At 37.5% G+C, this 69615-nt stretch overlaps 1 protein-coding gene and 1 non-coding gene across 2 annotated transcripts; both read right to left on the bottom strand.

Moving 5' to 3' along the window:
* Positions 1–14102: 14102 nt before the first annotated feature.
* Positions 14103–52618, bottom strand: MAP3K2 (mitogen-activated protein kinase kinase kinase 2). Its single transcript, XM_068968442.1, has 16 exons — positions 52615–52618; positions 47482–47600; positions 46814–46854; positions 41943–42042; positions 37109–37222; positions 36640–36727; positions 33265–33395; positions 31959–32038; positions 30671–30738; positions 30411–30503; positions 29524–29730; positions 27572–27720; positions 27064–27195; positions 22957–23086; positions 16791–16968; positions 14103–14328 (listed from the first exon to the last, which is right to left on the bottom strand). The coding sequence occupies exons 1-16, from the start codon at positions 52616–52618 to the stop codon at positions 14103–14105; spliced, it is 1860 nt and encodes a 619-aa protein (XP_068824543.1).
* TRNAS-GGA (transfer RNA serine (anticodon GGA)) lies at positions 18579–18650 on the bottom strand. Its single transcript has one exon. It is a non-coding gene; the product is annotated as a tRNA-Ser (tRNA).
* Positions 52619–69615: the final 16997 nt, after the last annotated feature.

The raw sequence follows: 69615 nt of genomic DNA, 5'->3' as shown, positions 1-69615 counted from the left end.
AATCTTGCTCTCTAGATGTGATGTTCAACTTTGAGAACACCTAATATAGAGCCTCGTAGGTCATTGCAAAAACTTTGGATTTTATTATAGGGAGCTACTGGGGAATTTTTGAGCAGAGAAATGACAGTCTGATTTAGTATTAAAGGGTCACTCTGCACTAGCTGCATTGTTGAAGATGGATTTTACAAAGTCAAGGGCAGCTACTGCAGTGCTCCAGTTGAGAAGTCACTGGCCTTATAAGGGTGATAAGGGTAAAGGTTATGAACAGTGATTCCATTCTGAATATATGTTAAAGACAGCACAGGATTTGCTGACTAGCTCTGGAAGGTGAGAGGAGTAAAGGAAAACTGCAAGGTTTTTGACCTGAGCAACTGTAAAAATGATATACCTCAGGGAAGGTACAGATTAAAAAAAAAAAAAAAGGGTGACTGAGCAGCACCCAGCCTGGTACCATCCTGCTGCTGTCCAGCGCTGGGCACCCCTACCAGTGGGGGACCATGGTCTCTGTTGAGAAAGCTCTGTGGAGGTATGCTGCTGCAAAGGTGGGTAGTGTACTACTTCACCCTGTACTACACCGTCGGCCACGATCCACACCATCCTTCCAGAAACTATGGGTCCCTGCCGGGCTGCACCTTTCCCCAGACCCTGGAAAAACCTAAAGGAACCAATCTGTGGGATCAGCCCGCAGACCTCTCAGCACTGTCCTCTCCCAAAGGCTCCCAAGCTGCTTCCTCCCATCTCAAAAGGTACAGATTTGAAGAGTGGTTCTGGGCATATTGAATGTGAGTGGCTATACTAGCCTGCTTGAGTGCCATAAGATGACACCACAGACTATATGACTCAAACAGTGAAACTTATTTTGTCACAATTCTGGAGGCTGGAAGTCCAAGGTTAAGATCCTGCTCTTTCCTGGCTTGAAGATGGCCACCTTCTTGCTATGACCTCACATGGGGACTGAGGGAAGGGAAAACTCTGGTGTCTTTTCTTCACATAAGGGCACCAGTTTTCTCAGATTAGGGCCTCAACCATATGACCTCATTTAGCTTTTATCACCTCCTCATAGGCTCTGTCTTCAAATACAGTCACGTTGGGAGTTAAAGCTTCAATATACAAATTTGGGGGACAATGCAATTAATAGAAGCAGCCTATTACATAAATAAAGGAAATGTCAAGCTGACAGTTGGGTGGAAGTCTGAAGTTCAGGGACCTAGAAATGTGTTTGAGAACTGTCATAATATATCTATGATATTGAAGCTATAGAACTGATTAAAGTTACCCAGGGAACAAATGTAGGTAAAGAAAACGTCTGGGAACATTTTACAGGGAAGAGGCTGGAAAATGGTGAATTCTTCAAAACCAGATGAATGAAGAACAGCCAGTGAGATAGGAAAATCAGGAATCCTGGAAATCCTTTTATTCATCTCATTTCAGGGTCAAGGAAGTGATCTGCTGTGTTAGTTGCTGGTGATCAGCTGAGCAAATTGAAGACAGACTCAGCCACAAAATCTGCAATGAAGATGATCAGTTCTCAGATAAATGACCTTCAGTAAATTGAAGTTTGGTGTTCCCTGCTCTAAATGAAGTTCACTTTTTAAGATATGGAGGAAACACCACTAAAACTTTCTTGGCAGGTTTACATTTTCCCTCCAATTAATCATTTCCATGGAAAAACTATAGTAAAGGCTATTTAAATCATACCTAACACAACCCTAGCTATCTATATTTTGGCTTTTTTTTTCCCTCCAGGCTTTTTTCCTGAGCAGGTGTTTTTTTAACACCAAGATGTTGCTTGGACATAGAATTTTTTAATCTTTTTTTTTTAATCTTCTTAACATAAGCTTTGTTTCAGTTCAGTCACTCAGTCGTGTTCGACTCTTTGCGACCCCATGGACCACAGCACACCAGGCCTCCCTGTCCATCACCAACTCAGAGTTTACTCAAACTCATGTCCATTGAGTTGGTGATGCCATCCAACCATCTCATCCTCTGTCGTCCCCTTCTCCTCCTGCCCTCAATCTTTCCCAGCATCAGGGTCTTTTCCAATGAGTCAGCTCTTCGCATGAGGTGGCCAAAGTATTGGGAGTTTCAGCTTCAACATCAGTCCTTCCGATGAACACTCAGGACTAATCTCCTTTAGGATTGACTAGTTTGATCTAGGAGAAGGAAATGGCAACCCACTCCAGTACTCTTGCCTGGAAAATCCCATGGACGGAGGAGCCTGGTAGGCTACAGTCCATGGGGTCACGAAGAGTCAGACACGACTGAGCAACCTCACTTTCACTTTTATGCATTGGAGAAGGAAATGGCAACCCACTCCAGTATTCTTGCCTGGAGAATCCCAGGGACAGAGGAGCCTGGTGGGCCACGGTCTATGGGGTCACACAGAGTTGGGCACAACTAAAGTGACTCAGCAGCAGCAGCAGCAGTTTGATCTACCTACAGTCCAAGGGACTCTCAGGAGTCTTCTCCAACACCACAGTTCAAAAGCATCAATTCTTCAGTGCTCAGCCTTTTTTTTATGGTCCAACTCTCACAACTATACATGACTAGTAGAAAAACATTCAAAAATGAATGTTTAATGACTATTTAATGAAGTTTCAATACTTAGGCCACCTGATGAGAAGAGCTGACTCATTGGAAAAGACCCTGATGCTGAGAAAGGCAGGACCAGAGGGAATGAAAGAGGAGGAGATGGTTGGATGGCATCACCGACTGGATGGACCTGAGTTTGAGCAAACTCTGGGAGATAGTGAAGGACAAGAAAGCCCAGCCTGCTGCAGTCCATCAGGTCGCAGAGTTGGACACGACTTGGCCACTGAAAAACAAGAGTCATAATTTATTTAGTCAAACCCTAATTTGGGAGCACTGGAATAGTTAGTTCCACCTTCAGTTCAGTTCAGTTGCTCAGTGTCCAACTCTGCGACCCCATGTATCACAGCACACCAGGTCTCCCTGTCCATCACCAACTCCTGGAGTTCATTCAAACTTATGTCCATCAAGTCGGTGACGCCATCCAGCCATCTCCTCCTCTGTTGTCCCCTTCTCCTCCTGCCCCCAATCCCTCCCAGCATCAGAGTCTTTTCCAGTGAGTCAACTCTTTGCATCAGGTGGCCAAAGTATTGGAGTTTCAGCCTCAGCGTCCTTCCAATGAACATCCAGGACTGGTCTCCTTTAGAATGGACTGGTTGGATCTCCTTGCAGTCCAAGGGACTCTCAAGAGTCTTCTCCAACACCACAGTTCAAAAGCATCAATTCTTCGGCACTCAACTTTCTTCACAATCCAACTCTCACATCCATACATGACCACTGGAAAAACCATAACCTTTAAAAAACTAGACGGACCTTTGTTAGCAAAGTAATTTATCTCTGCTTTTCAATATGCTATCTAGATTGGTCATAACTTTCCTTCCAAAGAGTAAACGTCTTTTAATTTCATGGCTGCAATCACCATCTGTAGTGATTTTGGAGCCACCGAAAATCAAGTCTGACACTGTTTCCCCCTCTATTTCCCATGAAGTGATGGGACCAGATACCATGATCTTAGTTTTTTGAATGTTGAGCTTTAAGCCAACTTTTTCACTTTCCTCTTTCACTTTCATCAAGAGGCTTTTTAGTTCCTCTTCACTTTCTGCCATAAGGGTGGTGTCATCTGCACATCTGAGGTTACTGATATTTCTCCTGGCAATCTTGATCCAGGCTTGTGCTTCTTCCAGCCCAGTGTTTCTCATGCTGTACTCTGCCTAGTAGTTAAATAAGCAGGGTGACAATATACAGCCTTGATGTACTCCTTTTATTTGGAACCAGTCTGTTGTTCCATGACCAGTTCTAACTTACCCTATTGTAAATAGCTCTGTAGAGTATTGTCAGATACTAATCTTTAACCACATCTTGAACTTAAAGACAAATTTTGGTAAACAGAAATAATGGCTTGGGAGCTCCCTGGTGGTCCAGTGGTTATGACTCTGCACTTCCACTCTGGAGGGCCTGGGTTTGATCCCTGGTTGGGGAACCAAGATCCCACAAGCCGTGTGGAGCAGCCAAAGAAAAAAATGGCCTTGAATAAAAGCATTTAAGCTCTAACTGCCAAACTTGGTTAATTTTCCTGAGGATGAGTTGGTTGGATGGCATCACCAACTGGATGGACATGAATTTGAGCAAGCTCTGGGAGTTGGTGATGGACAGGGAAGCCTGGTGTTTTTCAGTCTGTGGGGTCGCAGAGTCAGACATGACTGAGCGACTGAACTGACTGAAGTTTAGTAACATATATGGACTTACTTAGAGTTGATGTTAGAATAAGACTTTGGGGGAAGTTGGGATGGGGGGAAAGTTGAAAGTTGGGATGAGGTGAAAGTATTTGGTACCTGGAAAAATATGAATTTTCAGGAGCCACAGGGCAGACTGCAGTATGTTTGTGTTTCCCACAAAAAGATATTTTGAAATCCTAACCTCCAGTACCTCAGAATGGGGCCTTATTTGGAAATACAGTCTTTAGGGTTAATCAAGTTAAAACGAGGTCACTACGGTGGGCCCTGATACTACATGACTGGTGTCCTTATTTAAAAAAAGAAACACAGGGAGACCACCACATGAAGACAGGAGGCAGAGACAGGAGTTATAGCCACATGCCAAGAATGCCTGGGGCTACCAGAAGGTGGAAAGAGGCAAGGACGGACTCCCCTACAGGTTTAAGGGGGAGCACGGCCCTGATGGTGCCTTGTGTGTGTTATGATCAGTCATGTCCCCAGACTGTAGCCTCCCCTACACCCCCGGGCTCCTCTGTCCATGGGATTTTCCTGGCAAGAATACTGGAGTGGGTTGCCGTTTCCTCCTTCAGGGGATCTTCTGGACCCAGGGATCAAACTCATGTCTTCTGCACTGCAGGTAGATTCTTCACCACTGAGCAACCTGAGAAACCCACCTTAACTTTGGCCTTAAGAGCCTCTACGGCTAAAACAACCCAGCCAGCTTGCTGGCTTTGTTACAATAGCCCCCAGTATTGAACATGTAGAACTCGATTTGGGGCTTTTATGGATATATTTTAGCACATCTGCAATCATATTCCTACACACAAAACTGTTGGGTCAGAGGATATACAAGACTCTAAGGCTTTTGACTTGGTGTTGCTAAGCTGCCCTCTATATGACAGTGTTAACTTAAATGATCTCCAGTACTGTGGGAGCATCCATTCTTTACCTTCAGACAGTAGTCTTTTTGTTTTTAGTCACCGTTAATTTCTGATTTGGATAATCAAAGTATCTAGAGAAACATGCCAGAGCAAGCTGAGGAGAACATTATAGACTTGTATCTTGGGAAAATTTAGTTGCAATGTTTCTAGGCTGTCTCCTAGAAAGTGATCAAACCAGGCAGAGGAGAGACGACAGTGTGTCCAAGAAGAGCTGTGGACAAAGCAATCACAGTGGAAATAAATATCAGCTTTATTAACACTCAAAGTGCCATTCATTTATATTCATTCCATAGTCCCGAAGGTTACTTAGAGTAAGCCTTTGCACCACAATCTTTCAAAAAATGAACATGTAATAAAAAGCAATTTTCATTGTGCTAATTATTGCAGGCCTTCATGCACAATAAATCTAAACAAAGATGTGTGCCAACAATATACAAATTTCCATATAAACAAAGTCATTGATCACTAACAAAATATAAACATGGTTTCTTTCACATTAGATTAAAAAAAAAAAAGCTATTTACCAGCAAGAAAAAACAAGTACATAAAAACTGTAAAACTCAGAAATTTTATACATTTTTACAAGCACAATTTTGAATGAACACAAAGTCAAATGTGCATGGAGTGTGGCGCATACCACACTGTGTCTGGCTTCTGGTAGGTTTTTCTAATTGTATCTGCTCCTTATAACATAAGCTTAGTGACATTCAACTTCAACAGTGGACTCTATTCCTAACATAAGTAATTTCACATGATACCGCATATTAAAAACAAGGTTTTCCTTAAATACAACAACATTATCAGATTGGAAATTTAATTCCCAATTCATTTTCTGCCAGTTACTTAAAATACAAAATATGGTGTAAAGACACAATAATGTATGTTTGGACATTTCTAAACCAATTTAATCACAGAGAATCACAATTTTTCAATGTATTGTTTTATGAGTGAGGTCTGACCTTGCCCAGTAAGAAGAAAACTGAAAGTTGAAATTTTTGGGGTAGAATAAAGGAAATATTCAAAACAGTAGGACAGGCCAACAGCAAATGGAGATATAAAAGCCTTGACATCTCTTCAAGATAATTTAGTTTCTGACATTTTTTCATAGCTCTGAGAATTCAAAGGCTGTTTTAGTGGACAGTGTTTTTGCTACTGCTTAAAACCTATTTTTTTCTCTTAATTTGCATTTCATAGAATTCCCAATGAGAATTCAATGTCCTCTGCAAGAGTATTTTAATTGATAGATATCTAAGTAAATCTGCAATCAACTGTGTAAATACAAATACATTTTGAATGGTAAAAACAAAATTAAGAAAATAGTTTTGATCAGCCAGCTGAAAATATATTCATATAGTAAATAATCTCTCAGAAAGCTTTATATATATTTAATTATTCTAACTAAACAGTACCCTTATAAAACAAGTTCATAAAAATGTAGAAATGAAAATAAGAAATTACTGGGATATATACACGTACCTACAAACAGAAAAAGACATCTCCACACACACATCCCCCAATACACAGAGTTACAAGCATACTTTCAACTTAGTCATGAATTATAGAATACATATAAAATCAGAAAGTGATGTTGAACTCCTGAGTTCTCAACAAAGATAGAACCATAGATAAGTATACTTTGTAAAAGCATGAAAGTCCATCTAAATCAGTAATAGCAATGCAGTTACTGATGGCTACATCTTGAAAGAAGTTTAAACGTAGAGACAGAGACAGTAGTTCAATGCACGCATTCACAATGCTCACACACCCATCAACAATTATTGGTCAGAGTAGTAAATCAGTGTACAAATTAAACATTTCCAAAAATGTGCAAAAAAGTCAACCTTGATAGGAAAAGAACACCTCTGTACATAAACTGCCCAGCATCTAACTGAGATTAAAAACATTTACAGAGAGAAACTAATAGATTAAATATAGAGAATTTAATGGCTACATTTAAAAATGTACACTAGGTCAAAGGGTAAATTTACAAATTGATAATCAGAATTTGCAACAATTAAAAGTTTATTCTCATATTTATCCAAGTTTACTTTTATTTACAATGATATCTGAATAAAAAGAACCATGTGAAATGTAAGAGATGTCAGACATTAAAAGTATTTTTGGTATTAACTCTTTTATAATATTTCAGAATGCAGGGTAGCAAATTTTAAAACCAACAGCAATAGAAAAAATGTAAACCTTTTACTTACTAAGACTGTATTAAAAACAAGTGTTTGTTTTTAAAGAAGTATTCTTATCCTTAGACACTGCACTTTCACTTGAATGGAGTATATTGCAAGGGTTTGGCCTACTTTCTTTTGCCCATAAACCTTTCCAGCTCAAATGTTTCCACTAGTTCTTTCTTATTCCAGGTGGAAAAAAAGTCTTTGGAAAAATGAGAACACGACGACAAATCTATTTGGAAGCCTAAGTGTCTAACAGGGTTAGACGTAATTTTGTTACTTATCTCTCCCCTCCAAGCAATGCTAATGCTAAATCATCAACAGCTAATTACACAAATAAGTGAAGACAAAAGTGCTTTTCAGTACAGTCACAAACTTTACGGTCCTCAACTGGCATTAAGGGACTCAGAAATCCTACTTGGGGACAAATTCTGTAGGTATGCTGGAGAGCAGGCTTGTCCTTATCTTCCAAAATGTCTATGGCACAACAAGTCCATAACCTACTTTTCTGCAAAACTTTCCTGAAATGCCCCTCAAGTCAAACACAAGTTCATAAATGTCAAGACACTCTAGGAAGAAAGTACGCCACCAACCTGAGGCATCATGTGTCAATGTATATGTATATGCATCTGTGGTCAAGTGACATTAATAAGATTGGCACGTGTACAAGCTCAAGTTTGTAATGTCTCTATAGTTCCATAATAGTTGTAGTAAATTCTGCACATCTAAATGCAAACACCGAGCACCTGTCCTGTAACTTGAAGGATAGACTGAGATACAAATTCTACTAGTACCTGTTTTATCATTTTTATACTATAAGCTTACAATTGGGCAGAACTAACAGTGCTAATCATTTTGGCTATGTGTGCAGAGAATATAAAAGCTTTGGTTTAAAGTGATTCTGATAATACAGATTGTAAATACAAACAAGAAGTCATTAGGCATAGGGAATAATAGTAATCACTGATTTAACGCCTTTTCTGTTATTAACAAAAATAGCATTACTGTCAATTAAAACGCACAATTTTGAAAAATATGAAAAATTACATGAGACTGTAATACAAGCAAAGATAAAATTTATAGCTATGACTCCTCCCCCAACTTTCTGCAACTAAGCCATGTCCACTCTCACTATAAGCGAGAGAAGGTTCTCTAAACTCCCCTACGAGTCCACTGCCCGCTACAGCTCTGAGAGCTGAAAGCAGAGAGTCAGCAGGCATGATAGTTCCACCCCTATTACGGCATCCTGTCCAGGCTGCGGCAGAAGCCAAAGCAAAGCCAAAGGCAACTGTCAAGTAGGAACAGCGGCTTCACAGCGCGCTTCCCTAGCCAACCAGAAAGAGGGATAGAACAACTTCCTTTTGAACACTTGGTAAGCTAAGGATGCTTGTTCTGATAATGTCTGGCAGAATTTCTATTCCAAAGAGCTCAGGAAGAACTACGCAAAACCAATTACTTTCTATTTAGGGATTATATATAAGCTATTATACACACATACAAATTCAATTTTAATCTACTTTTAGCAACCAAGAGCTTGGCAATTTACAATAAATACCTTTATTAAACAACTGTTTATACTAGCTAATTGTGGAAAATGTGCTGGCATTCCAACATCAGTAGGTTATACATATTTAAATTGTTCTTCCAAGAACAGAGACTAATCTAATTGGACATTCACACCTTTCCTTCCTTCCCACCCCTGCCCCAACTCCACACACACACACACACACACACACACACACACACACACACACACACTTCACAGAAAAGCTAGAGTCTTAGTCAAAATGCTAGCTTAAAAGTAAGGATTAGAATTTGCTATCCCTGGATTTCTTTCTCATTGCCCTAAGTCTCATTGCCTTAACACATTTGTAAACCATTTAAATGACCTCTTTAGGACAAAACCCACCATTCCAGTTCTTCTCTGAAAATCGTTAACTGAAACATGACAAGAATTTGAACAGTGCCAATGTGACTGAAAAATAAACTAATCAATCTGGAAAGTAATTTACCATGTCTCTTTAGAATTAAAATATCTTTCTATCCTTATCTTAGAAATTTGTGTCTAGTAAAACTGCAATGTGTCTATCACAAAACAATGTTAATGCTTCTCTTCTAATAACATATTTTTAAAAAAAGAGGTAGAAAAGGGTAGGAGGAAGCAGGCATTAAGAAAAGTTTAATGGCCAGTACACAGTCTAAGGCCAAAGGAACTCCTGAAGCCTACTGATTTTGGAGAAACTTTCATTGCGGTGGGTAATGTGAATTATTATTGATATAAAACAAAATTAAGGCATACAGAGAAAAAGGCACTACGAAAAATTAACAATTAAACTGCTTTTCGTTAACATTTTAACCAATCTTAAGATTCAAATAAATATGAACATTACATTTGTAACAAAGGCCAAACTTCATATTAAACAGTAAGATCTCAAGAAATTTTCCTGATCTTAGTATAAATAACACTGTTGGCAGAATTCAGTTTCTATCAAATGTTTTGGGTATTTTAATAATTCAGACCAAAAGAAAATATTTTCTTTAAAAGAAAAAAGCAGGGGAAAAAATACTATGTAATGGAATAAATGCCCCCATCACCGGAACTGTCTGAACAGAGGCTGGGTTTCAGAGGGAGTCCTGAGCGAGAGGCGGCCTGACCTGTGCACATCTCTCCAAATGGGGTGCTTCTACTTACTGTCTGTTGTTCAGTTTATCACAGCCAATGGCCACCCAAAATCGCTGTCCCCTCACCTCGTAAGTAATGACAGTTTAAAACATCATTGATGAACTTTTCAGAGTTAAGATATGTCAAAAAAACAATTGTTTGCCCATTTTTTCCTCCTAGACTGTGACCTCCTTACAGACAAGTTAATTTAATACCTGACACAGTAAGTCACAATATTGAATAAGTAAATGAAAAAGACTCACCATGATAAAAAAAAAAATTGATAGATCCCTATACTTGGCTGACACTAGGTGATTTTATATCAAACTGTTGGTCCCAAATGAAATCACTGACAAAGAACTCTGCTGTGGGCCAAAGAGTCTGCATCCGGCAAATGTATTTGCTTTTGCTCCCAAGCTTGGTTGTCCCTATAAACTGTTCAAATTGTATTTTCTCAGTAATTTCACGTACCTTATTATACTTCCATCTCAGAAATATTACACACCAGACTTGACATATACAAGAACTGAAGTAGCAGAGAAAGCTCTCTAAAGAAATAATTTCACCTTTTAAATGTAGCTTCTATTTGAAATAAGATAAAGACTCCTTCAAAGCCAATTCAATTTACTACGAAATAAGTTTTAATTTTTCTTTTATAGTTCAGCCGTGCATTAACACTTCAATTCATATGAATTATGTAAGGTGGTCATGCCCTTGAAAACTTTCTAAGGCAGTAGTCTTCAACTGTTTCTCAGGTTAGAAACATGTTTTGTAAATGAGGAAAATTAAGGATCGTCATATTGAAACTTTCAAAGTCTGTATACTTTAAAATACATTTTAAAGAATTATCATCAAAATTTCTATTAGTCATTATGACATTTTCAACCCTTGTATTCAATATAACTTATGTGCAATGTAAAAGATCTCGTATTTGGTCCAAGCCTAAGTCATGCCATCTTGACTCTCTCAAGGCCTAAGCAGAAAGATGTATCCTGAAAAGTGCGTAAGAGACTGCTAGTGAATCTTCTCCAGCACCAGAAAGTCTGCCACTACCAAAGCAGAACGCATTTTAAAGGCACAAAGTTAGCAGTCTGGTCATTTTCCAGCCTCAGCAAAGAAACATTACAGTATAGAAGAATCAGGCTGTGCATTTAAAAAGCAAAACATATTTTTAGTCATCCTAAAAAGTTCAAATTTCATTTGTTGATCTGTATCATTATTAGAAAGGAAAAAAAATGGAGTGTTATATTTAACAGCCCCTGATAGATATGTTTCCTTTCAAAATTTTCTTTTTTAAATTTAATTTTGATCTTCCATACCTCACCCCACGTTAAGCTTTTTCGTTCTAGTAGTTTTTATATATATTAAATTTTTTGTGGTTTTTGGTACCTTTAACAACTTGTATGAAATAAATTCACATCACATTTTTATATAACTCTGTAAACTATTAGTCTATTCTTAAGTCTTTACATAAAGAACAATACTTTTCCATAGCTAATAATATTTTTCGTATAAAACAAAGGTCTTACACAGCAGTGTTAACATAGTAGTTTCTTTTCAGGTGATTTTATTTTTGATAGCATTTTGGAAAGAGAGAGAGACTGAAAAAAGCAAACACTTTGCTTTGGGTTTCACAGTCTCCAAAAGTTTCTCTTTAAAGAACACTTGTCTCATATTCTGCACTGCTGATTACCCTGACAGACCAAAATTGAGCCAAAAGAAAATCACAAGCACACAACACAAGGGAAGGAAAAGCCCACTGGTCCAGATACCATGGTCTTGCTCAAGTAGAAGAGATGCCTTCACTCATAAAAGATGAAGAAATTATAACAGATCCACAACCTTGGGGACTATGTTTATAGCACAAGATTTGGCCGTTGATTTTCTGGGGGGTGGGAGGTAGGCTATTAATTCATGTTCTTCCTTGCAAGCTGCTTCCTTTCATAATACGGGAATAGGAGAAGCTTTAACAGCTGTTATTTGTGCTTTGACTTCTTCTCAGACTAGCTAGTGGAATTTCAAATATTCCTACAGGGAATGCCAGATAGGACCTTGATGCAGTAAACCAACATCTACTTAACTTCAGAAGCAAAGTATTTTAAAACAGTTCCTAAACAAGCATACCTTTTAGCAGAAAATAAAATACCCAAGTCCCTTATGAACCCCATGAAAGGCATCACATTGAGGGCCTTCAGGAAGAATACTATTTTCTAGACCCTTAAAGTACTTAGTCCTTGCTTTAATATGCTGAAAACATTGCAAGTGGCCAAATCATTGATATCATTCATGTTTTTCAGTAGCACAAGTCCATCAGAGATAGTGGGAGTTTCCCAGTAGTCTCTTTCTGCTTAATGTCCTTGGCTCTTATGCTAGAAATATCTGGCAGTTTTTAATCTTCGTTTAAAGTAGTTAATACTTAGTTTTAATATGCCTTTCTTTTCCCACAATTATGAATGAACTGACTTCCGAGGAAAGAATACATACATACAGATGGCTGAGTTCAATAGGCTCCAGGTTTAAGTTAATTTTATTTCCAAAATGAAAGTTACTGATTTGGGTGCAATATGCAGCTGGTAAGAAAAGGGTTGCTCCTTGCTGTTTGTACAGATCATTCACCCTTGACTTGAAGTAGCAATCTCTACTCTTGTAAAACCCTCATTATGCACTATATCACTCTCTGAAATTTACTTTTTGCAAGGAACCTGCTTTGTACCATTTTCAGTTTATAACTAGGGCTAGTATATATCTCAGGGATTCTCAACTTCAGCACTTTTAATATCTGGGGAGGATAATTCTTTGATGGGGAAAGGGAAGTGCTGTTCTTGTGTATTTTACTTTCTTTAGTAGCATCCCTGGCCTCTAACCACCAGATGCCTCTAGCATCCTCTTTTTTATGACAACCAAAAATGTCTCCAGGCATTGCCAAATGCCAGGTAACATTATCCCCACCCCAGCCATGGAAACCACTGTTTTACATGGTAACTGTTTTCTGAGGTACTTTAGTCCTCTGTGATCCAAAGAACAAAGGTTTTCTCTCATGACATTAGCTTTTAAGACACGGATACTCCAGGTTAAACTCTCAGTTCCTAAAGAATGATTACCTGTGGGGAATCAGGAGCTAGAATCGGAAAGACACAGTATGCATGATTTCACTTCTCCTGCCCCTTAATGTTGGGGCTTCCCCCTCAGGTAAAGAACACAGTCTAAAATGCACTAAACCACACTTGGTTCTTTTCAGGATTTCTGCTGACTGGCAAATGTGGCCTCTTCTACTCTCAGACATTTAATTAGAGCAGTCTTCTATCTTTTAATTTGAATTTGCTTACTGACTTCACATATCTGCTTTAAAATAAAACAGTATCTTTTTTAAGCAGAAAGCTATCCCTCAAGGTTTACAGTTTCCAGTAATATGGATCTATTATAGTGTATTTGCTTATTATACTGGTTAGGATTAACAAATAAAGATACCTCTAGAGAATCATATTTTCTATCAAGATTCCTACTGAGCAAAAAGCTTGGCAGACAGAGGTTAGGATCTAAAGAATACAGTTACAAGAAGGAACCTATATTCTTTCAGTTGAGTACCTATCCTAAACTCAAGTTTAGGGCTCAACCTCACAAACGAGAATCTATTTTAAATACTATCACTAAAAACTACAAATCATACATCATTGTTTTCTTCTTGTTTTCCATGTCTCCCCATCACTGCCAATCTGTCAGTGACACAGGGAAAGACTCTACAATCTTAAGGTATTCCAATGATTTTTCTGTACTAAAAAGAGTGACTATGTACTAAAGTGCTGTATGTCTCTGAACCACATCAGTACATTATAAAAATTAAAAAAAAAAAAAGCTTCAAGTTCTTGTAAGGGAAAAAAGGATTAAATATAAAAAATTTAGGTTACTATTATTATTAATAATCAAATTTAACCAGGAATCAAGAGAAGCACTTTTCCCTCTTGTCTTTCTTCCTCCACACCTCTCTTCTGTATAAAAAAGGAAAAGTGCAGTCAGAGGGAAGGTGCCTGGACAGAAGGGAGCTGGGCAGAGGCGCAGGGGAGGCTCCCGGCCGCTAGTGGCAGTGCACAAACGTGTGCCTCAGAAGGTCGTCAGCGGGCGGCCTCAGTTTGGCCTCCACAAAAATCCGTTTGAGGAAGTCTCGAGTATAGTCGGAGACATGAGGTGGCAGCTTTGGGTTCGTTGGCTGAGTGGCGATTTTAAAGATGGCAGCCATCGCTTCAAACTCGGCCCAGGGAGGCTTTTCAGTTAGCATTTCTACCACAGTACAGCCCACGCTCCTAAGGGGGAAAAAAAACACCTTACACAAACAACATCATCATGAAAGTCAGTTAACTACCCACGAAATGAGAAACGTGTGAGGTTCCTATACATTTAAGCATGACTTGGTTTCAAGTGTAAAACTTCATTAGGAGGCTGTTACCATGGGCAACTGGGATTGAGGTCACAGCCCTCGGCTCCCTCACGGAGCCGCCGAGCTCTGAGGCTGACGTTCTACGCGCCTCTGAAGGGCTCCTGCTCCGGACCGTCCGTACCCCCAGCAGCCCCGAGCAGCCTTGAAGCCCCTGTGAAGCGCCAAAAAGACGCAGGGGTGACTGAGGCCTCGGCTGGCCCGGCCAACAGCAGATGGCCGGACACCTGCTCCCAGGCACCAGGCCCCCCTCCCAGCACTGGAGGAGAATCCACGGAAGGTACACATGAAGACAAGCCGAGAGAAGAGCACTTCAGGGCAATGATGCAGTTTAGATCGACTGACATGGAGACCTGACAGAAGGAGCTGAAGAAAACAGGGTTTTTTAATTTGAGGAGACATTTTTAAGTGAATTTGTGTAATCTTAAAGAAACATCTTTTTCCAAACTTGATATCAATCCCAAACCCAAACAATGAGAAAAAAGTTGTTTTAAAGATAAATATGCCTATAGTCACTACTGAACTCCCCCATAGGGATCTGTCAGGGATACAGTGCAGTTATAGGAAAAGTATTTTATGTATGCAGTCTTGAAGAAAAATTTGTGTTTTGTGTCTGCATTTCAATGAATTCTGACAGCTGTAGAAATAAATGGGAAACACTCAAATATTCTTCTTGTTGCACCAAAAAGTTAAATTTGTGGTACATGAAATCAATTGTTTTATAATAACTGTTACTAATAAAATGCCTTTTAGTGCATTATATTGACTCTTCGTTGAACCAACAGCCAACTTAAACATCTATGCAAACTTTAAAAAGTGCTTTTCTTTCTGAAAGCTGGTACTGTCTTAGAAGAGCTTTCCAAATGTAAAGTAGTGAAAACTGTAGCATATAATACATTTGTATAACTTTCAATATTTGATGTTTGTTAAACTCCACTCTGGGCAATCAAAAATGGATAAAAAATAATGAGAATGAATTGGTGCTTCCCTCCTCCTTTTGCTATGGTAAGAGAAAAGAAATTTACCATATTTATTTTTGTGTGTTTTTGAATTGCTTTGAAGGCATATTTTCTATTGCTTATTACTTTAGAGCTGTGCTTCTCAAACCTGACACCACTTCAGAAATCTTTGCCTGGTCCCCACTCTTGAGATACTCACATATAATTGCTCTGAGATGAGCTCTGGGTATAGCTAATTTTTAAGCACCAATCCTCCTCCTTCCCTCCGTTTCTCAAATGTGTGGATAGGTTTGAGAGCCACTAGACTAACAGGTTAAATTTCTCCTATTTAAGGGAGATAATCAATTTAAACCAATACCTTTAGTTTTGTTTCTATGTGGCTCTGTTGATGGCTTTGTTACAACTAAATTACTGTGTTACTATCTTGTTAAAAAAATAAGCACTTATGTTTGAGCTAAAAACAAAAACCCAAACCTGTACTTTAAACATAAGAATCAATGAAAACAAACCACAATTTAAGCTCTCAAATTTGTTAGGCACAGGATATTATTCTTAAGTTTTGCTCCATATAATTCTCTAGCCTGTCACTGAATGTAAGTGTTTTTTTGTCTTTATTTTACAAAAAATAGAAACATTAGAAATTCTTTGTCTTTAGGTGCCTAAAATGAGTACCTATTAAGAACTTTACTCAAAAGAGCTCATGTAAGTAGCTGGGGCTGAGAAGCAGGCAGGAAAGACTCCAGAGCTGCACAATGGAAAGGGTTTAGAGAATTGCTGACACCCTCTCAGGGTGCCTAACCTCAGGCTCAGGAGCTGGCGGGCAGTGAGAACTTGGTTAAGGAGGAACCGGAGTGACCTTTAGCGAACGGCAAGAGGAGGAACAGAGACTCCCCTCACTTCCTAGCTCTGCAGTGGTCACAGAGAGAAACCTTCTCTTCGCAACTTCAATACATACCAATAAACACCAAAGGAAAAAAACCACTTTCCTCAGGGGGAAGTAGGAAATGACCGTTTTATGTTCTATCTTAAAATATTAAGTAATTAAAGGTTAACTGAATTATAAGACTAACAATAAAGATTAATTACTTTAAAAGTTCATCCGGGAAATAAAATGAAGACAGCTTTCTAATGCTGAAATTTGCTTAAGAAGAAATTCTTCTCAAAGAATGAAAAAATGGTTTGAAAGCTCTATTTATTTGGTCAGTTATTAAGCCTCAAAGGGCATAATTAAAATGATATCAATCCTTGTAATCCTGACATCCTATTTCAAAAGTACAAAAAAGAATTTAAGTTCATTTCAATAATTTCCATCCTGAGTGGAAATATGTTAATAAGGTATGCGTTTTCAGGCAAATCCCACATCAAAACCTACCAGATATCTGCTTTTCTGCCATAGCCTTCTCCACTAATCACTTCAGGGCTCATCCAATATGGTGTGCCTGTGACAGACTTCATTCCCGTCCCTGAAAGACAGATGGTTTGAAGCCGTTTGCTGGCCCCAAAATCTCCTAGTTTGACGTTGCCTGTTGAATCTCTCAGAATATTTGCACCTAAAACAAGAAATACCCTCATTTCATTATTTTTACTGGCAATCTGGAATATAACATAAAAGAAAACGGCAGAAAATTACTTAGACTCTTCAATCTGTCTCCAGAATCAGGCTGCTTTGCACCTCTGAATAGTACCTGGTTAATGCCAGGCGTATGGTCAGTGTGTATTAAAGATTTCTTACATGGAACAATGAAAATTTAGTGTCACTGTGTGTGCTTCAGGACCTAAGAAAAGGTTCCCCCACTGAAAAGGGCTGGTGCAAGCGGGAGGTGAGAACGCAAAAGAAGAGAAAGGGGAAAAGGACTAAGAATGGGAAGTTCAAACAAAAAGGAATGGAAGTTCAGAGAAGGATGATGAAAGCAATAGCAGGCTCTTGGCCCCAGCCTCTCTGTTATAAAGCAAGAAGCCCATGCAAGATTATTTCCCTGTGAACCTAGCCTCTCCTCAGGAACCTCCGTAATCAAAATTTCTCCTTCTCAACTTCTATATAGCACATTTTAAATCTATTCTAAGCAAGCTTCACGGTTTCTGTTTTAAAATTTCATTTGCTTCTGTAACAAACTTTTAACTTTATCTATTACAAACTGAACACGATTGCTTAGCTGAGAAAGTGTTTACAGAATCCTCCACTGTAAAGTTACTCTTTCCTCCTTTCCATACCAAGCTCTCTGGAAGTTCACTATGTGTAAGTGAGTGAGAGAGTATGCTCTGGGCTTAGTAGCTACATATATTATTTGGAATTATTCTGCATGGGAGATCTGTCTCTTCGTTCCTATTTATTTGACCATCCATTTCTACCAATCTGAATATGTGGATATTTATTTTGTACTTTGGGTTATAAACCAATGACTTTATTACTACTGTTGCTGTTTTGTTTTTGTTCATGTTGTTTACAGCTCTGTCCACTGGGAGCCCTCTCTGCTGGCTCCTGTGTCCCTCTGCCATAACTCAGTCATCGCGCTCTCACTTTGCTGGATTTCTGGACTGTGTGTGTCAGCACTGCCTTACATTCTGGAACTAGAAGATGCTCCATGCTCACTCTGTCCCTCCGGCACCAAGTCTACAGTCCGCCGTTTCTCCAAGGGACACTAGTTCCTTTAGTGGAGAATGGTATCAGAAACCAGCAATCTAGGAGCTAGGTTCATTTATTTTTATTCTCTATTTTCCCCTTTACCATTCTTTAAACTCAACCTTTTTTCTATGATTATAAGTCTAATTTCTTCATATATAAATTTCTAAAAAAACTACTTTTAGTAGCTACATATATTATTTGGAATTATTCTGCGTGGGAGATTTGTCTCTTTTTTCCTACTTATTCAACCATCTATTTCTACTAGTGTGAATACATGGATATTTATTTTGCACTTTGGTTATAAACCAATGACTTTACTATCTTTTTTTTTTTTGCTCATGCTCCAGCTAAGTTGCTGTTTTTAAACAAGCAATTTATTTTACTGACTTATCTAATTTTAGCTTCTAAGTGAAGTCACTCAGTCGTGTCCAATTCTTTTTGTGACCCCATGGACTGTAGCCTATCAGGCTCCTCACTCCATGGGATTCTCCAGGCAAGAATATTGGAGTGGGTTGCCATTTCCTTCTCCAGGGGATCTTCCCAACCCAGGGATCGAACCTGGGTCTCCTGCATTCCAGGCAGACGCTTTAACCTCTGAGCCACCAGGGAAGCCCTTAGTCTTTACCTAAAATCTTCCTAACCTTCAGCATATTTCAGATTTAAAAAAAGATTCCTTATCTGTCTTCTTCTTTTTTTCTTAAACAGCCTCTAAGAAGGAATGTGAATAGAGGAGAAAAACCTTTATTATAGACTGGAGAGAATGCAAACTGTCCATCCCTACCATGAACTTCTGGCCCTGTCTCCTGTTCTCCAGCAAGTTTCCCAGTCTAGTCACTTAAGGCCTGTCTTGAGAGGAGAGCCAAGGACTCGCGCTCTGCATGCAGAAGCCAAAGCATGCCTTGGGGCCAGTGACTCTCTACAGCAGCACTGCCTCTCTGACGCCTCTCGCTGTGCCAATGACTCTCTAATCAGCACTGCCTCTCTGGCACCTCTTGCTGTCCAATACTTAAAGAAGGACTCTGTCAAAAAAACCACACCGCTGTGTCTAAAATATTTGAGCTGGGGAAGGATAACCAACAAGCCAGTTTTTAACAGTTACCACCTGGGCAAAAGCAGTCCCAGGCAGGTACACGAGGAGAGCTATCGCCGGGGAGTCATCGCCAATGCTGAATCAATGCCCATCCTTACAAAGGGCGGAGGAAAAAATGTATATAGCAGGTTCCCAGTATAGTTACCTAACTTTTTAAAAACTTACTTCGGACATGTTAAAAGTAAACTGTTAAGGAGACTTTTCAAAGACATACAAAAGCAGATAGAACACTGCACGACCCTCTCACCCAATCTCAGCAATCATCTGGGCAACTCTTCTAACCACAGTAATAGCCACTCCTTCCCTCATATTATCTGAATTGAATTAAAGACATCATGATCAATAAACAGATCAGTACATATCTTTAAAAGACAAGGACTCTTATCACACATAAGACAACAGGCAATAATTCCTTGATATTATTAAATATATACTCAGTGGTTTTCCTTTTTAAGTTTTTTTTTTTTTTCTCAAAAAAAAAATCTGAATCCAAACAAGGACCTTATGTTGAGAATCACTGATACATCTTTTAAGTCTTTCCTAAAGTTCCTTCCAATCTTTTTTTTATTCTTTGCAGTTTATGAAGAATCTAAGTTGTCTGCCTACAGTTTTCTTATTGTCTAGGTTTTGCCGAGCCCATCCTAAGGAGTCATTCAACATGCTGATCTGTTCTCTATAAATGTTCCATAATTTTACAATTTGGTAGCTGAATCTAGAGGCTCGATCAGACTCAGGTTCAAAAAGAATTTGGGGTGGGGGTGGGTAGGAAACTGCTTTGTAGACATAGTCTACAAATAGGAAGTATGCGATGACCGACTGTCTCTGTGAGGTGATGTTAGCAACCATTAATGTTTAGTGCATATATCTATTACTCCCACTAGCAGTTGTAAAATGGTACGATTCTGTCATTTTCCCTCTTTGTTAGCCAAAATATTTTTATAAAGGTCATCCTCTATTTAGTCCTCAGTAGTATAGTTCATAAAAGAAAGGTTAAATAAAGAAACCCCATTATGAAATAATGAGCTGGTTCCCTACTTTTCATTATGAACTCGTGAGTCTTAAAAGTAAGCAACTAGCTTTCCTTTTCCCTTGCCATTTAAACACTGCTCATTCTGGGACTTCCCTGGGGGTGCAGTGAGTAACAATTTGCCTGCCAATGTAGGGGACATGGGTTCGATCCCTGGCCTGGGAAGATTTCATATGTAGCAGAGCAACTAAGCCCCGTGCACACCTACTGAGCCCGCGTGCTGCAACTACTGAAGCCTGAGCACCTGGAGCTCATTCCCTGCAACAAGAGAAGCCACAGCAATGAGAAGCCCTCAACACCACAGCGAAGAGGAGCCTCTACTCACCCAACTAGAGAAAGCCCACGCAAAGCAATGAAGGCCAAGAGCAGCCAAAAATAAATAAGTAATAAATAAATAATAAAAGGTTTCTCTTTAATTAGGAAAAAAGTCTTAAGAAAGTTTAGAAAATACATAAAAAGTAAAAAAATATGAAGGAAATAAACAATTACCACTCATCCTGCTACTTGAAAATAACCACCATTAGTCATGTGAAAACTGTTCTACATCATACTTTAATTTTATAAACTTGAGATCATACTGCATGTTCAATTTTATATCTTACATTTTTCTTATCAATGTATTTGCCCTATAATGTTTTTCTGTCTTTGTGTTTTTCTCTTTAAGCTTTTTTTTAAGGGGTCTCAAATCCTGTGACAGATTTTTGTTCAAGTTGTTTTCATTAAAAAGTACTGATTTTTAAAACTAATAAACTGCCACACACAAAACATGATCCACAAAAACATTCTCTCTTCCTTTGGAAGGTTTTACGATGCACTGCTGTCATTAACCAGTCTTTGACTATTACTTAAATGTCCAATTGAGACAAACAGTTCTGAGACCGTTCTTCCACCACTGATTAAAACTGGGGTGGCAGGTACTGGGGATAAAATTCATTTAGCCTTCTGAGCTTTCTGGGCAGACCTGGTGACCCTGCCAGCTCCAGCTGCCTTCTTGTCCACTGCTTTGATGACACCCACAGCGACCATCTTGTCTCATGTCATGCACAGCAAAACAGCCCTTATAATGTTTTTAAATCAGCTTGCTTCCAACTTCCTCATGTTACTGGCAAGGTCAGAAGAGGATCCACTTGAACAGGTAGCTCCCCTCAGTTCCTTTATCTTATCTTATTATGAAGGCTAAAGAGAAACTGGCTTGAATAGAGATTATTACTAATAGAATAACTTACAGATCATTTCCCTACAAAGTATAGGGCGTATACTTAATTGAAGTACACTTGACCTACAACACTATGTTAGTTCCACGGCGTACAACACTGCGATTCAATACTTCTATACATTATAAGATGGTGACCACCTTATGCAGTTCTTGGCTTTCAGGTTTTGAACTTGACATCTGAGGTCTGCCTAAGCAGGGAAAATCTTGAGGTGAACAACAGGCTCCTATTTCTTTCAGATCATGAGTCACATTGCCATCCTCTTAGAGTCACTAGGCAAGTCCACTCTGTACATGTGACCCCGCTCCAGCATTCTACAGCAGACTCTACTCCATGACCAACAGTGGCTCGGAATATTCTCCTTAGTCTGCCTCTGGCCATATTCGGGGTGTGACACACCACAAGAAAGAAGTAACTTCCTGGTAGCTCGTAAGAGCGCCCAGAAAGACTGATGAAAAACTTTAAGAACTTGCTTATCAAAGCTCAGTCTTAGGCTCTCTTACTCTCTTAAGTAATGAGGTCCATTTCCCACAGTTTTAAATACAATCTCAACACACATCGTCACTGTAACTAAGTTTTGAGTGCTTTCTAGATACCAGGCATGATTTTAAGGATGCTACACAGATTAACTCATTTAATCCTTATAAGAACTCTGTGATCTGTACACTATTATCACCCTCCTTAAAAATGAGGAGCTGAGGATTTCCCTGGTGATACACTGGATAAAAATTCACCTGCCAGTTCAGGGGACATGGATTCAATCTCCAATCAGGGAAGACTCCACACACCTCAGCAACTAAGCCCATGTGCCACAACTGCTGAGCCTGTGGACCTAGAACCCGTCCTCCAAAACAAGGAAAGGCACCACCGGGAGAAGCCCATGCCCCTCAACTAAGAGCAGCCCCTGCTTGCCACAACTAGAGAAAGTGCGAGCGCAGCAATGAAGACCCAGATCAGCCAAACTGATTTGAAAAAACTGAGGAGCTGAAGCACAGAGAGACTAAGTGTCTTGTCCAAGATTACACGTGATGATGGATAAAGCCTGAATGTGAACTGGGTCAAATTTGAGCCCCTACTTTTTTTTCTTATTTTTAATTGGAGGATGTTTTACAATCTGTGTTGGTCTCTGGCATGCCACAATGTAAGTCAGCCATAACTATACATACACCCCTCCCCACATACCCCTCTATGTGTCACAGAGCTCCAGGCTGTGATCACTGTGTTACACTGCAGCTCCCCACCAGCTATCTATTTTACACCTGGTAATGTGTATGTCTCAATGCTCCTTTCTCAATTTGCCCCACCCTCTCCTTAGCCCTATTCCTAACCACTATGTTCTAAGCCTGTGCACTGTGTATGAAAATATGTCTCATTGTTAGGCTCATTTGAACTTTACTGATTCTGTGAATCTCCACAGGAGAGCTTCCCTCTTTTAGAAACCTGAACAACAGGACTAGCTGCAATTGTTTTCCTATGGCATTGCAGAGGTAGGTGAATTGATTTAAATGTTAAATTTCTTAACCATAGCACATTTTCATTAAAAAAAAAAACAACTGAGTACTTAAAAAACACCTTACTACTTACCTTTTATATCTCTATGAACAATCATATTACTGTGCAAATAATGAACTCCCTCAAGAATCTGACGAGTGTATTTCCGGGTCACATTCTCAGTAAGAGCTCCATATGCTTTTAATTGGTCCTTAATGGAGCCCTAGGAAAAAAGAAAACAAAAGAAAACTATAGTATGGTTTGAAAGGAAAAGTACTGGTAAATATTTTTAAGATCTGTGTACCTACACTTATCTGTTATTCTTACTGACTAAATGAAGTGCTCTTTGTTTTACTTACTTGAAGCTTAGTTGACATACACTGTCATGTTAGTTTCAGGTATATAACATAATGACTCAACATTTACATACATTGCAAAATGATCACCACTGTGATCACTCCTGGTGACCATCTACCTCTGTACAAAGTCATTACAGTATTATTTGACTATATTCCTTATGCTGTATATTACATCCCATTACTATTTAAAACTAGACGTTTTAATTTAGAGAATCCTAGTGAATGACTAGAAGGCTCTAATTGAAGAACACAGGAATTCTTAGGAAGGACATTATATGCCATTAATTTAACACAAAACTCTACTGTATTTCTGGACTAGAACTGTGAAAGAGTAAGTGGCATAGCTCAAGAAAGCCTTTAAATTATTTTTGACTGATACCCTTGTTTCTGTGACTGCGCTGGTTCTATCTCCTGTTCTCTTGCAATTATTACAATTTTTAAAATTTTCCAGTACCTTTGTCTTGCTTGTTTTTGCCCTGAATACATTTTTTAATTTTCCTACTTGCTCTTCTATGTATGTCCTACTTTAAATTTATTTTGTTCTTACTTTGTTTGTAAAACACTGTTTTATTGATATCTGAAAATTTACTTCTCAGGAGAAAGAATGGGTATGATTAGAAGATCAGAACACATATAAGATTTTAAAGTTTTTCTTTTATATACTTACCATTTTAGCTCAAAACATGAGCAAAATACATTTAAAAGGAATTTCTAATTTTCTGAAGTCTTTTTAGGCAGGTGCTATTTCAGAGAACAGGGAATCAATCTGAGGTAAGACATAGGCATCTGAATTTTGAAAAAGCTTCTCTGATCATTCCAATGTGCAAATTTGATAACCACCACTTTAAAAGATAGAAATAAAATGCTTCCTGAGGGACAAAATCTTTTCCTTCAAAGAAAAAATATATCCAAATGTTCCCGTCTTTCTTTCAATTCTTGTAAGCTGTGTACTCTGTCATATAAAAATAGATCCTTGGATTTTGCAGACTTAGCCATATGTTGTTCCCACTATTCTGAGCAATCCCTGAAGGGACAGCAAGATGCTGTTCTGCTAACCCTGACTTGCAAACATGTGTTGAAAGCCTTAGACAGTGAGTCAAGCCAGGCAACCAGGCATACCTACAACTCAATGTGGCTTATCGTTCAGTCAACTTACTATGTCTCTATTGTAGTAATGCACAAAATAACACAGAAAGACTGAGCTTTCCAAATCATAAGCCCCCAAATACTTGCAGGCTGCAAATGACTGTCAGACTTTTGCATCCTCTGGGTCCTCGGGCAGCTAGGCCAGTGGCCCATGATGCTAACAGCTTTCTCAGTGTAGTCTGTATACTGCTATGTAACATGAAAATGTTACCTTCTTCAGTGTGAACAACTGGAGTGGGCTGGAAAGCACTGTGCCAGATAAACTGTGTGTAAGAGTAACAGAAGTCAACTGCTAATACAGGCACTGGAGATAAAAGAAACATACAGTTCTGATATGAGAATAGTTCTAGATTAACTAAAAAACGGAATGCTATATTTGGGAAAATTGAAGAATGACGTTTCTGGCAAAGCTTGAATCTAGGGGCATAAAGGGGTCCATTATACCAAATCTACTCAAGAAAATTATACAGAATTCACAGACCTGGAGATTCAGCAAAGTCTAGGAACATTTACGTCCAGTCCATATATGCCATGGGTTTAACATACAAGAACTATAATTAATCTAGTAACATGCTTTTCAAATTCAAGGACTGATAACCTATACTTTGAAAAGATAGCTATCTTTACAAAATCTCATCAGAAATATGATCTAATATCTTTTCCTGAATAGTCCTAGTCTTAAGATTGCTAAATATATAAAGATTACTTACATCTCTATTTGTGACATAAATTGGTTCTAGCCAACAAACCAATTTAATTAACTTTATATTCAATAGTCTCCATCACTAGTCACATTTATTCATAGGTATTTAATTTACATATTTACTGCACAAACAGTAATGGAAATCTGAATAAGAGAAAAATCAATCACAATACCAACATAATACATTTTCATTTTTTTAGTTTCTTCTGTTATTTTTCAAATACAGATACTTTTAAAATACCATTACCAATATTAAAAAGCATTTTATATTCTTTTTCGCTCTCAAAGTACTTCCTACTTCCTCCAACTTTGTTACTTGGTTTTCACAATTTTAAATATATAGTCTCTTGTACAATGTCATCATAATTTACTCCCACTGAATGAACTGATATTTCCACTTTTCCTATTACAGACAATACTAAAATAAAGGTACACAACTTTCTTCTTCTTTTGAATTATTTCTGTAGACTAAATTTTAAAGAACAATTTTTACACTGCCAACATAATCTTTGAAAATGAAACAGCAGCAATGATGAATAACAATGATGTCAGTATAAACAATTATTCATGAAGATAAAAATCAAAATAAAGTTTACTGTTGCTCTTGTAAGACTGAGGATGGTTAAAACCATTACAATCAGTTCTCTATATTCTCGAACTCCACATCTGCAGATTCAACCAACTACTCACTGAAAATATTTGGAAAAAAAATTTCCATAAAGCAAAACTTGAATTTGCTGCACTGGCAACTATTTATATAGCATTTTACAGTGTATTAGGTATTATAAATAATTTAGAGATGACAATGTATATGGAAGGATGTGTGTAGGTTATATGCAAATACTATACCCTTAGATAAGGGACGTGAGCATATTTGGATTCTGGTATCTGTGGGAGGTCCTGGACTATTCCCTGGGGATACCAAGGGACAACTGTACTATCAGATACTGGTCCACGGTTTTGTTGTTCCATAAGATTAAGCTGTAATATGTATATTTTATTTTACATACAATTCTAATAAGCTCTTTCCTTAAAGATCCACAAATCTTTTTCTAACATATATCACCTATTATGAGAATGAATGTATTTTTAAGTGAGTAAATATACCATCTTGAAAATCATTAGTATTAGAATGTACTCTACATATACTAAAAATAATGTAGAAGGAATGAAAGAGTTTTTTGCAAATCACATTTTCACCTCCTAATGAAATAAATGACTCAGGCAATTATCATCAATCTGTGTTAAAGACATTTAGGTGGATGACTGAAAAGGAACTGGATATTCCCATGTGCCACTGCTACAGCTCAGATTACTTTCTGGTCTTCAGAAAAACAAAACTTTACAATGGAGACAACAGGATGTCAATCACCCTAATCAAGCTGTCAATCTTAACATCACTATCAGAACCACCAGAAAAACTGTATGTCTTCTAATGGGATGCACAGCATCATCTGGGATGCATGCTAGTAAAAGCTGAATTTGAATATAATTTAGATTTTAGATCTAACTTGGAGTTTATAGGAAATATGGGGACAAAGGAACAAACTAAATACTATCATGAGGATGTGATCAGAGAAATCTATAAGATGAGACTGTCAACAGAACAACTGGCTTGGTCTCTCTGTCAAATCTATGTCACCTAAAAATTGTTTTTTGTTAAAAGAGGAGTAACAAACATAGTAGCAAAATGTAATGTGTGGTCCTGGGCTGAATCCTGGTTTGGATAAACCAGGTATTGTGTGTTATTTTTAGGGCACTTAGGGAAATCTGAGTATAGACTGCTATGATGTTTATAACCTATTTTAGTATACTTTAGTATTAAAAAAGAATACATAGGTAAGTGAAGAAGATAGAAAAATAAAATTATATTAAATTTAAAACTCTTCCAAAATGTCTGTAACATTTTATAATCAAAGTTGTTGTTTTTCTTTATCTTCAACTAAGACTTTAAATAGAGTATCTCTAATTTCAAAGAATGTATTAACTTACCCCTGGCATATATTCCATAAATATGGAAAGTGTTTTTTCTTGGGGATCCCTCAAACAGCCATAATACTGAACAATTCGCTCATGCAGCAAGTTTTTCAACAACTGAATTTCACACTCAAGTGCATTTACTTCCTGAAAGACAGAACTCACTGTTAAGTCTTTATAGCATTGCCAGTAAAAGCAAAAAAAATGCAAACATCATAGACCATCAAGGTAATTTCATTCTGAAATTTCCACTTCCCAAAGAATCAACATTTTAAAGTCTCTAAGCAATACTTCTGTAACAGTCCTTGATGGTATGCTAAACCAACACTAAACCCGATTAGGAATACAACTGAGTACTAAAACAGAAAATCCAGAGTACACAGTAAACAAACATATCTATTATCTATTTTTTTTCAAATAATTTGCATTGAGGAAAAACAAAAAAATTCTACGGTGTGTTATATTTATTTCCATAAAAATGGTTCTCATAATGTGACAAAGTAGCTTGTTCAATGATTCTTACCTTGCTGGTCTCAGGACTATCTGGGTCAAACTGAACTTGCTTAACAGCCAATTCTCTTCCTGTATCAACATCGTAACAGAGGTAGACCCTGCCAAAGGCTCCCTGGCCAAGTAATTTGCCCAATCTCCAGTTGGTTGGAGCACGAGGTGCTAAAAAAGAACATTTTCTTAAAATGGGAGTAGCCCAATGGCACACGATGGTTAAGGACTATTGCACTGGTGATATCTTTAATTGAATATGCTTGGATATTAAAAGAAAATCATGTTCATCCAAATTCATAATAATCATCATCTTTGAAAACTGTAAGAATTCTAAATCCAAACAAGGTTCAGATTCCTAGGACTGATTTTTTCCAATGAGGTTTTTTTTTTTACCTGATTATAAATATAATAGCATCTTTCACTCAATTTAAAATGCCACTGATTATGTAAGATGTGCTATTTCAAATCTTTATTGCAGTAATATCTGTAATAAGTTTTTCCATCTGCCTACAATGTAGAAAGCTGGAAGACCATCACTCGCATTCTAGTAAGAGGAAATCTTTAAAGCAGCCAATGGGAGAAAAAAAGCACATACACACAAGGGAACAAAGGCAAGAAAGACAGCAGACTCCTCAGAAAGCACACAGGCCAGGGGACAACGGAGAGACAGCTTCCAAGTGCGGAATGAGAGCCACTGAAGTGTCCAGAATTCTATACCCAGAAAAATGTATGCCTCTCTCAAAAATAAATAAATAAGAGTTTTTCAAACAAAAGCTGAAAGAATTTGTTACCAGTAGACTCATATTAGAAGAAAAGGTTAAAAACAATTCTTCAGGCAAAAGGGATATGATACCTAACAGAATCCTGGATCACTTTAAATAAAGATCTATAGAAATAAGCTGGAGGTATATATAAAAGACATCCATCTTTTTAAATCATTTTAAAATAGAGTTGTCTAAGCCAAAAAGTAGCAGCAATGCAATGCAAGTTGCAGGTATAAAAGTAAAAAAGACAACACCAGCACAAAAGCAAGGATATACAAATATTGTTGCAAATAATATCCTTGAGCATGAACCTTTTATATATTGCTTACAAGATAAAGGTCACATAATTCACAATCTAGCCTTAGTTACCATTCTAGTTCTATTTCTGCTGCTTCAAGTAAGATATCCTCCACCTCAGCCAAAAAATAACTATTTCTCATTTTCAGAATATGTCATGTGTGCCTAGTCACTCAGTCATGTCCAACTCTTTGAGACCCCATAGCCTGCCAGGCTTCTCTGTCCATGGGGAGACTCCAGGCAAGAATACTCGAGTGGGTTGCCCTCCTCCAGAGGATCTTTCCAACCAGGGACTGAACCCAGGTCTCCCACATTGCAGGTGGATTCTTAACCATCTGAGCTACCAGAGAAGCCCAAGAATACTGGAGAGGGTAGCCTATCCCTTCTCCAGGGGATCTTCCTGACCCAGGAATTGAACTAGGGTCTCCTGAATCGCAGGCAGATTCTTTACCAGCTGAGCTACCAGGGAAGCCCAGAATATGTCACGGCCTCCTGTTTATGTCACCTATTTAACTAGTGAATTGCTCCCCACATTAAAGGTCTTGATTAGACAGTATACTATAATTATTTCTCCACACATCATTCTCCCCATTAGATTACATCTGGAATGTCATATTTGAAATTTCTCAGAGTTAAGCATTCAATAAGGATATGTGGAATGAATGAGTGAGTAACTGGTAACAATTTTCCTAAAAAAAGCAAAAGATAGTAAATCATTTAAAGTAATTAGCAGTAATACCATGCTTTTACCCAACATTATAAACACCATTAGAAATACCATTTTTACCTCTTTTGAAAACCTGATCTCACCCTGAGGTCTGGCTTCGTTATATTTATTCCTATTGTTAATATTATAAAATTCTGCCAAGGTTCTGCCACACATTCCACTATGCCAGCTTCTATTACTCACAGCGGCTGGGTGGGCTAATGTCCATTACAGTCAAAGTAGGATTGTCTATGTCACTTCCCCTTCTTCTGATTCGACTCTCATCGTACTCCGGGGTAAAGATACTGCTTCCACTACTAGTGCTTAAGGAGTGGTCAGTAGGACTGAAGCTCACAGGAGATCGGAAGCTGGTCCCCTGGGTCCTTCTAGCTCTTGGAAAAGTTTTACGACCTACAAAATGAAAACATAATTACCCTGCAACTTTTAATAATATATTGTAATTCAAAGTATTTAAAATTTGTAGCATAAGGAACAGAATTTGTTCTGTGACTAGGATAAGAAGCTAAAACAGCAATGATTATTTGATTTTACATATTTTTAAGAGTTCAAGGAAATACCCTAGCTAACACTGAATCACGAAAAAAAAAGGTATAAGCAGAAATGAAAAATGGGGAAAAAAGAAACAGAATCTGAATATAAGTTCAAATAACTTTTGTGCTAACACACTCACACATTCATAAAAGCACAGACAGAACTCCCTCAGTTTGTATAAAAAGGAGAAAAATGTATTTTATTTTCATTTTCAATAATGATTTAAAATATAAACAAAAACTGCAAAGTTAATAGGAAGTGCTTTTTCTCCTTAAAAGGACAATACCAAAAAAAAGGAGAATACAGTATGCATTTCATCACTAAAGGAGTAATTTTTAATTAGTACCATTTTAAACTACTTCTTTTCTAAGGAAAGACATGTCTCAAGAGGTAAGCTGGCATAAAGCTAAAACGCTATTGTAGTTAAGATCCAAAGTCTTTTAAAAAAGTTTTAAGTAGAAAACTAAGTCATATAGGACCAAACTTATTTTTATTGTTTGTGAGATTTTTAACAACTGTTGTTGATCTAATAAACTTACCATCATTATAGTCTTGATGATGATACGAAATATGATACCTTCTTGGATATGTTCCTCCTTTTCCAAATTTTTCAAAGATAGGGTTATCATAGTCTATTAAGACACATAAGAAAGTTATATATTAAAAAAAATCAAATATTTCTAATCATGAAAAACACATTTACACATTTTTGATTTTTAAAAAAATGTCTCTCTCCACCCAGCCAAAATATTATTCAATGACATAAATATTTAAACATTTAGAATGTGAACAGTCTAACCTGGAAATTCCTGATGATTATCTGGGTAGCTCTGTGCCCTAGGCATTCGTGATTTTGGATAGCTCTCTCTAAAAAGTAGAAAAAGTGTCATTATTTTAAGAGAAAGTATTTAAGATATTTTAAAAAATCTTTATGCAATATCAATATGTATGTGTAGATATACAGACAAATATACATATTATATATATATATAATATATACATACACAGATACAGCACTCTCTCTGAAACATTAACTGAAAAAAGGAAACTTTTTTCAAACACTTATTTGATACATGCACACAAACAGCCTGGCCTTTAAAACTGACCTACAGAGTACAGTGGTTAAGAAAGATACATTTTGGCATTATGGATACATGGAAACACCTGTGTTTCAATCCTAGCTCTGCCACTTAAACTAGTTATTGCAACCCTGGCAAACCATCTTTCTGAAATGATTTCCACATTTATAACAAGGAGATAATACTAACTCAGTAATTTTATACTTGTCTATCTCAGGACACTGTCTTTCAAATACTAAGTACTCAATACGTAGCTTTCACATCACTATTCCCCTGAATTCCTTAAATGTTTTAAATATCTATCTTGAGACAGACATGGGCACAGACAATGGTATTTCATATACATGAATAATAGAAAATTAAATGTATATTTCCATACAATAGCAGTTACATTTTCAGCAGTTACTTTCAAAAGCAGTCTCAGAGGACAGTAAATAGGTACTGACTGCATGCTACAGGTGAAAACAGTCCTGCTGAGACCAGGAGAGAGGGAGCACTCGTAACAAAAATTCACAGATGCAACTGGACCATGCTTACATTCCTGAACAAAAGTACATTCCTCACAAAAAGTACTTAAATTTTAACTGACAACCAAAACTGGGACATAATTACCAAGAATGTACAGTACTTATAATTTGGTACCAGAATAAAAATAATCCTGAACAACAGAAATTAAAGAATCTCCAAAATTAAACCTATTATGAAAAATTTGACAGCAGTTTCACCAACACAGGTTTAAAAGTAAACATACATAAACTCAAAGTTTACCTTTAGTTTCAAACACAATTTACCAAGCAGGAAACTCAAAATACTATAATCAGAAATCATTTTAAGTAAAAAAGATACTGAGCCCAATGACTGGAAAAATCAATTTGCCATTAAGTATATATGAGTATGATCTACATTCCTCTGAATGTAGCACAAAAGAGTTGATAATTCAACATGCTATTAATACATATGTATATTTACCCACATATATTAAAAAATAACAACTACAATCAACATTACCCATCCAGAGGGCTATCAAGTGATGGACAACTTCCTGAGCCAGAATTTTCAGGGCTGCTTAAAGATAATGGGTCCAGCATCTAGAAAAATAAAAAGTCCACCTTCATTCTACATGAATATAACTGAAGTTACTGTTCTTAAAAATAGCTTTGTTGAGATACAATTCATGTATCATAAAATTCACCCATTTTAAAGCATACAATGCAATTCAGTGGTTAATGGCAGAATGTATATCTCTCACCAAAATCGCAGAACACTTTCAGTACCCAAAAAAGAAACTTCATATCCAATAGCAGCCACCCTATTTAAATGTTTTAAAAGTAGCTGTCCCCTGTAGGTGGACTATAACTTCAATATTTACTAATTAAAATACAGGAATTTTCTGTATCTTCCGCTTTGGATTATCATCTAAATAATTAAAAGCTAAACACTTCACTTAATTTTGTTTACTGAAAACTGAACAACAGCACCACCCAAACTGAAATAAATGACACCATGACTGCTGTATTAGTAGAAAATGTAAACTCCTGTAATAATATAAGCAGCCAATGTAATGATAAGAAAACAATAGCAACTCCATAAAAATACTTCAATACTACAAAACTTTAAAAAAACATTTTAAGGGCTTCCATGTGGTCTAGTGGTGAAGAATCCACCCACTAATGCAGAAGACAGGGATTCACTCCCTGGTCCAGGAAGATCCCATAGGCCGCAGGGCAACTCAGCCCATGTGCTACAACCACTCAACCCGAAAGCTACTGAGCCTGCGAACCACCACTACTGAAGCGCGCATGCTCTAGAGTCTGTGCTCTGCAACAAAAGAACCGCTGCAACGGGAAGCCCAGGCATCGCGACAAAGCACAGCCCCTGCTGGCAGCACCTAGAGACAGTCTGTGGCAACTCAGACCCAGTGCAGTCAGAAACAAAGATGCAAATTAAAAAATGAATCTTTTTAAAAAGATTTAAAAAAAATTTTTTTAAGTTTTAGAGAGTAGACAAACCTCAGCTTCACAAAGTATTTATTAAATTGAATGTTAATATCAGGATTATAAACAAATACATTCATTCATTTATGAACATAAGAAAATAAGCCTTATACCACCTTTCTTTATATATGAATACAGACACATGTAAATTAGTGGGTGTTTTCCTGTATTTCCACCATTTTGCTCACTTAAAAAGGAAGATATGGGACTGGACAAGAGGTAAAGCAAATACCGTCCTCCATATACACCTGCCAAACCACACTATCCCCTGACAACATCCCTTTAAGTGACATGAAAAACAACGTTCAAATTTTGCTTACTTGGTCCATGCTCTCTGGGATGAACTCTCCTTCACTGTTGATACTGGTAAATGACCCATTCCGGGCAACCTGGTGTAACTCATCTGGAATGTATCCAGGAGGGGGGGAGCTTCTATCTCTACTAGTGGGACCTCAAGAGAGAAAAATTATAGATTTTATAAATTCTATCAGGGAATCAACTCTTATTTTAATTAAATATACACTCAGAACTTAATGATTGATTTTAGCAACTAATCTCCAGTTTTAATTAAAAGTTATCAGAGCACTCATGTCTGTAAAACTTTGAATGTTTTTTAGTCTTTTCTAAACTCCCACCTTAATATAATATTCATTTATATTTGTTAGGTAGTATGTTTTTCTGCCTGCTGACAACTGCATTATGAGGTTGATAACACAATGAAAAAAAAAAAAAAGAAGAGAAAGTCGTTCAGTCGTATCTGACTCTTTTGCAACCCCATTATATAGTCCGCCAGGCTCCTCTGTATAAGGAATTCTCCAGGCAATGACATTGGAGTGAGAAGCCATTCCAGGGGCTCTTAAAATTTTTAGATAAATGCCACTGCTTCTCCATTTCCAAAGGTCACTGGTACCCTGATATATGTTACCCTTTAATGTAATTTATGAAAGGCACCATGATCTAGTGGAAAGTATATGAACTTCACAGTCCACCCTTGGTTTAAATTCCAGTTCCAGTTATTTACCACCTCTGTCTTTGGGAAAGCTATCTAATCTCCATGAACCTGTTTCCTTTTCTGTAAACATGGGACTAAATCTTTCCTTTGCAAAGGTGCTGTGATGGCAAAATTATTCATAATGAACATATGCCGTGCACATTTGTCTACACGATGTTCTTTGCACTGCCTCTCTTTAATCTTTAGAAATCTAAAGTGAGATTTACTTCTTAGTCATTTAGCCAATATTAGAATGTTTCCAATTTGGAATGCTGGATTTTATCTTTGGATACTTAAAATTAGGCTTCTGGTGGCAAGCCATATTCCTGGAATTTAAATTTCTTCATAGTTTAGAGAATTAAGAGACACTAAAATAGCTCATCTCATTGTGCTATGTTTATTAACACAGTTTCTGTGCTTTCCTCCTAATTTTTTGAAATTAAAAAAAAAAAAGATTTGAGGAAGTTATGTGAGCATTTGTGTTCTGGTCAAATTTCAAGCAAAAAAGGCTCTTGCTTCATGTAAAGGGGTCACTGTAAACACATGTTGGAATTGTTAATGAAGAGAGAGGGAGAAAGAGAACAAAATGATTACCAAGAGATATGCATAAAAAAGATAATATTCTACACTTGATTCTAAAATTATTAGGAACCTCTGAGCCAGGAATTGATTTGGACTTTGTAACAACTATGATCACAATGTCCCTAATGTTTCTGTTCCTTCTATAAGCTCTTATTTACAAACGAGGATGAATACACTCATTATTCAAAGACAACAGGGAAGAAAAAAGGCTTTGAAAATTTCTTTATCTCCTTACTTGATAACCTATATTTTTGAACCTTTGTTAGTACTACATATTTCAATGGTCAAGACCTCCACACCAGCATATACTCCTGTGGAAGTTCTTCCTCTATCTTTTGTGAAAATAATTAAAGGAAATAATTTTCAATAAATAAAGAGAAAAGATAATGGTCATACCTATCAAAGCCATTTCAAGCTTAAAGTGCCAAGAAAAGACTAGTAATTTTATACTTAACAATTTCCGTTTCTTTTTATGCTGGCACTGATAAGAATAATTATTAGCAGAGTAAAAGTGAGGCATTCAGCAGTTTTAAATGAAAATGAATTAAAACTGCCAATTTAACTAATGTAGTTAGCTTGTTCTATCTAATACAACGAAGGTGAATTGGCATTTTTTTGCTTTAAAATGATAGGTACTATAATGATAAAAGGGAATACAGAAAGAAATCAATGATTAGTAACAGTCATGCTTTCTAGTTTGAAAAGCTAAATGTACTTTAAAGTGTTCTCTCAACTGTCTGCTGTAATAATCCCATGATTTAAAGATGAGGACAATGTCACTGGTTGCTGGTTAATTAGAGAGCTAGAATTTGAACTCAGATACTTCTAATATTCTTTTATCAAAAATTTAAATTATATAAAAATAAATACAAATGAAGATAAGCAAATATTATTAGTTTACTTGTATATTATCTCTGCTGCTCATATTTCTAACACTTTGGAAACCCAAAGTAAGACTTAACGTAAAACGCACTTAGAAGGACGCAGTCATAAAACAGGCTTCTCTGATGGCTCAGACGGTAAGGAGCTCGGCTACAATGTAGGAGACTCAGGTTTGATCCCTGGACCGGGAAGATCCCCTGGAGGAGGGAATGATTACCCATCCTAGTATTCTTGCCTAGAGAATTCCATGGACAGAGGAGCCTGGCAGGGTACAGTGCGTGGGGCCGTGAAGAGCCAGACATCACGGAGCACACACACAGCAGCAAGTCATAAACAGTTTTGGGGGAAAAGACAGAAGATGAGTAACAAACTCATAAATGTTCTGGTTTGTTCACACACCAATTTAATCTTTTCTTTCATTATTAACAATCCTCTTCTACAGCCAGTCTTAGATTCCCTTCCACTTTCTCCCTATTCATCTGTTTTCATCTCCTTCTACCTTCCTTCTTTAAATCCCTCTCTCATGTTTTCATGCTACCTTTAATGCTCATATTCACTGCTCTATCTATTAAAAACATTTATACCAATGTTTTTTGAGCAATATAATGTTTTTATCATATAAAAATGTGGAATATCAATGTTTTATACAAACTGAAGAAGATTCACAGAACTGGCAAGTTCAGAGCACCTCTGCCCAGCCTATATCTCTCTAATAAGTCTCCTTTAAAAAAAAAAATTGCACATAGGATCCATTTTTCTATCATAAGCTTAATTATAACTGTATTTTTAATGACTACTAAAGTAATTATAAAGCATAATCTGCAAATTCTTAGCAATCTTTATTTTGACAGCATTCTTGGCGATAATTAAAACTTAGAGAAAGGCCTATGAATTTATTAGTCCATCCATTAACTTTAATATATTGGAATTACTTTTAATTTTTTCCCTTCACTTTATTTTTACAATTAAAACATTTTTTAGGTTTTAATTTTTTAAAAATCAAAATACCCTATGTATTAAAGAAAGGAAATATTTAAACTGGTGACTGCTAATCCTGTTAATACTCGACATAACTTTTCAAGGGACATCAGATACTAGAACGTAGTTAACTGCAATAAACTGCAAGGAATAAAGAGATAAACTATTCATCAGGATTATGTACAGGTGTTACCCTACATTAAAGGATGCAGATGAAACTGAAAAGTAACCCATTTCATGATTTAGACACTAGCTTTCTTACCTACTACAGAAAGTCCTTTTTTCCTCTCTGCTCCAAATACTGTGTTATCCAAATCTTCTAGTGATGGCAATGGCTCTAAATTAGTAGCCTAAAGAGAAAAAAGGAAGATTAATGTTATTCTTCTCCTTTAGGGTTTTAATCAGACTCCTTCCCCTATCAAACACAACCCAAGTATTCTCTCTCTGGGTCTTAGCAAATTTACTCTTTGCAATTTTAACTCTAATGTAATTCTTCCCAGGTTCTCAGTTGCTATTAACATCATATGTACAGTATATTATACTTATTTGTAATTTTGGCTATACAGTTTTGAGGAGCAAGGATATTGAACTATAGCAATTACAATGTGTAAGTTAAATTTAACCATATTGAAAATATATCAATGATTATAGAATATAACTATATTTCATGCATTGACTTCTTACAGGCATATATCCTATAATCCTCACTCAAAAAAATTCCCAGTTCATACCTGTGCACTTCCATTTATTACAAGTAGTATTTTGAGGCTCTTCATATGAATACTACGATCCAGCAGTTCCACAGCCTTGTCCAAGTCATCTTGGGTGGTTAACGGAATTACCAACTAAACAAAAAGGAACATAAGGAATTGTGTAGCCATCTCATCAGGTCAAGTCCTTCTAGGAGTATCTCCATTATTATGGAATTATAAACCTCAAAATACTTTGTTCTTTGTCAGTATAATGAAATTCTGAATGAATATATGTATCTAGGTTTTTTTCTTCTCATCCTACCATCACTGAAATCATAAAATGAATATGAATAAATTTTTTGCTTTATTATACATTAAATTTTTCTAGAAAACATATTTAAAGATTAAAGATCAATTTTCTAGGATATTTCCATAATATTGTTAAACTTAAGTTACAGTCTCTTCACCTCAAAACAGCATTAAGGAACATATACAAAACTATATAGAAGTATTACCATTCACCTGCATTGATGAAGTTTTTATTTTAAAAAAAATAATAAGCAGAGGTATGCATTCTCACTAGTGTACTTACCAACATACACAACACAAACAAGCACTGCTGACAGACGCCATGGCGGGGTGCCACCAGTGAGGCGCCTGCAATCTACAGTCCCCCCTGCACTGCTCCCTCTGACCATGGCAACGTGACCACCACCATCTAAAACAAGTAAGCTAAACAGGTGAGCCATCCTGCAATAAGCCCTGAATGCTGAAATCTGCTTTCATCAGTCCTCTTGCAGATCAGATGTTATAACGGACCGAAGCACCTAAACGGTCTGTGAGGGAAAGGCAAGATTCATACTACTTAACAAAATACTTGTTTCAAATGTAAATTTACTAGCTTAAGACAACTCTGTCAATAATCTTCAAAGTACATTCCATTTCATTAAAAGGACAGAATAAAAACAAGCAAACATATTCCATACTTGCGAGCCTGCACTAACACACGCAGTATACAGGCCATTCAAATGTAAAGGCCCAGTGAACTAGTGAAGGGTCTTGTACAGTATAAACCTAGCAGACAAGGATTTCCCTAAACTTGCAATGAAGGCAGAGCACAGCAAAAAACAAATTCTTGGTAAATACTGTTTAATAAATATAGGGCAAAGCTTCATCTGTACTCAAACCCACTAGCTGACATGGTGTGAACTCATTCTCTGTAGATTTCTTTTATGAAAACTATTCCTTGTTTAAGAAAGGCTGCCAAACACAAATACAAAGCAGGACTAATGTGAATTACATCATACAATCTGCTTACCCTCACTCAGTACTTGAAATTATATTCCCTATTTCTGTTCATAGCAAATTTTATACTGTTACAACTTATCTACTATTAGGCCCTTTTTCTTTTCCTGAGAAATTTTTCTAAAAAAAAAACAACAACAACAGAATATTAACAGATATCAAAAAACAAGTCTGATCTACTTAATTAAATTCAAAAAAGACTCTAGTTTAAGTCACAGTAACAAAGCATTAACATGAATGAGTCTGCAGCTTGCTAGAGTGCAATCTGGACATTTTGGAAGAGCCTGAAGTGGCCCCTGGTCTACAGCTCTGCTGTAATCTCGCATATGTGCTAAGGGCACCTGTTACAAATTCTAAAACAATAACTGAAAGTCGAGAACAAGTTTCACCTTTTCTAAATTATACGAAATAAATTACCCAATATTTTCCTGTTCAGTGAATTCACTTCAGTCTCATTCATAAAATCTATTTTCCTCAGGCTTATTACTGGTAAATCAGTTGTATGTTAATAAAAATAATTTCTGGCAAGGAAACTAAAAATTGAGTCAGAAATCTCATTAAATAGAACCTAAATCTGAAATAAGTGAATTATCTTTTAACTTTACATAGTGAAACATGAAAACTGTTCATAAAAAGGTTCACTGTCTACCCATCTAAAATGGGGAAAGTCTCAGAAAATCCACTTGGCCTACACATCCCCATCTATGCCCTGTGACAATACATAACTGCCTGACACTTTATAAGATAAAGATCCAATCCCAGCTTAAATTTCTCTGTTTCAATTCTGGTAAACCAAAATAATTCTTTCAGAACAGAGGATTTTGTATTACACAGACAAAAAAATATTTATAGAACTGGAATAAAAGCAGCATCAATGAGTTTTCTGCATGTCTACAGGTCCATAAAACTAATACCTCTTTTAAGTCTCTCCCTAATACCCCCACTGTCCAAGAACACACAGCAGGCTTGTCACTCTGTGAATCAGAACATAGCTAACTCAGAAACCACAGATTCTCACACTCAGAGTGGCAGGAAAACGTTAAGCAATGTAATGTTGTACCCTAATGCCTCCTCTACCATACTTTTGCCAAGAGGACACCCAGATAAAAACAGCAAAACCACTCTGAGAATCCTTCAGAAAGCACGAGAAAAAGAAGCTGATATGGAGAAATTTCCCAATTTTTGGAAAATGGGAGCAAGCTGCTAAAACCTAGCCCATCAGCTCTACGTCAATCCTCAAGAAAACCCTAGAAAATATCATATGCAGGCACCCCCTGCTTTAGAGCACATCACCTATGCTCTTCATAGATACTGTTTTTTCACAAAGTGAAGGTTTGTGGCAACCCTGCCTCAAGTCTACTGGCACCATTTTTCCAACAGCATTTACTCCCCTGTGTCTCTATGTTACTTTCTGGTAATTCTTCCAAATATTTCAAAGGTTTTCATTACTATTATAATTGTTATGGTGATCTATGATCAGTGATCTTTGATGTTACTATTGCAAGAGGATTATAATTCGCTGAAGCTTACAATGATGACTAGCATTTTTAACTATAAAGTATTTTTTAATATCACACGCTTAAGAGACTATAACACAAGCATAACTGCACTGGGAAAACAATTCATGTGACTGGTTCTGTCGCAACAGTCATTTTATTGTAGAGGTCTCGACTGAACCTGCAGTATCTCCAAGGTATGTCTGTAACAAATTGGGAGAACTCAGAAAAAGAAACAGCAATTTTAAGAGCTCAGATAGGAACAATATGAACAAATCATGCCAAATTAACCTAACTTTTCTTGACAGACATACTAGGCTCATAGGTCAAGACAATATTGTAGTCAATGTACCTTGGCATTTAAAAGTTTTCCATGACACAATTTTAGACCAAACAAGACCAAAACGAAGATATATCTGGGTTCCCCAGAATCGTACCATGAGATAAATGCAAGTATGTTTATAAAAGATATTAGGAAACACTGGTAGGGTAACTGGGAAGACAAGGAAGAGAAGAGGTCCATAAAGGGTGTAAATCCAACAAGTTAGCACGGTGGGCCAAGTGGGGCCCATCCATCCCCATCTCCCGCCACGTCCTTGAGCCTCGTATCACCAATCCCCATTCCCTCCCTTATATACTTCAACTTACACCCTACAGTCGTATCTCTGATAAGTCCTCAGAATCTCAGGGGCTGCCAGTTGGAAATTAGGCCAGCACAGACACAAATAAGTGCCAAGACAGGGCCAGGCAAGAAGAGCTGTTCATAGCTACCCAAAAACCCAAAAAGTATTTGAAAAATGACATTCTAAGGTATTACTATAGAATGGTACTCATCACTTTGTTCAGAAACATTGTTTGTTTGGATATGGATTTTTACTTATTCAAAATACTTTCCATTTTAAAAGTGATATCTTTAGACAAGCCATATTTGCATGTTCTCTTGCTTTAAAATGACAATAATTCATTAGAAAATCTAATATTTCAAGCATTGTTATTAGCACCATGCTTTAACATTTGCAAAGTACTTTCACGTTTTCTAATTTTTACTAAACTTTCCACTGTCACTCCATTACCACTGACATTTTTTTCTATTCCTGACACACAAGTCTTTTCCTTCCCAGGATCTCTGTATGCTCTGCTCTCAAGCTGCTCTCTATCATGAATGTTACTCAAATTCTTTGTAGGGCTGACTTTTCATACTTCAAATCTCAACAATTAAATACTATGACCTCATTTAGCTCTTCCTTAGTACTAACTAAATAAGACATATACTGCCCTTGCCTTTATCCTTTATCATAATATTTTATGCATTTCCTTCAAAGAACTCACATATTTAAACAATTCAGTTATTAACTGTCTACTTCTACTACAAGTTTATAAACTCCATTAGGGGCTGCAATTCATAAATCATAACCATCATGCCTTGCAAATTCAACAGATATTTCTGAGAGGGAAAAGAAAATAAATTAACCAATTAACTAAACTGTCCCTAGAAATTTTTAAATCTCAAGATCTTGATCTGAGATCACAGGATCTGAAAGAAATCTCAGAGATTTGCAATCCAGATTTTACAGACGGTTCAAAAGGGATTCCCCAGAACACAGAGCTCCTTAGTGTCATGGTGAGCCCCTGAGATTACATACTGACTCCCAAACATAAACTAACAATCTATTCACATCCTTAGCAGCATGAAAGCAATCCTTTAAGTTTTAACTGAACTGTCCAACTACCAAACCCTGTTGTCTCTGTAGAAAAGTATACAGTATGAAAAGGAAAGAAAGAGTTCATCAGTAAAGAACAAAGAAGAAAAACAAAACATAAACAAGCAGCAAACTTCTAGGCAATACATGCATTTCCTCCTCTAACAGATTCTCAAATGTTGCACAGCAGCACCTTTCAGTACACTCCACAATGAAATAATCCATTTTAATGAGTTAAAATTTACTACTGATATCTTATTCCTCTAAAATAACACATCCTTATCAATGCCCAAATAAAAGCACAACCATCCTAAATAAACACACTACTTTTCCAAAAACAGAATTATTGAAAGTTAATGTGCACATGTTTACCTCATTATTGGTATAATGTAGATCCATAGACTGTCCAAAGGCAATTTTAGCTTTAGATCTCAGGTCTTCCAGTTTAACTGGTCTGGGGAACTGAAGGATTCTATGTAAACAGAATTTTAATATATTTTATTTTCTTATGCACAGTTAAATAACTTACTTGTAACAGTTACCTCCTGAAAACAGGAATACAAAATCAAGTTAAAATATAAATATATACTTTACTTAAACATTACAATGGCTTATTTCTGATCAGGTACACTAACATTTTAACACAAAGTTCAAGAATTCTGAAGTCTCTTCTAGCCTAATGAAAACTATAAAAAGGAAATTACCAAAATACTCTGCAGTTTATAATTTGCACTGTTTTTTATAATATTAAATAACAATGTAAAATTCATTTTGGAAAATGATAAACCTTAACTATGTCATAGCCATACGATGACACTGGTAAAAAAATAAAGTTGTTCTCTCAGTTCAGTTCAGTTCAGTCGCTCAGTCGAGACTGACTCTTTGCGACCCCATGAATCACAGCACACCAGGCCTCCCTGTCCATCACCAACTCCTGGAGTTCACTCAGACTCACGTCCATCGAGTCAGTGATGCCATCCAGCCATCTCATCCTCTGTCGTCCCTTTCTCCTCCTGCCCCCAATCCCTCCCAGCATCAGAGTCTTTTCCAGGGAGTCAACTCTTCGCATGAGGTGGCCAAAGTACTGGAGTTTCAGCTTTAGCATCATTCCTTCCAAAGAAATCGCAAGGCTGATCTCCTTCAGAATGGACTGGTTGGATCTCCTTGCAGTCCAAGGGACTCTCAAGAGTGTTTTCCAACACAATAGTTCAAAAGCATCAATTCTTCGGCCCTCAGCCTTCTTCACAGTCCAACTCTCACATGCATACATGACCACTGGAAAAACCATAGCTTTGACTAGACGGACCTTTGTTAGCAAAGTAATGTCTCTGCTTTTGAATATACTTTCTAGGCTGGTCATAACTTTTCTTCCAAGGAGTAAGCGTCTTTTAATTTCATGGCTGCAGTCACCATCTGCAGTAATTTTGGAGCCCAGAAAAATAAAGTCTGACACTGTTTCCACTGTTTCCCCATCTATTTCCCATGAAGTGATGGGACCAGATGCCATGATCTTCATTTTCTGAATGTTGAGCTTTAAGCCAACTTTTTCGCTCTCCTCTTTCACTTTCATCAAGAGGCTTTTTAGCTCCTCTTCACTTTCTGCCATAAGGGTGGTGTCATCTGCATATCTGAGGTTATTGATATTTCTCCTGGCAATCTTGATTCAAGCTTGTGTTTCTTCCAGTCCAGCGTTTCTCATGATGTACTCTGCATATAAGTTAAATAAGCAGGGTGACAATATACAGCTTTGACGTACTCCTTTTCCTATTTGGAACCAGTCTGTTGTTCCATGTCCAGTTCTAACTGTTGTTTCCCGACCTGCATACAGGTTTCTCAAGAGGCAGGTCAGGTGGTCTGGTATTCCCATCTCTTGAAGAATTTTCCACAGCTGATTGTGATCCACGCAGTCAAAGGCTTTGGCATAGTCAATAAAGCAGAAATAGATGTTTTTCTGGAACTCTCTTGCTTTTTCCATGATCCAGAGAATGTTGGCAATTTGATCTCTGGTTCCTCTGCCTTTTCTAAAACCAGCTTGAACATCAGGGAGTTCACGGTTCATGTATTGCTGAAGCCTGGCTTGGAGAATTTTGAGCATTACTTTACTAGCATGTGAGATGAGTGCAACTTTGCAGTAGTTTGAGCATTCTTTGGCATTGCCTTTCTTTGGGATTGGAATGAAAACTGACCTTTTCCAGTCCTGTGGCCATTGCTGAGTTTTCCAAATTTGCTGGCATATTGAGTGCAGCACTTTCACAGCATCATCTTTCAGGATTTGAAAGAGCTCAACTGGAATTCCATCACCTCCACTAGCTTTGTTCGTAGTGATGCTTTCTAAGGCCCACTTGACTTCACATTCCAAGATGTCTGGCTCTAGATTAGTGATCACATCATCGTGATTATCTGGGTCGTGAAGATCTTTTTTGTACAGTTCTGTGTATTCTTGCCACCTCTTCTTAATATCTTCTGCTTCTGTTAGGTCCAGACCATTTCTGTCCTTTATCGAGCCCATCTTTGCATGAAATGTTCCCTTGGTATCTCTAATTTTCTTGAAGAGATCTCTAGTCTTTCCCACTCTGTTGTTTTCCTCTATTTCTTTGCATTGATCGCTAAGGAAGGCTTTCTTATCTCTTCTTGCTATTCTTTGGAACTCTGCATTCAGATGCTTATATCTTTCCTTTTCTCCTTTGCTTTTCGCTTCTCTTCTTTTCACAGCTATTTGTAAGGCCTCCCCAGATAGCCATTTTGCTTTTTTGCATTTCTTTTCCATGGGGATGGTCTTGATCCCTGTCTCCTGCACAATGTCACGAACCTCATTCCATAGTTCTTCAGGCACTCTATCTATCAGATCTAGGCCCTTAAATCTATTTCTCATTTTCACTGCATAATCATAAGGGATTTGATTTCGATCATACCCAAATGGTCTAGCGGTTTTCCCTACTTTCTTCAATTTCAGTCTGAATTTGGTAATAAGGAGTTCATGATCTGAGCCAGTCAGCTCCTGGTCTTGTTTTTGTTGACTGTATAGAGCTTCTCCATCTTTGGCTGCAAAGAATGTAATCAATCTGATTTTGGTGTTGACCATCTGGTGATATCCATGTGTAGAGTCTTCTCTTGTGTTGTTGGAAGAGGGTGTTTGCTATGACCAGTGCATTTTCTTGGCAAAACTCTATCAGTCTTTACCCTGCTTCATTCTGCATTCCAAGGCCAAATTTGCCTGTTTCTCCAGGTGTTTCTTGACTTCCTACTTTTGCATTCCTGTCCCCTATAATGAAAAGGACATCTTTCTTGGGTGTTAGTTCTGAAAGGTCTTGTAGGTCTTCATAGAACCGTTCAACTTCAGTTTCTTCAGCGTTACTGGTTGAGGCATAGACTTGGATTACTGTGATATTGAATGGTTTGCCTTGGAGATGAACAGAGATCATTCTGTCGTTTTTGAGATTGTATCCAAGTACTGCATTTTGGACTCTTTTGTTGACCACGATGGCTACTCCATTTCTTCTGAGGGATTCCTGCCCGCAGTAGTAGATATAACGGTCACCTAAGTTAAATTCACACATTGCAGTCCGTTTTAGTCCGCTGATTCCTAGAATGTCGACGTTCCTTGGGGATCCAAGTTTTGATTTCTGAACTGTTATCAACTCCGTATTTCTGAGTGCACGTGCATATGCACACACACACACACACATACACACACACACACACACACACATCACGTAAGCATACATGTCCCCAAATAAATATTTTTAAAGAATTAAAATTTTTTAATCCTAGAATTTTCTTATTTCACAAAGGATTGCCTTGTGTTGCCCGTAGGGACCATGCCTCTAAGCTTGGAGGCTATCTACTAGACTTGTAAGATTTGTAACAGGAGGCATCGTGCATATTTCACTTAACTTTATTCCCTTTATAGCCCAGCATATAGTAAGTACTCAATAATCAGTCCTCAATGAACTAAAAAAAAAAATTGAGAATATGTCCATAAACACTGCAAACGGGGAAAAGCAGGCAGAACAATACCTGTATAATGTGTCTGCATCCTCTACTCCCTTCTTTTCTTTCAGTTTACTTATTCACTTATCTTTTACTTTTTATTTTATTATTTTTTTTTCCCCAGTCAAAACGCATTTATTTGCGTCGGAGTCGGTTCAAACGAGGCTCTGCTATAGAGTGAACTAAGTCGGAAAGACAAAGGTAACTATCGTATATTAACGCATATAGTGTTAGTCGCTCAGCCGAGGCCAACTCACTGCGACCCCATGGACTGCCTACCAGGCTCCTCCGTCCATGGGATTCTCCAGGCAAGAACACTGGAGTGGGGTTGCCATTTCCCTTCTCCAGGTCACTTATCTTTTAAAGTCCTTATTGAATTTGTTACAATACTCCTTCTGTTTATGTTTTGGTTTTTTGGCCCTAAGGCATGTAGGATCTTAGCTCCCTGACCAGAATCAAATCCACAGTCCTGGCATGTGCAGTCTTAACCACTGGATTGCCAGGGAAGACTTTCCACCTGTTTTTTTTTTCCCCCAAATCTCTGTGTAAAACATTTTTACATCTTCAGGTTATATGATCTGTGAGCTTTTTAAAATCCTTAAGATGGACAGATCTTTCATTATATTAATGAGACACTAATAATAGAAATAAAAGTCTATCTTCTTTAACTTCTACGAGGTCTTGTCAGCAATTCTGTTGTCAACCACCTACCACTGTGACCATTTCCACCATTCCACTGAGATACAAACGCCCAGTTGAAGGGTAGTCTTCCACCTTTGCTAAATAATTTATAGTCATCAGTCCAACACTTTTCTCAATGTTACTAATTAAATACAGGTCAAATGATTCAAGTTTTTTCAGAATACTCAAAATTGTGAATATAAGTCCATACACCTAAAATCTGTATAGTATCTGAAGAGATGACAGAATTATAAGGAGAAAAATATTTAATTTCCACTGAGTAAAAATATTTTTAAAAGGTAATAGTTAAAGCTGCATTACACAATGACCTTAGTTACTTCCTAATACTGCAAAGTAAAAACATGATTCACTTCTGATGCTTCGTAGCCTGAAATTTGATAGATTCTATCTTAAGTGCAAGTACACATTACAGTTACTAACAAGGATTATTCCATTCTCAATCCGTAAGCCACGAGAACCTACATTAAAATCTAAAAAGAACCTCTAATATCTTAAGTAGGCAATGCATTTGATTAAATCAATGAACTGACATATAATGCTCCCTTTCTTACCTTTTTTCTCCTCTGTGTTCAAATTTGACTCGAACATCATTCTGTAATGAAATGATAAGTCATGTCAGAGATCAGATAAAATTCCCAGAATTTCTAAATCATTTTTCTTTTTAGTCACTCATTTAAGATAGAGCAGAGGGGGAAGGAGATTTCAATTAGTGTCAGCTCCAATCAACTGACAGTTTCTACCCAAGAGCTGAGTTGAGAGAATTAGGTTGCTTAATCTGGGCTCAACAGGAAAGAACACCAAGATCTATCAGTGATGGGATCCCCAGCATGTGACATTTACTAACTCTGTTAGAGAGCAATACAGAAAACCACATTTCCACTTTCTATGTTAGATGTTCCAGATGAACCTCAAGTATAAGAATAAGACTGTCTTCACCTGTAAATACAGAGAATAGCCAATTGTTTAAATGAAAGCCACCTGCACGTGTCACATGCCTTAGGAACTGGATGAGATATCTACTCTAGAGGGAAGCTACCGCAAATGAAACTATCCTTTAAAAGAACTGACACCCTTACAGAAAAATGTATGACAACAAAATACTTGATTCAAAAGTATGAAAGCGAATCACTTCAAACAAATCCTCTATACAATTAGGATATCCAAAGAAAATAATTCACAGAACAGTATATGTTTATTAAAATATTATTGAGACAAATACCTGCTTTTTTGGTGATGAGGATTTTGTTTTTCTGGTTTCCTGTAAGGATAATGCTGGTCGACTGGCCTTATGAAGAACAGCCAAATCTTGCATGATTGAGTTCAAAGCTTGCTGATCATCTAGGTATTTTTAAAATAAAACACACACAGAACTGTGATTTCAATATGCATTTATCATAGACATCAATATAAAATTTATAATAAAACTTAATGCATCTAGAACACTTTCAAGGCCTGCATTTGTTATTTTGGTGAAAGAAAAGCTTAGCTATTTAAAAACTGAACATAAGTAACTTAAAACTGCACTATATCAAGCACCTGCCTCACACTAGGTGTTCACACAAGACATTTATAAGGCAAGTACAGTCGTTCTGACTCTTCTCCTGAGGTAACATTCTAGGATATGGGTCAAAACAACCCTGTTATAACAAATTCTTTTCTATGACTCCTAAACAAAACATCAACAAGACATCTAAAATCTTAATTAAAACAAGTGGGGAAAAAATAAACACCTTTCTCTAAATACTATCATAATTTAGCATTTATGTTTAAAATACAGAATTCCTCTCAGAGTTTTTCTCTTTCATCAGTACCTCAAGTCAGGAACAAAGAAAAGCTGTATCTGTAGATAAAGGCCTACTGATATTTGGATGTGGTTTTTTTTTAATACCTTCACCATCAGGTTCAACAAGACTACATTAACAGACTAATGACCTCAACCACTAACAACTTAAAAGGTATCAATGCAAGAAAAATGACTGAATCCGTAAAACTGAAACCATCATGAACCACGAACTTTTAATCTTTTCCAAATACATCAAAGATTTCTTTCTAAGACTATATAAGCATGAGCATCCTAGTAATGATAATTATATGACCTCTGGACAATTTTATTGATTTTTCACTAGTAAAAAAATTCTACTAATGATAATCAACAGTTGGTAAATAAAGGAACTAAGGGACTTTACAGCTTACACTTTACAATGTAACCATTTTGGTAACAACAATTTATGTTCCAGAGCAGTAGTAATTAAAACATGCTTTACCCTGTAAAGGGAGATCATTAAAAAGGATCTGGCAAGTCAATGGCTTTATCAGTCTTTCAAACACACAAACAGCTTATTTCTCTAACATTTAATTTTTTTACAACACTCAATATATTCTGTTCTATAGTGAAACTGCTTGCATATTAAAATTAAAATCATGGCTCCAAAGGTTTTGTTAACAAATTCCAGGTCCAGAGAAAATTTTAATCCTTCAAAAAGTATTGTTTGTGAAATAAAATTTCTATATAATATTAGATTAGCCAAACAGTAACTGAGCCAAATGGGTCTAATGTAATTACAACATGTGTGCTGTATACGGGTCCAAGCCAGACTATGTCATTTATTGATAAAATATAAATCCTTCCTTAGAAAAAGAATAAGCTGAAAATACTATGAATTGGAATGAAATTATCTGATATAACTTTCTTATGAAAAGTAAGACCTGCAATTCTACACTGGAGAGAGGAAAACTTTTAATACTTACACGTATCTATGTCCTAATTATTTTCTTCTTTAAGCATGTGAATTTAGGCATTTTCACAATATTTCATGTTCAACATTACATGTTTAATATTATAACACCAAAATAAATTCTTGGGAAGGCTTTGGCTTAAATCTCTTATCACGTTTACATATATTAACTCAGTATATGTAATATATAATCAGTATATATATATATTACATACACTGAGTTTAAAGAAATGAATACCATTTTCCATAGTACATGTAAAAAAGTAGACAGAGTCACTGAATAAAAGTAACTTCTCAGGGAGATGACATACAACTGAAGGGTTACTTAACCGAGCTCCTTCTTTTTTCTGGTTTGAAGGAGAATCAGATGCTACATAAATACCCAACGGGAAACTTGCTTTTGATAAGATGTATGCTAACAAATGCCCAAAGGATCAAGCCAAGTGTTGAACATACACTACAAGCACTGTTCTAACCATTCTTAGACCATTTTACTCTATTAATAATCTCTATGGTGGTGACAGGTACCAGGAAGATTAGACAGGTTATAAACATCACAGGATCATGAGTTGATCTATATGGCAGAGAGGCTGCTCAGAGGACCCCAGTCTGACCAGGAGCCACACAAAAGCAGCAGTGGATTTCTGACACACATTATGAGGACATCTGCTTGTTGAGCACAAACCCAGAAAATGTTTGGGAGGTAATAATTTCAAATAAAAGATTTATCAGAAATGCTTAACTTATTACCTTTTATGGTTAATTCATTACACATAAGAAACTATTTACAAGAGAAAATCTTCAATTAAAATTCAAGTATCTGTGATGCATCCTTTTAACTATTCATAGTTTCCTGAGACAACCTCTGTAAATGTTTTTAAGCCATGACTGTTCTTTGCACACTATGGTGGCAGCAACAAAAACGAAAAGCTGGTATGAATTCAGTAAAAGTTCCAATTCACAGCTGGAGGTGAGGTGACTGAAGCGGAGCACCGGGACTGCCTGACGGCGCTGCGCTCCTGGCTACAGACGGAGGAGATATTTAAAAAGCAGGCAGCTGGGGGCTGTGCCTGCACATCTGCCACAACAGACACACTCAAAGTGTGCTGGGCCTCCAGGAAAGCACATGGACTGATTTAAGCTCTCTGGCGCCACTGTCATGGATATACATGTAAGAGTGAATAATGGCTTTGTTAAGCAAGGGACAGGAACACTGTGACAAAGACAAACATTGGCAAATACAGGTCAGATTTAAGATATCTGTATAAGATACTGGTCTAAGTTTAAAACCTGAGCTTCCAAACACGGTCTATTTTTCCCCATTAGGATGGGATGGGCCATTTGCTCCACTTCTTTCTAGTTTTTCCCTGTCCAATCCCTGCCTCACATTGGAACCCTCAACTCCAAGGAGAAAAGAGGGAGAAAAAAAGAAAGTACAGAAGAAAACAAAAAGATATATAAACTAATCCCCCACAATCCATTCCCATACGTTGGCCTTCCTTTCCATTAATCACAGAAAACTCACAAGAGTTGTAAAACATATCCTCCTTGAGCACCAATGATTTACTCCTCTATTCTGTTATAAAGTTTCATGATTCATTATTTTTATGCAGCTATTTTCCTTAGTCTATCTATATTACTCTCACATCCATACATGATCACTGGAAAAACCACAGCCTTGACTAGACGGACCTTAGTCGGCAAAGTAATGTCTCTGCTTTCGAATATACTATCTAGGCTGGTCATAACTTTTCTTCCAAGGAGTAAGCGTCTCTTAATTTCATGGCTGCAATCACCAGCTGCAGCGATTTTGGAGCCCCCCAAAATAAAGTCTGACACGGTTTCAACTATTTCTCCATCTATTTCCCATGAAGTGATGGGACCAGATGCCATGATCTTCATTTTCTGAATGTTGAGCTTTAAGCCAACTTTTCGCTCTCCTCTTTCACTTTCATCAGGAGGCTTTTTAGCTCCTCTTCACTTTCTGCCATAAGGGTGGTGTCATCTGCATCTGAGGTTATTGATATTTCTCCCGGCAATCTTGATTCCAGCTTGTGCTTCTTCCAGTCCAGCGTTTCTCATGATGTACTCTGCATATAAGTTAAATAAGCAGGGTGACAATATACAGCCTTGACGTACTCCTTCTCCTCTTTGGAACCAGTCTGTTGTTCCATGTCCAGTTCTAACTGTTGCTTCCTGACCTGCATACAGGTTTCTCAAGAGGCAGGTCAGGTGGTCTGGTATTCCCATCTCTTGAAGAATTTTCCACAGTTCATTGTGAGCCACACAGTCAAAGGCTTTGGCATAGTCAATAAAGCAGAAGTAGACATTTTTTTGGAACTCTCTTGCCTTTTCCGTGATCCAGCGGATGTTGGCAATTTGATCTCTGGTTCCTCTGCCTTTTCTAAAACCAGCTTGAACATCAGGGAGTTCACAGTTCATGTATTGCTGAAGCCTGGCTTGGAGAATTTTGAGCATTACTTTACTAGCGTGTGAGATGAGTGCAATTGTGCGGTAGTTTGAGCATTCTTTGGCATTGCCTTTCTTTGGGATTGGAATGAAAACTGACCTTTTCCAGTCCTGTGGCCACTGCTCAGTTTTCCAAATTTGCTGGCATATTGAGTGCAGCACTTTCACAGCATCATCTTTCAGGATTTGAAAGAGCTCAACTGGAATTCCATCACCTCCACTAGCTTTGTTCGTAGTGATGCTTCCTAAGGCCCACTTGACTTCACATTCCAAGATGTCTGGCTCTAGATTAGTGATCACATCATTTTGATTATCTGGGTCGTGAAGATCTTCTGTGAAGAAAGCTGAGCGCCGAAGAATTGATGCTTTTGAATTATGGTCTTGGAGAAGACTCTTGAGAGTCCCTTGGACTGCAAGGAGATCCAACCAGTCCATTCTGAAGGAGATTAGTCCTGGGTGTTCTCTGGAAGGAATGATGCTAAAGCTGAAGCTCCAGTACTTTAGCCACCTCATGCGAAGAGCTGACTCACTGGAAAAGACTCTGATGCTGGGAGGGATTGGGGGCAGGAGGAGAAGGGGATGACCGAGGATGAGGTGGCTGGATGGCATCACGGACTTGATGGATGTGAGTCTGAGTGAACTCCAGGAGATGGTGATGGACAGGGAGGCCTGGCGTGCTGCGATTCATGGGGTCGCAAAGAGTCGGACACGACTGAGCGACTGAATTGATCTATATTACTACACTGTTGAGTAATTATATAACAATTCATTCCTCAGCATTTACTCAATCTTTAAAAGTCAGGTTTCTTTACCAAGAATTTTATCTGGCATCAGTCTCTAAGAAAATCACAATCCAAAATAAATAAATAAAAGAGAGAGGGGAAAAAAAAAAGAAAATCACAATCCATCTTAACAGTTTCTTTTGAATGTCCACCTCATGTCCTGCACAAACTGGTTATCCCAAAACTGTAAAAGTCAACACAGTAAGTGCTTTAATCGAAACTGTTAAGTAAATAAATGTAAAACATTATATAAACGTACTAAATCATAAGATTTCTTCCCAAGAAGCTTATCACACACACACAGAAAGCCCTCACCCCATATTATCCTTTAATTATAGATAAGAAATGCTTTTAGTTGGAACTCACCCATCATGGCAATCAGCTTGACTACGTGGAAATTAGGGAAATAGTTCTCCCATCAGCATTCTCTGTGGCCTAAGGAGGTAAAAAATGAACATGGTAATAGTAAGAAGAAAGAGAAGAGGGAGCCATAAAAAGAAAAAAATCAGTATAAGTAACACTAATGAGAATGTACAATATTCATATTTTACACATTTTTATGGGGAAAGTGCCTTACTTTCCCCAGATATTCAATTATTGAGAATGAACTAAAAATCATTATTACTTTATATTAAATTTATTCCAGTATTGTTCAGATTTCTGTCCATCTAAACTAAAGCAAAACAAAATGGAACAATTTTTGACAGTTAAAAAGCTTAGGAGATAACTGAATAAACTCAAGCTCCCACAAGGCAGGGGCACATAAAGATGCATGGAAAAGGTCATGTTTAGAGACAAAAAGGAGGACATCAACAAAGTAGTAAAAATTCTCTCCTCCATCTAAGAAAAAATTATCAGAATCAACACAAAGGAATTAATCAAAAATCTGCAGCCATCTGGGAAGCATTCTGTAGTCTCAATAAAAACAGAAAGCCTTGTGGTGTTTTGACCTTCCCTATTCTTATCTTTTCCACCCTTTACTCCCAGCTCTAAATTAGCAATTTAAACCAACAAGCCCAGAGATTTCCCTGACAGTCCAGTGGTTAAGACTCTGTACTTGCAATGCAGGAGTGCAGGTTTGAGCCCTGGTCAGGGAACTAAGGAGATTCCTAGGTGGCACAGTGGTAAAAATCCACTTGCCAAAGCAGGGGACATCAAGAGATGCAAGTTTGATCGCTGCACTGGGAAGATCCCTTGGAAGAGGAAATGGCAACCTACTCCAGTATTCTTATCTGGAAAATGCTATGAACAGAGAAGCCTAGCAGGCCTCAGTCCATAGGGTCACAAAGAGTCAGATATAACTGAGCGCATACATACAACTGGGAACTAAGCCTCCACATGCTAGAATGTGGCCAAAGAACAAAAAACCCCAACAAGCACAAAGTCCCCATGAAAATGAGCAGCCTGGCAGCCACTGGAGAAGGCAGAATGGATTCCCCCAAAACTATCATAGCTGACCTCTCTAATGGTTTGCTGATAGACCCCATTTGAAAGGCTGCCTTTATTTAACCTGATTTACAAGCTTTTCCAAGGTGAAGAGCTTGAAGTCTTTACCGAAAATCAATCAAGGACAACTGTTACATATCTCAACTGTCAGAGGTTGGGGATAAAATATTTGGGGGAGGCAATACATTAAGAAAAAAATTTTCTAGAAAAGCTGAGGAATGAGATGTCGGTAGAGAACTCTGAAAATCTCCAACAAATTCCTAGAAATCTAGAAGTTATGCAAACTCCCAAGTCTGTTGCACAGTCAAGAAAGGCCTAAAAAAACCTTCGGCTTTCACCTCTGGCTAACTTTGAGGCTTTGTGCAACATTAAGTCCAAGGTAAGAGAAACCCAAGTAAGATGGTAGGTGTTGCATGAGGGCATCAGAGGGCATACACACTGAAACTATACTCACAGAAAACTAGTCAATCTAATCACACTAGGACCACAGCCTTGCCTAACTCAATGAAACCCCCATGGGGCCACCCAAGATGGGCGGATCATGGTGGAGAGGTCTGACAGAATGTGGTCCACTGGAGAAGGGAATGGCAAACCACTTCAGTATTCTTGCCTTGAGAACCCCAGGAACAGTATGAAAAGGCAAAATGATAGGATACTGAAAGAGGAACTCCCCAGGTCAGTAGGTGCCCAATATGCTAGTGGAGATCAGAGGAGAAATAACTCCAGAGGGATGAAGCCAAAGCAAAAACAATACCCAGCTGTGGACGTGACTGGTGACAGAAGCAAGGTCCGAGGCTGTAAAGAGCAATACTGCATAGGAACCTGGAATGTCAGCTCCATGAATCAAGGTAAACTGGAAGTGGTCAAACAAGAGATGGCAAGAGTGAACGTCGACATTCTAGGAATCAGCGAACTAAAATGGACTGGAATGGGGGAATTTAACTCAGATGACCATTATATCTACTACTGCGGGCAGGAATCCCTCAGAAGAAATGGAGTAGCCATCACGGTCAACAAAAGAGTCCGAAATGCAGTACCTGGATGCAATCTCAAAAATGACAGAATGATCTCTGTTCATCTCCAAGGCAAACCATTCAATATCACAGTTATTCAACCCTATGCCCCAACCAGTAACGCTGAAGAAACTGAAGTTGAACAGCTCTGTGAAGACCTACAAAACCTTTTAGAACGAACACCCAAAAAAGATGTCCTTTTCATTATAGGGGACTGGAATGCAAAAGTAGGAAGTCAAGAAACACCTGGAGTAACAGGCAGATTTGGCCTGGAATACGGAATGAAGCAGGGCAAAGACTAATAGAGTTTTGCCAAGAAAATGCATTGGTCATAGCAAACACCCTCTTCCAACAACACCAAGAGAAGACTCTACACATGGACATCACCAGATGGTCAACAATGCAATCAGACTGATTACATTCTTTGCAGCCGAAGATTGAGAAGCTCTATACAGTCAACAAAAACAAGACCAGGAGCTGACTGTGGCTCAGATCATGAACTCCTTATTACCAAATTCAGACTTAAATTGAAGAAAGTAGGGAAAACCACTCGACCGTTCAGGTATGACCGAAATCAAATCCCTTATGATTATACAGTGGAAGTGGGAAATAGATTTAAGGTCCTAGATCTGATAGATAGAGTGCCTGATGAACTATGGAATGAGGTTTGTGACATTGTACAGGAGACAGGGATCAAGACCATCCCCATGGAAAAGAAATGCAAAAAAGCAAAATGGCTGTCTGGGGAGGCCTTACAAATAGCTGTGAAAAGAAAAGAAGCAAAAAGCAAAGGAGAAAAGGAAAGATATAAGCACCTGAATGAAGAGCTCCAAAGAATAGCAAGAAGAGATAAGAAAGCCTTCTTCAGCGATCAATGCAAAGAAATAGAGGAAAACAACAAAATGAGAAAGACTAGAGATCTCTTCAAGAAAATTAGAGATACCAAGGGAACATTTCATGCAAAGATGGGCTCGATAAAGGACAGAAATGGTATGGACCTAACAGAAGCAGAAGATATTAAGAAGAGGTGGCAAGAATACACAGAAGAACTATACAGAAAAGATCATGATCCAGATAATCACAATGGTGTGATCACTCACCTAGAGCCAGACATCCTGGAATGTGAAGTCAAGTGGGCCTTAGAAAGCATCACTACGAACAAAGCTAGTGGAGGTGATGGAATTCCAGTTGACCTCTTTCAAATCCTGAAAGATGATGCTGTGGAAGTGCTGCACTCAATATGCCAGCACATTTGGAAAACTCAGCAGTGGCCACAGGACTGGAAAAGGTCAGTTTTCATTCCAATCCCAAAGAAAGGCAATGCCAAAGAATGCTCAAACTACTGCAAAGTTGCACTCATCTCACACGCTAGTGAAGTAATGCTCAAAATTCTCCAAGCCAGGCTTCAGCAATACATGAACCGTGAACTCCCTGATGTTCAAGCCAGTTTTCAAAAAGGCATAGGAACCAGAAATCAAATTGCCAACATCCGCCGGATCATTAAAAAAGCAAGAGAGTTCCAAAAAAAAATCTATTTCTGCTTTATTGACTATGCCAAAGCCTTTGACTGTGTGGATCACAATCAGCTGTGGAAAATTCTTCAAGAGATGGGAATACCAGACCACCTGACCTGCCTCTTGAGAAACCCCTATGCAGGTCAGGAAGCAACAGTTAGAACTGGACATGGAACAACAGACAGGTTCCAAAGAGGAAAAGGAGTACGTCAAGGCTGTATATTTAACTTCTATGCAGAGTACATCACGAGAAACGCTGGACTGGAAGAAGCACAAGCTGGAATCAAGATTGCCAGGAGAAATATCAATAACCTCAGATATGCAGATGACACCACCCTTATGGCAGAAAGTGAAGAGGAACTAAAAGCCTCTTGATGAAAGTGAAAGAGGAGAGCGAAAAAGTTGGCTTAAAACTCAACATTCAGAAAACTAAGATCATGGCATCTGGTCCCATCACTTCATGGGAAATAGATGGGGAAACAGTGGAAACAGTGTCAGACTTTATTTTTTGGGCTCCAAAATCACTGCAGATGGTGACTGCAGCCATGAAATTAAAGGACACTTACTCCTTGGAAGAAAAGTTATGACCAAGCTAGACAGCATATTCAAAAGCAGAGACATTACTTTGCCAACAAAGGTCCATCTAGCCAAAGCTATGGTTTTTCCAGTGGTCATGTATGCATGTGAGAGTTCGACTGTGAAGAAGGCTGAGTGCCGAAGAATAGATGCTTTTGAACTGTGGTGTTGGAGAAGACTCTTGAGAGTCCCTTGGACTGCAAGGTGATCCAACCAATCCATTCTGAAGGAGATCAGCCCTGGGATTTCTTTGGAAGGAATGATGCTAAAGCTGAAACTCCAGTACTTTGGCCACCTCATGCGAAGAGCTGACTCATTGGAAAAGACTCTGATGCGGGGAGGGATTGGGGGCAGGAGGAGGAGGGGACGATAGAGGATGAGATGGCTGGATGGCATCACTGACTTGATGGACGTGAGTCTGAGTGAACTCCAGGAGTTGGTGATGGACAGGGAGGCCTGGCGTGCTGCGATTCATGGGGTCGCAAAGAGTCGGACACGACTGAGTGACTGAACTGAAGTGAAAGATGCGGTAGAACTGTAAATGCCTGATAGAGTGTTAAAGGCCAGCCCCAACACACGCGCGCGCACACACACACACACACACCCCCACACACACACCATACACACACACACCCTGAAAGACTGTGAGACTTAAAGGTTCCAAGTATCTAAGGAAATCTGTCTAATCACGAGTTGAGAACTAAATTAGGAGCAGTCTTCAGGGACCACATACAACAGAATACAGACTTTAAAAAATGACTTCTGAAACATCATTAAAAAAACAAATTATAACAACAACAACAAAAAATACAGGGAGGTAGAAGAACCAGATTTCCATAATATTTTAAATGTCCAGTTTTCAAGGAAAAAAAAGACATACAAAGACATTGGTCCATACACAAAGAAAAAGCAGTCAACAGAAACCAACCCTGAAGAAGCCCAAATGTCAGACTAACTAGACCCGTATCAAAATTCCAGATTCCCTTCAGCATAAACTACATTGTTTGTATAAGCAGTTTAGGCACAGTAAGCCATTCATGGCAGTTAGGCAGGTGGGAACCCTCCTGAAATCCAAGTTTTCAGATGCCAGCAATGAGCAGGCATCATAAGCAGTTATTTCAAGGATAAGGAGCAAGGTCTACCTTAACTCTTTTCTACACAAGCAGCAGGAGGAAATTAATAGACAAGTTTAAAGAAACTGCATAAATCAATAATTTTAAGCATGCTGTTCGGTATATATTATGTAGATATAATTTATATAACGACAATAGCACAAAAGACAGACAAGGGATGGAGTTAGAAGGAAAGTTTTGTATGCCGCTATAATTAAGTGGTATTAACTCAAACTATATTGTTGTAGGTTGAGATGTTGATCTTAATCCCCAGGTCAACTACTGAAGTATACATTTATTTAAATGGCAAAAGAAACAAGAAAATTAAAACAGCACACTAGAAAATATCTATTTAACAAAAAGAAGGCACTAATGAAGGAATGAGGAACAAAGAAAGATATAAAACATACAGAACACACCTGGCAAAAACGGCAGATGTAATCCTCCCTTATGCATAGTGATATATAGAAGCAGAATGAAGAAAGGCAGAAATGAGCAGACTAGATTAAAAAACTTGACATCTATATACTGTCTACAACAGACACATTTTAGATTCAAGCACAAAATAGATTAAAAGACTGTAAAAAATATACCAAGCAAACAGTAGCCAAAAGGCTATACTATTAGCATAAAAATGGAATATATTACAAAATGGTTGTTAATGGCAACGAAGGACATCTATAGTGACAAAATGGCCAACTTATCAACAAGATACATAATGATAAACATGTATGCATGTAACAACAGACTCTCAAAATACATGAAAAAAGATATGAAATAATTAAAATAGGACAGTTGGAGAGTTCAATGCTTCATTTTCAATACAGGATAAACAATAGCAACATCAATGAGAAAATGAAGATTTAGGTAATGCTATAAAATGCTATATAGATAAAATAATGCTATTTAGATAAAGAGCATATCTATAGTACAGTCAACCCCAAAAGAGCAAAATACACATTTTTCTCAAATGCATGTAGAACATTTTCCAGGACAGATCACATGTTAGGCAATAAAACTTGTCTCAGTAAGTATAAATAGATTTAAGAAATATTCTTGGCATATGCCCCAGAGAAAAACATGGTCTGAAAGGAAACATGCATCCCAATGTTCACTGCAGCACTGTGTACAATAGTCAAGACACAGAAGCAACCTAAATGTCCATCAACAGAGGAACGGATAAAGAAGATGTGGTTCCTATATACAATGGAATATCACTCAGTCATTGAAAAAAATGAAATAATGCCATTTGCAGCAATATGGATGGACCCAGAGATTGTCATAATGAGTGAAGTCAAACAGAGAAGGTGAAATATCATGACATCCCTTATATGCAGAATCTAAAAAGAAATGATACAAATGAACTTATTTACAAAACAGAAATAGACTCACAGACTTAGAGAACAAACTTATGGATGCCAGGGGTGAAAAAAATGGGAAAGGAATAATTAGGGAGTTTTGGATCGACATGTACACACTGCTGTATTTATAATGGATAACAACCAGGTCCAAATGTGGAGCACAGGGAAATCTGCCCCATTTTATGTGGCAGCCTGGACGGGAGAGGAGTTTGGGGGAGAATGGTGCATGTATAGGTGAGTCCTTCTGCTGTCCACCTGAAACTGTTCTAAAATGGTAATCAGCTATAGTAGTGAGTGAACGTGTCAGTCACTTAGTCTTGTCCAACTCTTTGTGACCCCAAGGACTGTTGCCCACCAGTCTCCTCTGTTTATGGAATTCTCCAGGCAAGAATACTGCAGTGAGTAGCCATTCCCTTCTCCAAGGGATCTTCCCAACCCAGGGATCAAACCCAGGTCTCCTGCATTGCAGGAATACTCTTTACTGTCTGAGCCACCAGGGAGGCCCTAATTGGCTATACTTCAATACAAAAGAAAAAGCTTAAAAGACAAAAAATAAGTAAATGAATGTACATGAACAATAACAACAACAAAAAAAAACTATTGGTAAACCATGATCATAAATATTTATAAAGTATCAATTAAAACAAAGTGTTATCAAGACTTTCCTAACTATAGAAGTTTATAACTTTGAATATAGAACTTTAGATAACCATATGCATAAAAGGCAAACCATAAAGCCAAACAGATTTTTCCTCCTTTTGGTCAACAGAATAAAAATACAATTGAATAGAAATAAAAGAAAAAAGATATACCATGTATGTTCCCTGACAACAATGAAATGAGAAATTCGTAACAGAAAGAAATCTGGGGGATTTACAAACATGAAAATTAAACACACTCCTAAAGAACCAATGAGACAAAAAAGAAGTAACGTGGAAAATTAGAAAATGCTTTGAATGAATGAAAATTTTAAAACATACTGAAAAGTATTGGATGCATCTAAAGTATAATTTAGAGATAAACTTGTAACTGCTGGGAATTTGCTGGTAGTCCAGTGGTTAGGACTCAAGACTCTCAATGTTGAGTTCAATCCCTGGTGAGTGAAGCAAGATCCCACAAGCCACACAGCATGCCCCTCCCCAAGAAATCAGAGACAAATTTATAACTGCTAATATTTATATTAAAAAATAAGAAAGATCTCAAATCAGTGACCTAAACTTCTACCTTAAAAGGTGTAAGAGCATGTTAAGTCCAAAGCAAGTAGAAGGAAAGAAACAATAAGGATTAGAAATGGAAACAAATCAGAAAATAAAAGCACAAATTTTTTAAATCAATGAAACAAAAAGTTGGTTACATGAAAAGATCAAAAAAACTGACAAATTTTTAGCAAGATTAACCAAGAAAAAAAAGGAGGAGGATTCAAATATCTAAGGAATTAAAGGAGAATTACTACCAACCTTACAGAAACAAAAAGGAAAAGGGAATACTATGAATAATTGTACATCAGTGAATAAGACCACCTGGAAGAAATAAAGTGATTGAATCAGAAATTTTAAAGCTTTTCACAAATAAAAAGTCCTAACCCAGATAGATGGCTCAAACATTTAAGGAAGAATTACCACCATTATTAATATTTTATTACCCAGTATTACTCTGATAATCAAATCAGACAAAGATATTGTAAGAGAAAACTACAGATTGATAACTTTGTGAATATAGAAAAATACTAACAAAACAGTAACAAATCTAATCCAGAACATTTAAAAGAGGGATTCTACGCCAGAAACCTATAGGATATATCCCACAAAAGCAAGGTGGGTTCAGCATACAACATCAATGTAACAAAACACAGATAAAAGAAAGATACATAATCACCTCAACAGACAAAGAAAATGCAAGTGCCAAAATCCAACTGCCTACTCAGAAGACTAGGAAGAGAAAGGAAATTCCTGCAGCTGATCAGGGCAACCATGAAAACTCCACAGCAAAAACTGGATATGTGCCTACTAAGATCAAAACAGATTTCAGTCTTGCCACTCTTATTTAATATTGTACTAGAGTCCTAGTGAGAAAATGAGGCAAGAAAATGAAATATTTGATAAAAGGAATTCAGACTCAATAAAAAGCAAAACTATACCTATTTGCAGATGACAATCCTGTATACAGAAAGTCTAAGTTCACAAAAACAATATTAGAGTTAATGAAAGAGGTCAGCACAGTTGCAGGATACAAGATCAACACTTAAAATTATCAGCTGTATACCTATGGCTGATTCATGTTGAGGTTTGACAGAAAACAAAATTCTGTAAAGCAATTATCCTTCAATAAAAAATAAATTAATTTAAAAAATCAGTCGTATTTTTACACACAAGCAATGAACAATTTGGAACTAAAATTTAGAAATAAATTCCACTTATATTACCATCAAAATAATATAATGATTAGGAATATATTTAACAACAACAAGTCTTGTACACTGAAAACTATAAAATGCTTCTGAATAACATTAAAACAGATCTAAGTATCTGGAAAGACATTCCATGTTCATGGATTGGAAGAAAATGTTTTTAAGATGGTAAAACTCTCAAAGTCACCTACAGATGCAATGTAATCTCTATCAAAATTCCAATGACCTTTCTTTACAGCAATGAAAAGAGTGATACTTAAATGCATATGGAGCTAAAAGAGACTCTGAAGAGCCAAAACAATATTGAAAAAGAAAAATAAAGTTGGAGGACTCACACTCTCTGATTTTAAAAATTACTACAAAGTTATAGCAATCAAAGCAGTGGGGGTACCGAAATAAGGCTAGAGACTGGTGAAACAGAAGTGAGAGTTCAGAAATAAACTCAAACATCTAGAGTTAAATGAGTGCCAAGACACTGGGGAAATAATAATCATCAATAAATGGTACTGGACAACTAGATACCCACATGCCAAAACAAGAAGTTAGACCTCTACCTCACACATTATGCAAAAATTAATTCAACATGGATCAAACACAAAATGGAAAAGCTAAATGTATAAAAACTCTTAGAAGGGAACAGAGGTATAAACATCATTTTTTACCTACCACCCTGCAGAACTTACCTAAAGGGCACAAACTTTTAATATACATTTTACATACGCATTCACCCGCATAACCACAACAGATAAAAATACAGGCATTTCCAGGACCCGTGAAGACTCCCTTGTACCTGTCCCCTGTCAGCCACCATTTCCCCGTAAGGGAACCTTCATCTTGACATTCACTGCCATAGAGTAGTTTTGCCTTTTAACATTCCATGCTAACTGAAACATAAAAGACCTATCTTTGTAGTTTTCTTTTTTATGTTTTTGGTTGTGCTGCACAATTTACAGGGTTTTAGCTCACCGACCAGGGACTGAACCCATGCCCTTGGCAGTGAGAGCCAGTGAAGCCCTAACCACTGGACCACCATGGAACTGCCTGTATCTATTTTCACTTGATATCTTATGTCTCTGAAATTCTTCAACATAATCTGTACAAGTATTTTATTCACTTTCATCACCGTGCAACATTCCATTATAAGCTTATACCTCGACTAATTCACCCATTCTACTACTGGTGGACATGAAGGCTGTCTCCAGTTACTGGCTATTACAAATAAAAGCTCTATGAACCTCTCGAACATGCCTTTTGGTAAACATACACACATATTTCTGTTGGATATATATCCAAGGAGGGAACTGCTAAATCTCCAAGACGCGCATGTAATTACATTCAGCAGTTATGGAGGAGCATTTCTTCAAAGCAACTGTGTTAAGCACAGATACTCTCATCAGTAATGCCAGAGCGTTCCAGTTCTTCCACAGCCTCACCAACCCTAGCGGTCATTCTGGTGGCTGTGTAATGTATGTATCACTATAGTTTTAATTTGCACTTATCTGGTGAGTAATGATGTTGAGTACCATTTTCATTCGTTTACTGGCCATTCTGATACCCTCTTCTGTAAAGTGACTATTTAACAAGCCTTTTGCACATTTAAAAATTTTAAACACAAGAACTCTGTTGGATATGTTCATTATGGTCTACGGTCTATGTCTTATCTTTACACTTTGTTTATGGTATCTTCACTCTAACAAATCTAATGCAGTCAGTAAGTATACAGTGGAGAATTTGGGCAACTCCTTAATGAGGTGATTAAGATTAGCATCACATATAAAAGACAGATGGACATTCTGTGTCTCAAGGTTTAATACTCTGAGAAGGAAACAGCATAAACTAACCAGCTTTCTGAGACTGTATAACCTAAATATAATTAAAGAAAGAAAACTCAGACAAAATGAGAAACACTGCATTTAAACAAAGAGACTGCATTCCTCAAAATGTCAATCAGATAAAAGTCAAAGAAGGGGTATGGAAATGTTGCAGATTCAAGGAGAGTAAAGAAATACAGCAACTTGATCTTTCCTAAACCTAGATTGGATCCTATACCAGAGAGAAACTGCTATACAGGCCATTATCAGGTCAAATGACAAAACTGGAATATGTATAGGAATTATTTCTTCAGAAAGGCTACATTCCAGTTACTATTGTCTCTGCTCTCCTCCTACATTTACGCTATGATAAAAATGTGCATGTGGGTTCTGGTGGTTATTAACTGGCATAAAAGACATATTAGTAATGAGCTTTTATCCACAAAACTGGTGGGAATTCAAATATATGGGCTGGCTAAAATACCAGAGAAACACTCCGCTACCCTGCATGAACAAAATATAAAAGTCTATCTATATTCTTTATTGTATTTTTAATTAAAAAAAATTTCTTATTGAAGTATAGTTGATTTCCCACATTGTGTTAGTTTCTGGTGTACAGCAAAGTGATTCCATTATACCTTTATACACATATTCTTTTTCATATTCTTTCTCATTATAGTTTATTACAGGATACTGAATAAAGTTCCCTATACTATCAGTTCAGTTCAGTCACTCAGTCGTATCCGACTCTTTGCGACCCCATGGACTGCAGCATGCCAGGCTTCCCTGTCTGTCACCAACTCCCGGAGCATACTCAAACTCATGTCCATCAAATCAGTGATACCATCCAACAATCTCATCCTCTGTCATCCCCTTCTCCTCCCACCTTCAATCTTTCTCAGCATCACGAGGTCTTTTCAAATGAGTTAGCTCTTCGCATCAGGTGGCCAAAGTATCGGAGTTTCAGTTTCAGCATCAGTCTTTCCAATGAATATACAGGACTAATTTCATTTAGGACGGACTGGTTGGATCTCCTTGCAGTCCAAGGGACTCTCAAGAGTCTTCTCCAACACCACAGTTCAAAAGCATCAATTCTTCGGCGCTCAGCTTTCTTTATAGTCCAACTCTCACATCCATACACGACTACTGGAAAAACCGTAACTTTGACTAAATGGATCTTTGTTGGAAAAGTAATGTCTCTGCTTTTTAATATGCTGTCTAGGTTGATCACAGCTTTTCTTCCAAGGAGCATCTTTTAATTACATGGCTGCAGTCATCATCTGCAGTGATTTTAGAGACCAAAAAAAATAAAGTCTGTCACTGTTTCCATTGGTTCCCCATCTATTTGCCATGAAGTGACGGGACCAGATGCCATGATCTTAGTTTTCTGAATGTTGAGCTTTAAGCCAACTTTTTCGCTCTCCTCTTTCACTTTCATCAGGAGGCTTTTTAGTTCCTCTTTACTTTCTGCTATAAGGGTGGTGTCATCTGCATATCTGAGGTTATTGATATTTCTCCTGGCAAGCTTGATTCCAGCTTGTGCTTCTTCCAGCCCAGCATTTCTCATGATGTACTCTGCATATAAGTTAAATAAGCAGGGTGAAAATATACAGCCTTGACGTACTCCTTTCCCAATTTGGAACCAGTCTGCTGTTCCATGTCCAGTTCTAACTGTTGCTTCCTGACCTGCATACAGATTTCTCAAGAGGCAGGTCAGGTGGTCTGGTATTCCCATCTCTTGAAGAATTCCCATCTCTTTTCCACAGTTTGTTGTGATCCACACTGTCAAAGACTTTGGCGTAGTCAATAAAGCAAAAGTAGATGTTTTTCTGGAACTCTCTTGCTTTTTCAATGATCCAGCAGATGTTGGCAATTTGATCTCTGGTTCCTCTGCCTTTTCTAAATCCAGTTTGAACATCTGGAAGTTCACGGTTCACATACTGCTGAAGCCTAGCTTGAAGAATTTTGAGCATTACTTTGCTAGTGTGTGAGATGAGTCCAATTGTGCGGTAGTGTGAACCTTCTTTGGCATGAGAATGAAAACTGGCCTTTTCCAGTACTGTGGCCACTGCTGAGTTTTCCACATTTGCTGGCATATTGAGTACAGCACTTTCACAGCATCTTTTTGGAGTTTCACAAATCTTTTAGTAGTTGAAATAGCTCAACTGGAATTCCCTGTACTACACCTTGCTTTTTACCTATTTTATACATTGTTGTTACTGTTAAGTCATGTCTGACTCTTTGCAACCCCATGGGCTGAAGCACATCAGGCTTACCTGTCCTTGACTATCTCCTAGAGGTTGCTCAAATTCATGTCCACTGAGATAATGATGTTATCCTCTATCACCCTCTTCTCCTTTTGTCTTTTATCCTTCCCAGCATCAGGGTCTTTTCCAACTGAGTTGGCTCTTCATATCAGGTGGTCAAAGTACTGGAGCTACAGCTTCAATTTTGTACATAGAAGCTTGTAACAGTTAATTCCAAATTCCTAATTTATCCCTCTCCAACCCCAAACAAGCTTATTTTCTATTTTTCTATATTTGTGAGTCTGTTTCTGTTTTGTAAGCAGATTCATCGGTGTCATATTTTAGATTCCACATGTAAGTAATATCATGATATTTTTCTTTCTGTATATGACTGACTTCACTTAGTATGATAACCTATAGGTCTATTCATATTGCTGCAAATGGCATTATTTCATTCTTTTTTTAAGGCTGAGTACACACACACAAATATATATGTCTCACATTTTCTTTATCCTTACACCTGTCAATGGACATTTAAGCTGCTTCCATGTCCTGGCTATTGTAGACATGCTGCTGTGAACACTGGGGTGCATCTTTCTTTTCAAATTAGAGTTTTCTCCCAGTATATGCCCAGGAGAGGGACTGCTGGATCATATGGTAACTCTAGTTTTAGCTCTTTAAGGCACCTCCGTACTGTTTTCCATGGTGGCTGTGCCAACCTATATTCCCTTTCCTCCACGTCCTCTCCAGCATCTCTTATCTGTAGACTTTTTAAAGGTGGACATTATGGTTGGTGTGAGGTGGCACCTCATGGTCGTTCTGATTTCCATTTCTCTAGTAACTGGCAATGTTGAGCATGTCTTCATGCATCTATCGGCCATCTGGATGTCGTCTTTGGAGAAATGTGTACTTAGGTCTTCTGCCCATTTTTTGATTGGGTTGTTTGTTTTTCTGTTATGGGGATGTACAAGCTGTCTGCACATTTTGGGAATTAAGCCCTGGTTGGTCAGATCATTTGAAAATATTTTCTCCCAGTTCGCAGGTTGTCTTTCCATTTTGTTTTTTGTTTCTTTTGCTATGCAAAAGCTTATACATTTGATTAGGTCCCATTTGCTTAATTTTGCTTTTACTTCAATTGTCTTGGGAGACTGACCAAAGAAAACGCTGGCACAATTTACGTCAGAGAATGTTTTGCTTGTGTTCTCTTCTAGGAGTCTTACAGTGTTGTGTATTATATTTAAGTCTCTAAGCCATTTTGAGTTTATTTTTGTCTATGGTGTGAAGGCGTGTTCTAACTTCACTCATGCACATGTGGCTGTCCCGTTTTCCCAACACCACACTTGCTGAAGAGACTTTTTCCCACTGTATATTCTTGCCTCCTTTGTTAGATTAACTGACCATAGGTATGTGGTTTATTTCTATAAAAGCCTATCTTCTTAAAGAGAGTGCCAAGGCCAGTCATTCATTTCGAGGAGTCTGGTTATCTAATGCCACCAATAAGATTAACCAACTCCTGCCTCTACAATTTTGTTGCATCTGTACATCAACTGAATCTTTCATGCAAGTTATGGCTGAAGTACCTTAAAGATAAGGAAGCTGAGGAGTTCACATGTTTACAAAGCAGATGGCACTTACTATTTTTGAACTTGCTTGCTAATAAATGATGGCAAAATAAAAGTCTACTATATTTGGAAGGATTTGGTCTAAGGTTTACTTTCACTATAAGCCAATAGATTATAAGAAAGCAGCTGATATTCACTTAAGTTCACTGATTGCTATATACTTTATTTACCTAAAATAACACAATAATTGTGCATAACCAATTAGACTGTTCAATTCACAACAGCCAACTTAGGACCTCCTGACTCACTTTTGCTACATCTAAGAGTCTTTCCCCCGAGTCTTTAAGTGGCTACTAAGGTCTACTGACCATCTAATATAAAACATTTCCCTCACTCACTCACTTTTTTTTTTTACATCATCCTATTTTTGCTTCTTGATAAAACATATCATCATATAAAAATTCTTTTAGTCAGTTTATTTATTTATTACACCTCCATCCCCACTGGCACACGGGAGCCTTAAGAACAGAGACTCTGTTGATATGACTAATCACTGCACCTCTGATGTACAGAATAGTGCATGGCTCATAGAAGGTGCTGGGTATTTCAGAATAAAAGACAGAAAAAATTAAAAAGTGGGAGGTGGAGAATAAGAGAAGACAGGAGTTATCTTGCAAAGATCAAAAAACTAACTCTAAAAGAATGGGTTGGGGGGGGGGGCAGGGTCATCTACACAAGTGCTCAGATACTAAGAAAATGAGTAAGACATTAGTAAGTTTTGTACTCCACACTCAAAAAGCCCATGGACCAATAAAGAGAAAAAGACACTGCAGTAGTATTATGGATTTTAACAGAGATATGTCATTAAAATACACGTTAAGAAATAGCCCACTGTGTGATAGTATCTGCCATACTATACTCTAACTATTAATAACTTAAGAGTAAGTGCATTTCCCCCATCCACAAGTAGATTATGAATTGAGATAAAATGTTTCACCTAAAAATGACAGGCAAAAGTGGTACTCAATCTAAATGTATCAAACCATTCTAACAAGGTTTTAATGACTTTCACATTTAAAGAAATGAATAATTATTAGGAGTCTCCATCCTGATATGAATAAATTGTAAGTTAAAAGAGATCTATGATCAAGAACAAGGAAAGGGTGCCTACTCTTGCCACTATTATTCAGCACAGTTTTGGAAGTCCTAGCTACGGCAATCAGAGAAGAAAATGAAATAAAAGGAAGCCAGATTGGAAAAGAAGTAAAACTCTTGTTTGCAAACAACACAATATTATACACAAAAAAACCCTAAAGATAGTATCAGAAAATTACTAGAGCTAATCAGTGAATTTAGTAAAGTTGCAGGATACAAAAATCAATACACAGAAATCACTTACATTCCTATACATGAACAATGAGACATCAGAAAGAGAAATTAAGGAATCAAGCCCATTTACCACTGCAACATAAAGAATAAAATGCCTAGGAATAAATCTGCCTAAGGAGACAAAGAGCTGTACACAGAAAACTGTAAGACACTGATGAAAAAAATTGAAGATCACAGAAACAGAGATATTCCATGTTTCTGGGGTATAAGAATCAATACGGTGAAAACGACTACACTACCAAATGCAATCTACAGATTCAATGCAATCCTCATCAAATAACCAATGGCATTTTCCACAGAACTAAAGCAAGAAATTTCATAATTCATATGGAAACACAAAAGACCCCAAATAGCCAAAGCAATCTTGAGAAAGAAGAATGGATCTGGAGGTTTCCTGACTTCAGACTATACTACAAAGCTACAGCAATCAAAACTATATGGTACTGGCACAAAAAAAGACACACAGACCAATGGAACAAGATAGGAAGCCCAGACGCAAACCCACGCACCTATGGGCACCTTATTTTCATGAAGGAGGAAAGAATATACACTGGAAAAAAGACACACAGACCAATGGAGCAAGACAGGAAGCCCAGACGCAAACCCACGCACCCATGGGCACCTTATCTTTCACGAAGGAGGAAAGAATATACACTGGAAAAAAGACATACAGACCAATGCAGCAAGATAGAAAGCCCAGACATAAACCCACACACCTATGGGCACCTTATCTTTCACGAAGGAGGAAATATACACTGGAAAAAAGACAGCCTCTTCAATAAGTGGTGCTGGGAAAACTGGAAAGCTACATGTAAAAGAATGAAATTAGAACACTTCCTTACACTATATACAAAGATAAATTCAAAGTGGATTAAAGACCTAAATTTAAGACCAGAAACTATAAAACTCTTAGAGGGAAACATAGGCAGA

Source organism: Capricornis sumatraensis, chromosome 3 (assembly GCF_032405125.1).
Source record: "Capricornis sumatraensis isolate serow.1 chromosome 3, serow.2, whole genome shotgun sequence".
In the NCBI taxonomy this organism is placed as follows: domain Eukaryota; kingdom Metazoa; phylum Chordata; class Mammalia; order Artiodactyla; family Bovidae; genus Capricornis; species Capricornis sumatraensis.
Note: the sequence above shows the minus strand (reverse complement) of the source record. Positions and strands in the feature narration are given on the sequence as shown.

Excerpts from the sequence above, each read along its gene's own strand:
- MAP3K2 (XM_068968442.1), bottom strand. Across the intron at positions 36,728-37,108 it reads TAATAAATGGAAGTGCACAG|GCTACTAATTTAGAGCCATT; the intron begins GTATGAACTGGG and ends TTTTCTCTTTAG. Across the intron at positions 27,196-27,571 it reads ATAGTCCTGAGACCAGCAAG|GAAGTAAATGCACTTGAGTG; the intron begins GTAAGAATCATT and ends TCTGTCTTTCAG.